At 32.1% G+C, this 72,089-nt stretch overlaps 3 long non-coding RNA genes across 3 annotated transcripts; 2 read left to right on the forward strand and 1 right to left on the reverse strand.

Moving 5' to 3' along the window:
- Window positions 1-22,224: 22,224 nt before the first annotated feature.
- On the reverse strand, window positions 22,225-23,623 carry LOC143059141 (uncharacterized). Its single transcript, XR_012973400.1, has 2 exons — window positions 23,518-23,623; window positions 22,225-22,536 (listed from the first exon to the last, which is right to left on the reverse strand). It is a non-coding gene; the product is annotated as an uncharacterized LOC143059141 (long non-coding RNA).
- A 2,729-nt stretch (window positions 23,624-26,352) lies between these two features.
- LOC143059187 (uncharacterized) lies at window positions 26,353-28,348 on the forward strand. The gene is made up of 4 exons (XR_012973421.1): window positions 26,353-26,467; window positions 26,996-27,078; window positions 27,563-27,656; window positions 28,092-28,348. It is a non-coding gene; the product is annotated as an uncharacterized LOC143059187 (long non-coding RNA).
- A 5,178-nt stretch (window positions 28,349-33,526) lies between these two features.
- Window positions 33,527-37,552, forward strand: LOC143059247 (uncharacterized). The gene is made up of 4 exons (XR_012973449.1): window positions 33,527-33,588; window positions 34,129-34,211; window positions 36,471-36,564; window positions 37,292-37,552. It is a non-coding gene; the product is annotated as an uncharacterized LOC143059247 (long non-coding RNA).
- The last annotated feature ends 34,537 nt before the right edge of the window (window positions 37,553-72,089 follow it).

Below are 72,089 nucleotides of genomic sequence, written 5' to 3' on the forward strand. Positions count from 1 at the left end.
TAGTTTTTCAAAAAATTTAAAAACTGTAAACAGTAAATTTATAAATACAAAAAAAAATGTATAACCATATCAATGACAATTTATGTCCGCAAAAAAAGTACTGACTAAAACACACATTGTTCATACATAAGCTAAAAGGTGGATACAACGTTATATTTTGACATGTCGTTGTGACCTTACTCATACTATAATTTATTTGAGCACATACATTCAACATTTTAAAAATTTCAGTGTCTTCCATTTGTTAAACTTAAATGCTTAATGTAGTGCTAAAATTCCAAAATGATCCTGTTTCTAATGCAGTCATACCAATCTTTATAATAATAAAAGTTTACAGTTTGTTTATCAATATAACGAGTTATATTTCATTTGAAGGACTTTTCTTTTTTCTAAGGTTAAAATGCCAATATCATCGTATTAATATGTACATTACAAAAAAGAAACGAAAAAGAAAAGTAAGGCACAATAATATATATTTTTTTAATTTCATGGCTAAACTCTATCTGATACGTGTCCCTAACAGGCTTTCGTAATTTGAAGATTTGTATATCTTATGTTTTATCTAAGTATCATTATAGCATACATTATTTTGTCAGCTTTAATACAATAAACAAAGTGTTGTCATTATTACTGCCTAACATTAGATTAAAAAAAAAAAAAAAACATTATTAGATTTATAAGTTTGACTGTCCCTCTGGTATCTTTCGTCCCTCTTTCGATGTTTGAATTTTCATAAATCTTATAGAAAGCAAATACTAGCTTCATTTATTAATAAAAAAAACACTACAAGTTTAACAGCATATTCAGTAATAATAAGATACAAAATCGACATTTTGTACACAAAACCAGTTTAATTAAATATCCTGCTGAAATGTAATTTGATGAATTGCAATTATGAATGATTTACTTTTAATAGCTGTTTACAGTATCATTTTATCTTTAACAACCAAATATCGATTTACTTTAACACTACAGAATTAATGTGATATTTTGATTTTCGTAGAAATAGTCAGTTTTGAAAATTATACCGTATTTTATTTGTTATATTTTGACATATTTGAAGGTCACGTAAAGTTCAAGTTTCAATCGATATTGTTTGTATTGCATTACACTGCAGATGTTGCAAACCTAAACTGTTTGTCGTCGTTCAGTTCGATAAACCTACTTCAAATTTATTTGTTTTATACGTCTTTACAGAGAGAGAGAGAGAGAGAGAGAGAGAGAGAGAGAGAGAGAGAGAGAGAGAGAGAGAGAGAGAGAGAGAGAGAGACGATTGCTCAAAGTAGAAATGACAAAAATGTAGGACGTTAGTTCACATAATTATAAAAAAAATATTAAAAACTTGTGGAGCAGGATCTGCTTACCCTTCCGGAGCACCTGATATCACCCCTAGTTTTTTGGTGGGGTTCGTGTTGTTTATTCTGTAGTTTTCTATATTGTGTCATGTGTGCTGTTGTTTGTTTGTCTTTTTCGTTTTTAGCTATGTCGTTGTCAGTTTGTTTTAGATTTATGAGTTTGATTGTCCCTTTGGTATCTTTTGTCCCTCTTTTACATAACAACCTCCTTATTGTCTTTTTAAATCTTTTGAAAATAAAAATAAAATCAAGTTCGAAAATTACTTGAGAGTCTTGGTGCTTCTATCCGATTTCATCCCTGTATCTGTCGACCATCTTGCTTACACAAGTTTTCATCATACTATGTGTTCACCTATTTATCGTACTTCTTAATATCCTTAATTTGACTTAAATATAAATCATTAATATATAAGCGGGTCCATATAACAGATGATATTGGTCGAAAGAAATACAGGGAAAAAAGAAAAACACAGATTGAAAATGAGAGGGTGTTTAGATATGAAGAAAATATTCTTATAAAGGACAACAAATTAATAAAAAAAAAGAATAATTTCCATACAGGCTCTATTACATAGACTGACACGATTGTTAAATGCTCCTGCTTACGGCTTTAGTGCATGTGTTCTTATTTCATCCAGTGGTTAATGTGATACCGTGTTAAATCTACATTTGTATCAAATAAAAAATTATCTTTTGTTTTTTTGTTTCCTTTTTTCCGCGTACAAATCCCCCAGAGAGAATACGTTTCTATCATTAAAACTGATAAGAGTATATGAAAATCCCCAGAGGTATCATTTTATTTTCAACACGGAGAAAAAAATAAATAAATTGTCGATGATTGACAACATAAACCACAGGCTTTAAGCCTTTAAAACAAATACAATGCGTTTAATAGTAAACAATTTCATGGAGAGAAAGTAACGGTGTATTAAGACAAAGTAGTTTTGTGTGTGTTACGTGCGCATACTGATTAGGTTTAGCTATTCTAATCTCAAATAAAAAAAGTAAAAATTAAGTAAAAGTAAATTTTATGATAAACAACAAGCTGGAGGATGCCATTAATTAATGTTAATGATAGCCGAGCTTTAAAACGATACCAGGAAACATAACTTATAACTAAAATTTAGCCATTTGTAGAACATTTCAATATGTTTAAAAGAGAAGATTCCGGTGGAAATATTAAAGTGAACATTTCTATACAAAACAGGTATCAGAGATAGTGTTCGTTTCTATGTTGACCACCTCGTCTGTGACTTTACCTATACGTTGGTAAAACGCCAGTCATTCTAGCATAAATTTGACCCTAACCCGAAAGTAATTGCAACAGAAGATTTTTAAGTTTTAATCTTTAGCATTATATCCCAAATATACATAGAAAAAGTCCCATAAAATCTAACTTGAGAAAGATTAAAAAAATCACCATTTAAAATTCCTATGGAGATGTGCATTGAAAAGGGAGATAACTCTTGAAAAAAGGCAGAAATATCAATAAAGATTGATACAAAATTATTACTTTACCGCTTCTATTTATCAGAACGTATTGATTCTTGATATTTTAGCGGTCTTTAGAGTATAACAAACAACTCTAAAGGTGTTTTCATATCTTTTATCAAGCTATAATCAAGATTTCGTAATTCATTAGTTGACCATTTATTGAATTTTTCAACATGTCAAGCTATAGAATCTCAAATTCCATCAAAATATTTAAGAATGTGTTCTATTTTTTGTGGTTTAAAGTTTCGTTAGATAAGTAAGTTGCTGAAAAAATATAATACAATGACATAAACAATACCAAATTTTCACATTATTTTTTCTAAATGGTCACAAAGCTTCAAATTTGTAATTTCTTAAATTAAAAATGCACTACTCATAACACTTCGGTTTTGTAAATTTCATGAGCAGAAGATTATATAATTTAGTCAAATACAAACTTATAACCCCATCAAAGTATCATACTTTACCTAAATTTCAAGAAAAACAACCAAAAACTGACAAAAAAAAGACTCATTTTTGCAAGTGTTATCTCCCCTTCCAATGTTAATTTCCATATTATTGTATTTAAAGGGCATAATGCTATAGATCAGAATTTACAAATTTTCTGTTGCAATTAGTTTGAGATTAAATCTTAGTTTGACTGGACTACAACTTGTTTGCGTTACCACGTACATAGTCTGTGTAAAATGAAATCTGACGTGGAGAAGAAACATATAGGAAGTTTCGTAAGCACACAAATACTATTTAAGCTGAACAACTTCGACATCTGTCACATATACCCCTCGTTTTTGGTGAAACTCGTGTTGCTCATTCTTTAATTTTCTATGTTGTGTCATGTATACTAGTGTTTTTATAAAAAAAGAAGATGTGGTATGATTGCCAATGAGACAACTATCCACAAAAGACCAAAATGACACAGACATTAACAACTATAGGTTACCGTAGGGCCTTCAACAATGTATACTAGTGTTTGTCTGTTTGTCTTTTTCGTTTTAAGCCATGGCGCTGTCAGTTTATTTTCGATTGATGAGTTTGACTGTCCCTCTGGAATTATTTACTCCTCTGTTATTAAAGCTCAACATCTTCAATATCTGTCACATTTACATTGTATATACCACATCTTTTTTTTAACATTTATACCACTGATGGTACTATTGTATTGCTAACAGCTTGATTAGCACAGCATATAGATATAAGAAGATGTGGTGTGAGTGCCAATGAGACAACTCTCCATCCAAATAACAAGTTATAAAAGTAAACCATATACATGCTACATCTAATTTGATGTTGAAAATTAAAATATGAGTTTAAATGTCCCTCTGGTATCTATCGCCTTTCTTTTACCATCTCGGACACATGATAACGCGGGAAGGTGTAAAAGGCAATACAGAGATACAAGATACGAGATACGAGATACAGCGATACGAGAAACGAGATACGAGATATGAGAAACAATTATAAGTAATATGAAAAAAATAAGTCAAGTGTGTTGAACTACACTAATTTCATTTAGACAAACTGTTAAAATTGTAAACTCTGGGAACTAATAGATAAATTTGTCAACATCAATTTAAAACACAAGCATTACAATAAATAAAAGCTTCTGAAGATTATACACTTTAATTTTATTTGAGGTTATTGGCCTGTGCCATAATTTGATACTACCATGGTCAAATATAAAAATTCTTTAGTGATTTATTTATTTAAAACAGATAAACATCTTGTTAATTATATAAATGTAGACTATTTCAACATAGATTTTTAAATTGATTTCTTAATCATTTGTTTATTGTCATCTTATTTAAAAATAATAAAGTCATATTAATATTCACTATAACAGTTATGTTTTTGTGTACCTTATAATTTGTAAAAGACTTTCTGTTTTCTACTGGAGTTAAAATGACACACACAAATACTTCTGTGGAATTTTATCTCATTCATCTTTGTGAAATTATGCTTTAATGAGTTATCTGTTAACTATTTTTTTTTTCACAATCATAAAAATTACCATGTAACAATTGGGTTAAAACTTATTTATAAGGGTCTGGAGTGTGGGGGTGGGGGTCTGTTATTCTGTAAACATTTAATTTTCACCCCTTTTTATACGACCGCAAAAAATTTGCGTTCGTATATTGCTATATATCACGTCGTCGTCGTCCGTAGACAGATTGGTTTCCGGACAATAACTTTAGTTTAAGTTAATGGATCTCTATGAAACTTAAACAAAAGGTTCAATACCACAAAAGGAAGGTTTGGATTGTTTTGGGGGTAATGGTCTCAACCGTTCAGGAATTAGGGGCCAAAAAGGGGCCAAAACAAGCATTTTTCTAATTTCTGGACAATGACTTGTGAATAAAATTTTTGATTGCTATGAAATTGTACCACAAGGTTCAATACCACAAGGTTCAATACCACAAGTAGAAGGTTGAGATCGATTTTGGGGGTAATTGCCAAAACCGTTCAGGAATGAGGGGCCAAAAAGGGGCCCAAAACAAGCATTTTTCTAGTTTTCAGACTATAACATGTGTTAAAGTGTATGGATATCTCTTAAATTGTACCACATTTTACAAATATAAAATTTCTTAACAAATTTGGGGGGGGGGGGGGGGTAAAAAAAAATGGAGGGCCAAACTTTTTTTTCTTCCAGATTTACGAAATTACCAGTTTTTTTGGAAAAAAAATTGGGGGTAAAATATTTTTAGGGGTGGGGGGGGGGGGCAATTTTTTTTTTTTTTTAAATTTAAGGATTATTCACAATTTATTTTGCTATTTCTTTGTCTATAGTCTAAAAACAGAGGATTGGACTTCTGCAGTCGTATCTAGCTGCGCTCGGCGAAAAAAAATAATCTATTTTTTGAAAGTGATTTTTTACGCATTATTCTCTTATTTTTTCCCATGTTTTTTTTAATCTTTAAAAAATAGTAAAAACATTCTTTAAAATGAATGAGAACAGCAAGGTTTTCTTTTGATTTTGTGTTGATGTGTATTCTGCATGATTTAAATGTTAAAGTTTCTTGAAGTAACATGTCCAAGTTTTCACCAGTTCTTTCCAGTGAATTTGACTACATGACGATAAATAACACATGCTATTAAACATATAATTTACAATGATAATTTTGATAACTTTCTTTAAATTTTAAGAAGGGGAAATTCTGTAAACATTTAACGTTTAGCGTTTTCTTTTATTAATTATTAATTATTCAATATTCATTATATTTTTATACCACACATTTCTCTAATCTTCATTTTGTTTGCCGTTATTCTCTAATCTTCATTTTTTGAAGAGCATTATTCTTTATTCATTTAACCCCATCCATATATTACAGCTATCTAGATGCACAATGATAAAACTTGGCTAACATGGGTATAAACATGTTAAACCCAGCCTTTTTTTAACCTGTCCTAAGTCCGGAACCTCTAGCCTTTGCAAGTCTTGCATGTTTTTTTTTAGTTTAGTTCATCTGTAATGTTTTTGTGTACATTTGGAGCTTGGTCAAACTCGCCTATGAGTACATGAGTTCCCGCTGTGTTGAATATTGTGGTCAGGTTGTTGTCTCTTTGACACATTCCCTGCTTCCATTCTTTTATTCTATTACAGAAAGCTCCAATTTTTTGGGGATAATTTCTCATAAAATATTATAAATTATGTTAAATCATCATTTTTTAATTTCTACTAATAATTTCATTGGTCCCAACCTGTGTGATGAAAACTTGTAGGAGTGTTTAGCCCTTTAATGATTGAACATTGCTGGTTGCGGGATCTGACAATTTTAGAAAAATCTGACAAACCAGGTCTTTTTGAACTATTGACCCTGAAATATAACATTTTAGTTCATTTCTCAGTTTTGCATATCACGAAAACTATAAGAGCTTGAATAAAAGTAAATCATAAGAACAAGATAACCAAAGTCCAATAACTCTTCCATAAGACAATAAATTATAAAAACGAACGATACTTTAACTACATTCCGTCTGCCAAGGAAATTGGTCTCATTTGCACTACCACATCTTCTTACCATTATAATGTACATTGAGATTCCATCAATGACAAGTTATCGTCATAGGAATTCGGGAAGAAGAATACGAAGGACAAGAGAAAAATTTGATGCCCCTGTAACCTTTGACTATATGACTAATAAAAGTTTGGAAAAAACATTTTGTTTAATGTATAAATCTGATACAAAGTGAAGGATATTTGAAATTTGTAAAAACAGAATGTACTTGACATGTTCAGTCACATCAGTACCATTATCTGGTCAATAAAATAACATGTTTGCATCATTATCATATACATTGGTCATAATCTCAGTACTGCTTTTGTTGTTTAGGAAGTGATGTAATATTGCCTTCTTTTTCTATGCACTGTGTAATTAACAATTTAGTTAATAAACATGTTTATAATGAAATTCCTAGCTCATGTTTGATTAGAGTTTTGTGGCTTTCTTGTAGTAAGCTCCTGATATCAGTTGAAATAACAATACTTTGAGGCTCAAAAGATGGATCTTTGTGTAGTACACACCTTTTCTTAGTATGGTAATGAACAAATTCTTTCTTGAATGACATTTTTAACAACCCTGCTTCATTTACATACTGTCTGAATTCCTTCCTAGCAATAACCATATCTTGCGGTTCTTCCGGTACCTCCATTATGTTTTGTCTGAATTTCTTACCGCAACCATAACACACCATTATGCGTGTGTTCCTAAGAAAGCGAAAAATGTAATTGCTTTCTGCACTTTGATCTAATACAATACCATCTACTGTTGTCACTGTTGCTGTTGCATTAGATGTTTTGTGTCTTTTCCATGTAGACTTGTCAGTGGGCTTTTTCCCAGCAGTAGACGGTAGTGTGCTGTTGACTGCTGCTGTCAATGTGAAGTTATTTTTGTTCCTGCTGCGCCAGGTTATAAACAAGTTTAACACTCCAATGTCTTCAGCCCCAGCAACTGCATGTTGGCATATTTTGTACAGTTTGTACATGTAACAATCGCATGAAACTCGACCTGATTTTCTTGTGTATTCAACATAGTGGCTTGTTTTACTATTAGACATACTGGTCACACGTCGTGAGTCTTGCTGTCCAGGAACCTTACAAACTGCATGCTCAATTAATAGTATGTCACCTGCCTTTGACCACATATCTGTTAAAACTGATGCTGGAACATCAGAAAATGTACAGGACTCAGCTGGCTGACTAATACAAATGTTCTGATTTTTTTCTGCTACAACATTTACAATTTCTTTCTGCTGTACTTTACATCTGTTAACCTTTGCAATATGTCTTTTCCTCTGCTCAGATGTCCAGGTTGCCCATGTCTGCATTGGAACTTCCAGATGCTGATATTCCCCTTTGAATCGGTAATTTCCTTCCTGTACAATTGCCATTTTTAGTTGATTTTCCTGTGATTCAACATAATCTTTAGCCTCTGTGATAAATTTAGGCAGTGTAAGGTTCTTCCCACAGACTTTTTGCATAGCATTGTTGATGCTTTCATTGTCATTGGTTGTATACCACTCCAAGGATGAAAGGTCAGCCTCAGATCTAATAGTTTGTATCATTGTTTGTTTAAAGGTTTCTTCCTGGTATGTCTTAAACCATTTCAAGAAACCTGGACTCATATTTTCCCATTTGTCCTTCAAAGAATTAACTTTGATATCAAACTCAGCATGTGTCAGACTATCTACCAACCCCAGAATTTTAATTGATGCACTTTCACTTTTCCCAAATATGTCTGCCAGTATCAGTGACCTGTTGTGCAGAGATACACCCATGTTGATTAATTTGTTCTGAATATTTTTCCTCATGTGGTTGAAACACCTTAACTGTGTATGTCCTTCAAACGCCATTAATGCGGCATTTGTCAGTGCTATTTCTCCATCACTACCAATCGCTTTGATGCATTTCAGTTCTTTCTCTGCAGAAATCAGGGTGGAGAAGAAATTAAAGTATGTAGTAGTTTCCTTCTTCTTATGAACACATATTGGTCCTACAAATACTGGACTTCTGTTAATCATATGTTTACCTGGGGTAATGTCTTGCAAAAGTGGATGTTTGTATGTTGTTATTGTTACATCAAAATTGCCGAAATGAAATGTAGGGTCAATACCTACTATACTACATGGATGTGTTGTGCAAAATCTTTTTAAATCATGTAATTGCTGGTTAGAAGCTAACACAACTATGAAGTCTGGCCTGACATCAAATTTTCGTATGAAAGGCTGTTCTTGATTGTCATACATGTGAAGAACTTCTGTAGCCTCATCCATCTCCTCTTTATTTGTCCTTCTTATGTTTTTGACCTGTTGTTCATTCCTAGGATAGGAACTAGGTCCACAAGATTCTATACCACCGTTTTCATTAATGACGCCTTTCATGATTGATTTGGCTGATGTTTTTGACTTACTAAGTTCAATCATTCTATTCAGTGTGCTTGGAGCCACTCTACGGTAAGGTGCTGCATGCTTTGACTTAGCATTCCCATGAGGTTTGAGTACAACTGGTTCTATATCTCCAGAAAAATAGAACTGCAGAATGGCATGTGGATATCCATGAATCTCTATTATAAGCCGGCGGAAATTTGGTGTTTCTTTATGAAAGGAATATGTTCTCCAAAGCTCATAAGAAGATCTGTTTGTTACCTCGGTTGTTTTCATTAGTTGTAATTTGCCTGTATGGTCTACTCTGTATCTGCGTTTTGCCTTGTTTCTTATACGCCAGACACCATTTCCATCCGCTCGAATGTCGCGTGGGTCTTTTAAGTTCTCTCTGTTGATGATGAAAGCAGCTGGTTTTTGTACATACTGGGGAACAGATACACTGTGTGGATATTTTTCAGCATTAATAATAACCTCAAATATTTCCTCAACGTTCAAACCTCTATTTACAGTTGTAAAAGACTCAAACAGATCATTAAACAATTCACCTGGATAGCTTGTGAAATCTTGAACCTTTTTGGTTTTGGTGGTTTCAACTAATTTACAAACATTGTCTTCTGTTAATATCTCTTCAAGACTGGGTAATGACTCGTCACTGCTTGACAACATTGGTAGTTGTCTTTTTACACGTTTTCTATATGGTGGTCTGTAAATAGAGTCACTGGAATCGCTCTCTATGGTTATGGCATCCTTAAATGGAGACTTTTCAGGAGATGACCATATAGTTATTATTTCATCAATTTCTGTGTCAGGTGTATTCTCAGGTGTATTGTCAGGTGGTGATGAAGGTTCATCTGAAAGAGAGAGGAATGGAATTAATATGATACAATCATAAAATATTTCTTCAGATTTGTGTTAAAATTGTTGCTAATTAACATGATCTGAAAATGTGCTTTGCCGTGCACAGCTTAATACGCCCGCAGGGGTTGAACCCTGAACAGTTTGGGCAAGAATGGACACAATATTCAAGCTTGATACAGGTCTGAATTTGAATTGTAAGGGACTGACCATTTAACTTGCGGGGGGGGGGGGGGCATGGTTTTTTCGTAAATAAATATTTTGATTCTGAATTTTGAGAAAATAAATAATTTGGCCAGCAAGGGGACAAAAAAATATTCTGACAGAGGATATTTAGCATAAAAAATAATGTCAAATTTGCAAAAAAATGATTTGTTGCGCTACTTCCCAAAAATAAATAATTTGTGTGCGAAGCGCGCAAAAAAAAATTCTGACCAGAAAAAAAGACCATGCCCCCCCTGCAAGTTAAATGGTCCGTCCCTAATTAAATATTTGACACATTTTAGGTTTCTGACATAGAGTAAAAGTAGTCAACAAACTTGAAATTGGTTAAAATATTTGAATTTATTTTTAATTGAAGATTTTTTCTGTTGCACAATACTTAGTAAATCTGTTTTCAGACTATATAATATACCAAGAATTAGCCAAAAAATGGAAAAAAGTTTAAAATTAAAAAAATAAAAATACACAATTGTAACAGGATGCTGTTACAAAGTCTCCCAAACAAAGCCCCTGTAATTATAAACCCTGTGGTACTACCCCTATATTTTTTCCCATTAAAACTGTCCGATCACACTTGCTTATAAAGGATTTGATGACAATGAAAATTTGAAATGATTATGTTTTCTAATGAAAGTTTTGTGGGGATCTTGACTTTAAAAAAGGGGGGGTGACCTCAGAGTCTCCTTATATTTCATTTGATTTGTTTTATTGTCCTATACAAGAATATATATATATGGTTTAGGGGTGGGGATCTCTACCATTTACAAGTTCTCAAACAGGAGGGGGTAAGGGTTACCCCCGGGGACTTCCCCTATATTTCATTTGATTTGTTTTATTGACCCATACGAGAATATTTATGATTTTGGGGTGGGGATCTCGACCATTTACAAGTTATCAAACTGGAGGGGGTGGGGTAATCCCTGGGGACTACCCTATATTTCTTTTCATTTGTTTTATTGTCTCATACAAGAATATATATGGTTTAGGGGTGGGGATCTCTACCATTTACAAGTTCTCAAACAGGAGGGGGTAAGGGTTACCCCCGGGGACTTCCCCTATATTTCATTTGATTTGTTTTATTGACCCATACGAGAATATTTATGATTTTGGGGTGGGGATCTCGACCATTTACAAGTTATCAAACTGGAGGGGGTGGGGTAATCCCTGGGGACTCCCCTATATTTCTTTTGATTTGTTTTATTGTCTCATACAAGAATATATATGGTTTAGGGGTGGGGATCTGGACCGTTTACAAGTTATCAAATACAATGGGGGTGGGGGTGACCCCGGGAACTCCCCCTATATTGCTTTTGATTTGTTTAATTGTCCCATACAAGAATATATATAGTTAAGGGGTGGGGATCTCAACTGTTTTCAAATTATCAAACAGGAGGGGGTCAAGATGACCCCCCAGGGCTCCACCTATATTACTTTTGATTTGTTTAATTGTCCCATACAAGAAAATATATAGTTAAGGGGTGGGGATCTCAACTGTTTTCAAATTATCAAACAGGAGGGGTCAAGATGACCCCCCAGGGCTCACATGTTTATTCACCTTTCAGGAACAAATTAACAACACTTAAAAAGGACATTGACAGGAACATATCTGCAAAGTTTGGTGAAATTATATTTAGTGGTTCTCAAAACAAATATCAAATCATGAAAACTTAAGGAATGACACAGACGACAGACTTCAAGTGATGACAATAGCTCACAGTGTAAAAGTCTAATAATAAGAAAAAAACTTACCTTTCATTTCTCGTTCTGGTAAACCCCTAAGGGCTTCTGCATAAGTTTTCTTTAAAAAAAAATTCTTCGACATGTTGCTTTGCTGAACCAGTATCTAGCAGTGGCTTATTTATTGTCCAACATTGGAACCATTCCCATAACCTCAGTTTATTATATTTTTAAGATGTAAAGTGACACTATTAACCTCTGTACTGTTTCAAAATTGTTTAATTGCTGACATTGTGATAAAAAGTTTACTGATAAAAATGCAATTTTATTACCTTTTCCACATACACTTTCAACAAATTGTCAGTATATTTTTTTTATTTTTGAAAGGGACCTATGGTTTGTTAATTTGATATGCTACATTTCATGAGTGTTACAAGGTTGTGTCTTAAATATTGAAAAACATAAAACATTTTTTTTTTAATTCTGATAACAACAATTAAATGTATACATATTATGTCATTAAGATAAATATGATTCTTCAATTCAAAATAACTGAAATAATTGATAGATATTCATCAATGCAAGTTTTTATCTTGCAAGATCTGTCACCAAATAAGCAATTTTATATAATTTTTTTCAAATGAACCATAGAGAATTTAAAATTATTTTTTTTTGCATAAGACTGTCCTCTTTATGCCATTGTATTAGAATAACTGAAATTTGTAAAAACATTAATATCAATGATTAATGCATTAACAAGTTTCATGTATTTCCATAATATACATTTTTTTAGCTTTAATTAATTATTATATAATTTTCAGTTATTTTGTATCTCGTATCTCGTATCTCGTATCTTGTATCGCTGTATCTCGTATCTCTGTATTGCCTTTTACACCTTCCCTGATAACATGACCAAACTCCGAAACAGTGGTGACATCTGACTACGCTTCTTTACACTGTGTAGAGAAAGGGAAGTATGACCCGAACGATAACGCTGTATGGAGTTTGTAACATGACAAATGAATATGAATCAATGTAGATATTATTTTCTTGATTAGAAGCCAATTGATGTTACCATTTCTAAACTACAAATGTATTACTGTATCAGTTTAATTTGACAATTTAAAATGATTGATAGCGTAAATTTTACCATAATCAAGTTCTCTTAAAACTGATTATTTTTATCTCATTAAACACAGTTAAAATGTTAATAACCCATAACCCCCATCGTTTATTTCTCATTAATTAATCTTAAATCATATTTGTCGGTAAATCTGAAGTTTATTTGAACAATTATTGAAGTAATTTCATTTCACGGCCAATTAGTTTTATATGAGTTTTTTTGCGATTACCGGTCATTTAACAAAAGCCTGTAAAAGCATTTAAGAGGTGCCCAGGAGGAAGAAATAGATTTATCTGATTAGAAAATACTTTTGCTTTCACCCTGTCAAAACATAATTACATTTAGTATAAGTTAATGTAATTAATTAATGAAATTTTCTGATAATGTTTCCTGAGAAACATCCATCTGAATATTAAATATCTGAAATATGAAAGTAGTTTCCGGATCCCCTTCAGAACGTTCTCCTGAAACCCCATTAGCCGTCAGACGAGATGTAATAACCGAAACGTATGTTTGTTTTTAATGGAAAAGGCTTGTATTGACAATTGTTAAGTGCTATTAACATGATTAAAATACCATTAAACCATCTTATTTACTACAACAGTGCTTATAGACATTAAGGTTTTCAAGGTAAAGCACAATTGATTGAACAATATATGATAAATTTAACGTGTTAAACAGGAGATAAAAATCGCATTCCGGAACAACAGACGACATTTAAACCAACAAACAAAACAAAAAAAAAAAAAAAAAAAGGAAATGACAATTTTAGTTCTCAAAGTCAAATGAATATAGTTGCTAAAATTGGAAGCTATGCGACTGGGTGCATAGTTTGGGAAGTTCCAGTAACAAAGTATTTTAATAAAAATACAAAATTAATGTAAATTAAGAATGTTCGCTACTCTTTGTTGATTTGAACTTGTCAGAAAATTTACACTGCTGTAAAATTTGGTAAATCGTCTTTTTTTTCAAAAATTCTTTTTTATCATTCTTACAACGATAATGTACTCATGTGTGTTATATAAATAAAAAATGAACATGTGGAGCAGGAACTGTTTTCGCTTCTAGAGCTGTTGTTATCACTACGAAGTTTTTTTTTTTGGTTTTTCTTGCGTATTCTATAGTTTTCGAAGTTGCGTTTTGCTTACTGGTATTTGTCATTTGGTCTGTTTTCTTCATTTTTTCTTGATATTGTCAATATAATAAAAAAGAGATGATTGCCAATGAGACAACTATCCACCAAAATTCAAATGCAGTGGAAGTAACCAATTAAAATTAACAGTATTATCTTCAATAATGACAAAAACCCATAACGTGTAGTCGACAAAATGCGAAAACATTTCAATAGCCGGTTTATAACAAAACAATTTACGAAAAACAAGTATATCCTACATGACCCAACGAAAACACCCGAATAGCAGATTTTTAACTTTTGATAGGCCCACACAGAATATGGCGGGGTCAAACATGTCTGCGTGCGCAGAATCCGAAGAACTTTAGACAGTGGTGTACCAGCACAGCATAAGAACATTCTATAATATCAGTTAACGGGTGCCACATGTGGAGCACAATCTGCTCACCCTTTCGGAGAACCTTAGATCCCCCCAGATAGGAAACAATATAACATTTTAAGAAAAAAGTGCGGGTTAAACCTGGTTTTATGGCTAGCCAAACCTCTCACTAACAGGTATATTACAATGTTTAAAAATATCGCTAAATGCCAACACTTCGTGATAGAAATACAACACAGACACACACAAGGACTTTTACAAAAGATATAATAGTCGATAAAACATTCAGACTGCAGAACAATAACGAACATCTGATAGCAAAAAAGATATAATTGAGTCGATGTCACTGCTGGTGGAGTTTTTATTCCGCGAAGGTATCACCAGCCCGTTAGTAAGCAACTCCGTGTTGACATGAATTATCATTGAATTTTGGTTCCTCAATGCTTTTCAACTTCGTTCTTTTTTGGTATATATGATGAGTTTATGTCCAGCATAAATTTATGCCCTTCATATTTCGAGTTTTTTCTTATGCAATTGAAATTTCCCTCAATGTCTCCGTGTTGACCTACATAAAAAAGCTACACGATTGATTGAATATTGGTAAAAAAGAATATGCATGCAATACCTGCTTATTGAAATTAAGTACACAAGGGAAAACCGTTAAAGATTACTGTCTTTACAAAAGTTTTTAATAAGTTTTTGCCCATTATTCTCTATTTTTTGCTCTTTATTCCCTATTCTTTATATGTTTTGCCCATTATTCCCTATTCTTTATAGTTTTTGTCCATTATTCCATATTCTTTATAGTATTTTCCCATTATTCTCTATTTTTTATATTTTTTGCCGATTATTCCGTATTCTTTATATTTTTGCCAATTATTCCGTATTTTTTATATTTTTTGCCGATTATTCCGTATTCTTTATAGTTTTTGCCGATTATTCCGTACTCTTTATAGTTTTTGCCCATTATTCCATATTGTTTATATAGTGTTTGCCCATTATTCTGTATTCTTTATATTATTTGCCTATTACTCTAGATCACTATCCTGTAACTCCCACAACCTCATAAATGCACAGGAATATAAATGTACCACTTAATACAATCAACCAAAACAAATAATACTTGTAACTTAAATTGTTATTAAGGATAGAGATGCAAGGTGTCTATCAAAGTGAATGTTCCTTCTTACACTAGAAAACCTTTTTCGATCTGAATCCGTTTTTTTTTAATCTGAATAGGTCTTAAAAGATTGAACAATACATTTTTACTTAATTTCAATCTTTAAGGCTGAGTTAATTCCATAACTGTTCAGCCATATTGCCTGCAGTAAATTAAGATCTGTTCATTGTATGTTAGACTTTTCAGTAGCTGTTATTTATGTGTACACATCGACAATATCCGTGATTGTCTCAAAAGGTAATGAGCAGTACCGCATTAACAGTTAGTCTGGCCAAAACTGAATTTATTGCTGTGGAAAAGTCTGAAAATTGACTGAAAGTCTGAACCTGACTTTATTACTCATTTTTCAGACTTTCGAGATGATGTTAAGATAAAAATGAACGAAAATGAAGATCAAAATGAACGAGGGTATCACCTGCCCAGTAGTCAGCACTTTGGGGTTGACATGAATATCAATTATATGGTCATTTTTATAAATTTCCTGTTAACAAAACTTTTGAATTTTTGAAATACTAAGGCTTTTCTACCTCAGGAATAGATAACCTTAGCTGTATTTGGTAAACTTTTAGGAATTTTGGTCTTCAATGCTCTTCAACTTCGTACCTCATTTGGCCTTTTAATTTGTTTTGGATTTGAAAGTCACGTATAAGTCTTTTGTAGACGAAACGCGCGTCTGGCGTCAATATAAAATGTAATCCTGGTATATATGATGAGTTTATCTAAACATGACTTTAAAGTTCATTGATCAAACTTTTGAGATGATGTTAAAATCAAAATGAGCGTTTTGGACTAAAACCTTTTTACCACTTTGACATCACACGATGATGTTCATTTCTTATACAGTAAAACCTGGCTACACCAAATCCTGCATAAATCGAAAACCTGTATAAATAAAACATTTTTTTAAGCACCGTCATATCAAATTAAGTGTGTTGTGAACCTGACAAAACCGACCATTTGCCAAAACAGAACAGTCTCAAGTTCCGAAAAGGATCGGTATAAACAGGTTTCACTGTACCATGTGTACATGTATAACTAAAAGAACAACAAAGAATTTGTGGTTTCCATACATGACCCAAAATCAGAACATGCACATACAAAAACATCTCAAGTTCAATATATAAATCAAAATAACAAGCATAGAATGATTTACTAAAGAAACGTTACTTGAGTGTTAGTTTATTTATTACAATGATAGTTAACACTATTTGCTTTGCATACACTACCTGTGTTCATTTTTCAGATTTCGTTCTTCATCAACATTGCTATATTTAAGCACGACAATGTTATTACTATTCATGAACACATGAAAGATTTTGAACAGAAAAGAATGCTAATCATTTGAAAACATGTCCATACATTTAAAAAAATATATAATACAGGTAATTCAGCACGGGGTTTGAGAAGATTACAAAAAAGAGGTAAATATTTATCTACTTTAGAAGACAAAGGGGCCGGGCCATCTCTTGGACAATTCAGTCTAAAAAAAAAATGCTTACATTCTTTAATAAATAAAGAATAAGCATTAAATGAAAATTATTACAGTGAAACCTGACTAAACCGAATCCTGTATAAACCGAAATCCTGTATACACCAAATATGTTTTGAATTTAATAAAACCGAACATCGGCCAACACCGAACAAAATCTAAAGTGCCGAAGAGGTTTGGTTTAAACAGGTTTTACTGTATACAGTGACGGAGTCGATTTTATTGTATAGCGTCCCCGTAGTAAACAAAAATACCAAACTCTAAGACAATTTCCATGTAGGCGAAGTCAATACAAAGTGACAAAATCAAACGTTAGACTTTATTAACCAATGAAACGTATGGAAAACAAGTGTCATATTGCTTACTTCATTTACTTGGTACAGCAGTTTTTCGAAGAAAACAACATCTACATTATTTGGTCTCTGTTAGATACATTTATGTACATTTTTGTAGTTGTTTCATTGGCAATCATCCTTATGTTACTATGATAACTAAACAATACACAGAAAACTAAACATTGAACAAACAATACCCTTCAAAACTCGGATGAAAACTAATAGCACCGTAATAATACTCTTTGAAAAAAATAACTAAAGTTATGATACAATCTAGGAGCAGAAGACGCGTACTAAATTATAATCCTGGTACCTTTGATAACTATTGTACATACTCATGGAAATATGTAAAAAGTAAAATAATAAAAACTCCAAGGAATATTGAAAACGGGAAATCCCTTAACAAAGAGCAAAAGCAAATGCTAACACATAAAACGAATGAAAAACAACTGTCATACTCCTGAATTAGTACTGGTATGTCCTTAAGAAAAAATTGTGGATTAAATCTGGTTGTGTTGTTAGCTTAACCTCTCAATTGTTTGACAGTAGCACAAAATTCCATTATATGTGTGAGCAAAACAAACAGACAAAATAAGTAAAAATGTCAAATATTTGAACACAATATTGTGTTTAAATATCAATCACTATAAGACATCTTTGTCAACAAAGAAAAACAAAACGGTATATAGAATTCCATTGACAAAGCACATAAGCAAAAAAGAAAGACAAGAATACAAAAACGACCATAGCACACTAACACATTGGCGGGGTGTATACATGTCAATACCGAACCACACCAAGAAATATTCCATAATGGTCAACCAAATACATAACAAAAGATTAGGTTAAACATATTAAGATATCGAACTGCCATTTAATCTATTACATACTCATAGGCGTACGATCAGATGTTGCTGTTGCTGCTGCTGATGATAATAATATTGATAATGTTTGGTACGACTTTGATGATTGGGAAACATGGGATAATTGGGATGATAATGATAAGGATGATGATGCTTTTGTTAATTTTCTTGATGTTAATGATGATGAGGATGTTGATGACGACGATTGGGTCGATTGGGATAATTGGGATGATGATGGTGATAATGATGATGATGATGATGATGATGATGATGATGATGATGATGATGATGATGATGATGATGATGATGATGATGATGATGATGATGATGATGATGATGATGATGATGATGATGATGATGATGATGATGATGATGATGATGATGATGATGATGATGATGATCATTAAAAATAGTATAACCCGCAAATGCTATTTTTCCCCCATCATGACCATAGTTCAGTATTATATTTACCAAAAAAAAAAAAAAAGACTTTGTATTATTTTTATAACATATCTTATTTAAGCCATTCAATATATCAGTTCTTATTGAAAATATTCAGGGAATAAAAAGTGTCGCCCTCATAAAATTATAATTGTTTACATGGTTTTAAATGTTTAAATGGTTTTAATATTGATGCAAGCACACAGAACTAGCTTTAATTTTCTAAAATGTGTATAGGTTACATATAATTTCGTTACAGTTACCTAATAAAGTTTATAGTGTGAAAAAGGATATCAATTATACTGCACGTGATAAACATTTCAACAATTAATGTCATTTCAGGGATGCTTGACGCCAAAAGATTTGAAAATGTATAATTTAAAAAAAAATCAGCATAAATAAAACTCATCATAAATACCAGAATTTAAATTTTTTCGTCCGACGCACATTTCTTTGTCTACAAAAGACTCATCAGTGACACTCGATTCTTTTTAAAGGACAAAGTTAATCTATTCTTTGGGTAAAATTTTTTTTTGAAAATATTATTTACAAACATGTCCATTTCAATGATAATTCATGTCAACACAGACGTGCTGACTAAAGGATGAAAAACATTCCAATAACGAATGAACTGTACAATAGACAAAACCAACCCCCTTAGGGGAAAAGCCCTGCATCAATCGAATGAGCCCAAAGTAAAGCGTCGACAGTAAAGGCTTATCCTGCTATTCATGCACCACCTGCCATGTGAAACAATTACAGTGAAACCTGTTCAAACCGAACCTCTTCGGGACTTAAGATCTTATTCGGTTTTAGCCGATGTTTGGTTTTATCAGGTTCACAACGCACCTAATTTGATACGACGGCGCTTACGAAATGTTTGGTTCATATAGGTTTTCGGTTTATAAAGGATTCGGTTTAGTCAGGTTGTCTGTAGTCTAAAAGAAGGAAGAAACATACCAGAGGTACAGTAAAACTCATAGATTGAAAATAAACTGACAACGCCATGGCTAAAAATAAAAAGACAAACAAACAAATAATTGTACAGAAGACACAACATAGAAAACTCAAGACTAAGCAACACAAACCCCACCAAAAACTGGGGGTGATCGCAGGTGCTCCAGAAGGGTAAGCAGACCCTGCTTCACTTGTGTCACCCATCGTAAATATCATAAGCAGGAATAGGACACAATTTATAGACTGACAGATCGCACAATTTTTGTGATATTCAAAAATTAAAAAAACATTGAGTGGAGACACGGATTTACTTTAAAAGTTAACTATATAACTATGTAACGTCGATTTCAGTTGCTTTTCTCATAACTGTGCTGGCGCAGTTTTTGTGCCAGGGGTCCGACCCAGCTATTAACAAATAAAAACAACAAGTAAAAAATCTCATGCGTGCGAGACCCCTGGATTAACCTTTATAAGGAACGTTCGAAGACTTCAGAATAAGTCTTTTTCTAGACGAAATGCGCGTATGGCGTAAATACAAAATTTAATCCTGGTATCTTTGATGAGTTTATTAATTTGGATACTTTATAAATTTAAATTTGGGACAGTTAAATTAATTTGGGATCCTCATGATGAATCCAAAAGAGTTAGAAAGGCCAAATAAAGTACGAAGTAAAACTCCTAAAACAGCTAAGGTAATCAATGCCTGAGGTAGAAAAGCCTTAGTTTTTCAAAAAATCTAAACTTTTGGAATTTTTAAATATGACCATATCAATGAGAATTCATGTCTGCACAGAAGAACACAAGTGCTGACTACTGGGCTGGTGATACCGTCGGGGAATTAAAACTCCACCAGACGGAGCTAAAGGATATATGTCTTCTTATACGTTCGGTGTCGACCATATCTGACGTAGTTTGTTTTCAAAATTTATAAAAAATAAGCAACACGACGGGTGCCACATGTGGAGCAGGATCTGCTTACCCTTCCGGAGCATCTGAGATCACCCCTAGTTTTTGGTGGGGTTCGTGTTGTTTATTCTTTAGTTTTCTATGTTGTGTCATGTGTACTATTGTTTGTCTGTTTGTCCTTTTCATTTTTAGCCCTGGCGTTGTCAGTTTATTTTCGATTTATGAGTTTGACTGTCCCTCTGGTATCTTTCGTCCCTCTCTTGTTACTGTTACACGCTTTGTGTTTAACCAGACGAATAATAGTAAACAAGAAACAATATAGAAAACTGAAGACTAAGCAACACGAACCCCACAAAAAACGGGGGATATGAGGTGCTCCGAAAGGGTGATTTAAATTATCCCATGGAGCTAAAGCATTTTTGTCTTCCCATGCGTTCGGTGTCAACCATATCTGAAGCAGTTTGTTATAATCTACATATACGTTGACAAAACCGACAGTAAAGCTTTTGTCACTTTTGAATGAATTTTGGTCTGAACTGTCATTTTGATCTCAATAGGCTCTGTAAAGTCTGAACTATAAATTATTCAGTTTATAATTTAACTTCAGCTTTCATTCAATTTTCAGACTTGTCCATTGCATTAATTTCAGTATTGTGCAAACATTTTGTTTGCTATCAATTCAGTACTATTCAGTATGATGTTGAGGGAACTAGCAGCTACTGCAAAGGTTAAAAACAAACTGAACAAAATGTTAGTTGCAATTGAAATATCTGATTTTACAGCAGTGAATGAGTCCGAAAATTATCTTGAAAAATTAAAGTGACGTAAAAAATTATTGTTCAGTCTTTAAACAGCTGTTCAGGTCAAAATGGCCGCTTAAGATCAACATTGGTTTACCAGTGTTGGAAAAACACATTTTCTATGCTGAGTTTATTTACAACCACTGGATCGATGCCACTGCTGGTGGAGATTTATTTCCCCGAGGGTATCACCAGCCCAGTAGTCAGCACTTCGGTGTTGACTTGAGTTATCATTAGTATGTTCATAATCATAAATTAACTCTTAACAAAATTTTGAATTTTTGAAATACAAAGGCTTTTCTACCTCAGGAATAGATTACCTTAGCTGTTTTTGGCAAAACTTTTAGGAATTGTTGGTCCTCAATGCTCTTCAACTTCATACTTATTTGGCCTTTTAACATTTTTTGATTCGAGCATCACTGGTGAGTCTTTTGTAGACGAAACGTGCGTCTGGCGTTAATATAAAATTTCAATCCTGGTATCTATGATGAGTTTATTTTCAGTAGTTGTGCCATTAAGGAAACTGAATCCAAGACAGTAATCATTCATTTAAATCATCGATAAGTCTGAAAATATGAAATCGATGCATACAAATACACAATATGGCTCTTTTTGTTCAAAACAAACAACAGACCACCAACCCTTAGGGATTTGCAATGAAACATTCAACGTTTGTTTATGCTTTATTTCTTACAGACAGACCATTTATTTCTGGCAAATATATCCACCTAGTAAACTTCCGTTTTCGCACCAGACCGCGTGAAACTTGTATTTTCTGGGAGCATAGAAGAACATACAATCCTCTGAACGGCTAACTGTTCCATCTGGTTCTGCGCTATCAAATGCAAAGTAGGTCATCTTCACCATATCTCCGTTCTTCCGAATCCATCTCCAATCCCCACCGGATTTGTATCTATCGATGTTTCGTCCTCCGATGAAATAGTGCACACCTTTTGAATTAAAAAAAAAAGTAAATGAACATTTCTTTCAAGTAAGAAGTTTAGATAGCCATACAACCAGGTTAAATCCACTAGTCTACTTTCTACATTAAGAAATGTCTGTACTCAGTCAGGGAAATGACATTGGTATTCCATACGTCAAATGTGTGTTTTTTACTTCTGATTTTGGCATTTTATAAAGGACTTCCCATGGAAATTTCGGTATTTTTGTAATTCTTCATTCAATGAGAATTTTTTTTAAAATCATATCACACATTCTATTTTTATATATAAATGATGTCAATTGGCCTTTTCAGAATCTAAAGGAATATGGGTAGTCTCATTGTTCGTACACCAAAATAAAAATAACTTTAAGTCATTGGTTGCATTTCTATTGTTCAGAACGTTTTAAACCTATCACAACGTTATGGTATACGCTTTTGAAAATATTACCCAGAATGCATTTGATTTTGAAACAGCAAAATCACAACATATACTGACCTCTAGACTGGTTACAATGAAATTAACACAACTATTAAACGTCTTGTGAAATTGAAAACAGAATGTTCTATGATAAAGTAAAGAACTCAGACATATTAAACGAATGGAAAACAACTTTCATATACCTAACTTGGTGATGGCATATCATCATGCAGAAAATTGCGGGTAGGATCTGGTTTTAAAGCTAAAGAAGCCCCGCAGTTGTATGACAGTCGCATACAATTCCATTATATTGACAATTTGTATAAATATCGAGCCACGCATAAACAACATCAGTACCTAGATAAAATACTTTAAAACCATCATATATGTGACACAGAATAATTATCAACCAGGTATTGTTATCTTCCGATTAACTTATTATTATATAAAGGACGATACGTTATGTTTGATAACCGTGGTTGTTCAATTATGTTATCAGACCCTCTTGTTATTTCGATAAATTCTGAGTAGATGATTATTCTAGTGATATTATGACCAGAATAAGTTTACCTGTATTCAATCGTACAAGTTCGTGCTTCATCAACATTGCTTCATTTAGGGTATCAAAGTTTGCTAAAGATGCCCCAAGTAGTAAACACTTTGCCTGAAATGATGAAATAATATAAATACACTTATTGTCATTTACAAATACTGAAAGCGTTTATATATGAAAATTGCACATATTGTTAGCTTTATGCTATTTTCTGGATGTTACCTTTAAATTCTATAAAATTTGAAAGATGTTTAGAAAAGCAAAGACGTCTTGTTTCAGGTATTTGTTTTAGACTTTTAGATACTAGTATGTAAAAATAAGAATACTTCATATGATAGAAATCAGTATTATATAGCATCGCGTTCACAAACAATTTGAACACAAGAAACACATAATCTCTTTGCAAAGCTTACATTTTTTATTCTTTTTGTTCTTTTTTCACCTGTCATATTTAGTAACTCAAAATTCTATAAAGCGAGGAAATAGTGGAAATCTGTCTGTGTCTCCTGTGTTAATAGAACTGGTCTAAAAAATGACTTTTTTTGTGCCGGTATACTGAGACCTGTACCCTCTAAACAGAGAAGTGATTAAGGTAATGTAGACAAAAAATATTGAAAACAAATAAGTTACTGTATTGATGATTTCACTGTAGGAATAAAAAGTAGTGACAAAATATTTAATAAAAAAAACTTGCAAAACTATATCAAATTAAATAAGATGTATAACTTTAACTCGGTCGATAAAACGCATTATGTTAAGCATAGGTAACAGTGCAGAATGAACCAATGATTCTAACTTCAGATTGCACACAATTATGAACACAAAAGTTTATTCCGATTTTTAAATTGAATTTTCATTAAATGCTTTTTATTAGACATTAGTGTACTATAAAGATGAAATAAATCGGATAAAGGATCGAATGATGGGTTACCAACCACAGAAATAATATCATATGGTCCTCAACGGAAAAAATAGCATTGTATGAATCCCGTTATTCTGTATTTACGAATGAATTTATCCCCAAGGCATTGATTTTCCTTCAAATAAACTAAATACAATTATGTTTAAGAAAATATACCGCATGACAATCGAAACTTTTATCAACGAATGAAACAAATTACAAATAGAAAGGAAACGAGTTCAAAACTTCAAACATTAAAATGAAGAAAAATATTGACTTATTTTAATAACTGTACTTCAGAAAATATTGTGTTCACCAATCTTTTTGATTTTGTAATTAAAAATTGACTTCAAATCGAAGGAATTACAAATAATGAATTTCTTTTTGAAGTCATATGAAACCTCAAATTAGAAAAATAATTATGCATATGTTTCTTATAACAAAATTGACAGTTGTCGTTATTAAACTTAGGTACATATACTTTTTTCGGAAGAAAATTCTTTAATTTGTCCATATTTAGCATGTTTAGAAGAAGTTTACTTTTTTTAATTGCTTGCTTCCAGGAAGCAATTCGCCAACATATTTTCCGTATTCAAAGTGACCTTAGCGTGACCCTTCTCGTAAAAATCAGGTGATCGTAAAACGCATGGATCTGTCATTTTAATAAACTATTATCTGATTGTACATGTTATACACGTGCTCAATATCCATGCTTCTTTTTTGCTCATTTACTATAAGGTGGAAATCGGTAAACTACGGCTTCTACACACGACAACTAATTAGAGGCCATATTTTCAATTCATAACAGACACAGAGAGAAAAATGACGATTATCCGATATATTTGCGTACAAAATGTTAAAATCGTGCACAGAAGACTAAGTTAATGATATATACATGCATTGGTTAAAGAATTGGATGAACAATATTTTTCACCAGTCACTCGTTTCATATAACTTTAAGTTGGTACCAAATGATTAAAGAAAAACATATCCATAAAACAATTTAATTTCAAAAACTTGTTGTAAAATTGGATTATAAATATAATTGATAGTTCATTATAAAATAAACAATTAATTGTATTGTACATCTAGCAGTTGTTTTCGTTTCGTTTCGTTGGTTTATATAATCGATCGTTTGATTCGATCATCGAATTGAAAATGGAAACGGGAAAATTGTAAATGAGACAACAACCCGACCAAAGTGTAGATAACAGCCGAACGTGCATGGAACTTATTTGCTGTCATACAAGTGAGAGGTTTAGCTAGCTATAAAAAACAGTTTTAAACCACAGTTCTCAACTTAAGAAAATGACTGTACCCAATCAGGAACATGACAGTTGTTATCCATTCATTTGATGTGTTTGGGCTTTTGATTTTGCCATTTGATTAAGGTCTTTCCGTTTTGAGTCTCTTCGGAGTTCAATATTGTTGTGATTAGACTTTTTTCTATTGTAAACAAAGCTCCTGCAGGTTACAGAGATTTATCAATACTGTATCCATTGTTTTTTTATAATGAGAATTCAAAGCTATCATTTTGTCATTTTTAAAAATTATTTCTTCCTTTTGTTTGTAAAGATTGGAATAACACGAAAACGTCAATAGATACACAACCATCGGTACTTGTAAGATCTCAAACTCAAGAAAATTGCTAAATGTGCAAGTTATCCATGACTAATGATAAAAGGAGGTAGTACAAAATTTATGATGTTAATAATCAACCTCAAATTATTTCACGTAAAATAACAATAGTTTGTTAATATCACGTAATGAATTTAACATGGAATTTGAGTTTTAGTTTGAGTAAACAGGACGGAAAAGCGCATATATGGCAGCAGATCAAAATGATAACATTTACTGTAATGAAATTATAAAAGTACGTAGAAGATAGATTTCAATTTAACAAAATATGTTTCCATAATTAAAATGAAATTAGATATATGTTGTTTTGTATATAAAAAAAAACCCGGATGATAGTATCGAGTTTTATTTTGGAATATCTGCGTTATTCGTTATGATAATTATCACTTGCTGTGTGTTTGTACTTCTTCTGGTTATATGTCATGCAGGTATGTCAAAATATTTCTAAGTTTATTTCTGAACAAAAAATGATTATATACACATAAACAAACACACATACATATATATAATTATAAATATTCTAAAATCACATACATTTTATTAAATAGTTGCCTTTTACATGTACATGTTTTAATGAATTCGTACCAACCCTATTAACGCAAAATCCTTTCTTCTAAGTACCAAAGGATATAACAAGTATTCCTCATTCTATACTTTATCAAATTTCAAAAATCTGTAGATAAAATATCTTTGCTTTATCAAATCTACTTTTATAAAGAAAAATATAATGTGTAACTGCAATATGAACAAAAAATGTAGGCAGTCGTAGATTTTTTTTGGTAAGAAATAAGAGAAACGGCCATATAGATATCTTGTAGGATTATATCCAGACTCTGTGGACACGCATGACTTGAGTTCTTACTCGATTTAAAACAAGGATATTATTGTCTCTCTTATTTCCCTCTTTACTTCTTAAGGGTACATGATTCACGCTTTAAGCAGTTTTATATTTATAGATGAATGCAGCTACCCATTCCGCCGAGTTGGTAAAGGATGTTATCTGATACAAAAAGATAACACTTCTGGTGATGAAGCTTTTGTAAGTACTTTAGTCACCTCCATAAAGGCAATCTAGGCGAGGTATAACATTGTAAAACTCTATAGAAATCTACATTTATACTGCACTTTGCAATGATCACGAACATTCTATTTTTTAGAATCTTATAAGTTTGGGAAACATTCCATAAAGTCTTTTTTTAGCATTTGACGTATTTATATGAAAATGTATAAAAATGTTTGTTAAAGCTTTGATATTATTACATAATTTAATTTTAAGCGACTGGCATGAGTTTTTGCTACAACACATAAACAATTCGCCGTTTAAGAATCTACTGCATCCTGGGTAATATTTTCAAAAGTGTACACCAAAACGTGGTGATTGGTTAAAAATGTCATTAACAATGAAAATTCAACCATTGACGTGACATCATTTTCATTTTGGGGTACGAGCAATGAAATTACCCATGATTTTTTAGATTCTGAAACGGCCAATTATTTACAGTTGTTGAGTGTTATGTTTTCAGGCTAAATGCTTACGACGAGGAGTATACCTGGCGAACTTTGAAACCCTGAATGAAGCATTGCTCATGAAGTATGAACTGCTAAAAATGAACACAGGTAATGTAGATAATGTAAAACTAGTCACTGTTATGATTTGTAATATGACTAGCAATAACATGAATATTCAAAACTGATACTTATTGGGCGCCTTGAATCTAGTTATACATGTAACAGTTCATCTATTTTACTCTGTATATTTCCCCGTCTCTCTCTCTCTCTCTCTCTCTCTCTCTCTCTCTCTCTCTCTCTCTCTCTCTCTCTCTCTCTCTCTCTCTCTCTCTCTCTCTCTCTCTTACATGACACATACGTTATGTACATGTAGAATAAATCCAAATCGATGAAGACATTAAAGTATATCCGACTTGTTACAGCTTGGAGGGAAAAGAAATGCATGTCAGTTTCACTAAAATCAAATGAGACTGTTTTGTGTTCAGATATTTTCGTTTAGTTAAACCAGCTTTTTCATACTTGTGACTTTTATTTTTTCAAAAGGTGTGCATTATTACATTGGCGGACGCAATATTAATAGATATAAGCCCGGTGGCGATTGGAGATGGATCAAGAAGAACGGAGAAATGGTCAAGATGACGTACTTTGCTTTTGATTCAGGGGAACCAAATGGATCACTCAGTGCGTCGCAAGATTGCATGATATTCCATGGTTCATTGAGATACCGGATCCATAGTGCAGATTGCGGTGGTTCATATGGAGGTTATATTTGCGAAAAATAAATTGAATTTCAAAAAAAATATTTAGATTCTTTTTATTTTGTTCGTTTTCTTGATTGTAATCTGTCAAATCGGCATGTCTGCGATTGGAAATATTTCGTTAAATTTACCCAATCTGGACCATGATATAAAATAGATAGGCTGTAAATGTGCAGTATGGCATCAAACTCTTCAAAATGTCATAATCACATTAAACGAAATTTTTATTTGCTGTAGTCACAATTGTTTTTTCTCTCAATTTTGCCATCAACTAGTATGATTTTTCAAGGTGTTTTATTTCCTATGAAAACACACAACAGGTACCAATAAGAAAGCCGGATCTAATTATAACTTCAAAATTCCTACAAAATCAACGCAACCATTGCTGTTTGTCAGCCTTAAGCCCCAGTCCCACTAGACCACGATCGCACCACGCTCACCGCGATCTAAAATAAATTTCGATCGTGGTGAGGTCGCGGTATGAGCGGCATGAAAATGTAAATTTTCGTTGCTTTCACGATGCTACTACGTCCTCTCTACGCTTCTACAAAGATCCCGCTACGATTATACCACGTTCTCACCGCGCTTATTCTGCGACCTCACTACGCTTATCAAGATCTTTCTACGCTCTTCACGTTCTCACTACGACCATACCACGAGTTATCCGATTGCAACACGATCTTACTGCGATTATTACACGTTCTTACCACGATTATACTACGTTCATAGCGCGATCTTACTACGTTCTCAGCAATAACGTCAACATCGTGTTCCATATCAATACAGTTCAATTCCTTCTATTTCTGATTAAATCGTAGATTTCTCGGAAACAATACAGTCATGCCACCAAAATCTACCAGAACACGTGGGCATGGTGGTAGGAGTAGATGTAGAGGCAGAGGGAGCAAAGTAACGAATCCTGACCAAACAGAGATGTCGGACCGACCAATCCAACCTAAATTACAACATATTGCTGGTCCATGAAGCTCAATGACGATATTTTAGTGAACGATAGCAGAGATGACATAGATGTATCAATATATATATATAGGAAGATGTGGTATGAGTGCCAATGAGACAACTCTCCATCCAAGTAACAATTTATAAAAGTAAACCGTTATAAGCCAAGGTACGGCCTTCAACACGGAGCCTTGGCTCACATCAATCAGCACGTTATAAAGGACCCAAAATATTACTAGTGTTAAACCATTTAAACGGGAAAACCAACGGTCTTATCTATATAAAAACGAGAAGCATGGTTGAGCCGTTAGAGCAAATGGATAATTACATTCAAACAAACAAAATCTAGGGAGCTTTTTTTTTATATATTTTATGTGAAAATGACAATGAGAATGATGGTCGTAGTGTGAACGTAGTCAGGTCGTAAGAAGAGCGTGATGAGGACGGCAAGGGCGTGCTAGACTCGTACTATGGTCGTGAACAGCGTGGTATAGTCGTAGTTGGGTCGCAGTGAGAACGTGATGGTCGTAGTGAGGTCGTGATAACGTCGCTGTGCGATCGTAGCGCAGTCTCTCCGAATAGAATCACGCTTTCGCTACGCTCTCGCTACGCTCTCGCTACGATTGTACAGCGACCTTGGCGATCTTACTACGATCTTAGTGCGCTCTCACTACGCTTCTGCTACGACCTGATTTCGCCACGACCGCACCACGATTGTTTTGAACATGTTCAAAGTTGGCCACGCTCTTCACGATCTTGAAGACCTCACCACGACCGTGATACGACCTTACTGCGATCTACACGATCGCACTACGATCATCAAAATTTGCATTTTTTTCACAGATCGTAGTGCGATCGTGGCCTAGTGGGACTAGGGTATTAGGTTTCGGTAAAGGGATTTGTAGATTTCTGTTTGACTTTTTATATAAAAAAAGATGATGTGGTACAATACTAAGGAGACAAAAATCCACAAGAGACCAAATGCCATTGCAATTGATGGTTATACGTCACCACACTGTCTTCAACAAAGAACAAGTCTAATACTGCATAGTCAGCTATTTGTCATGTTTCTTTTTGTCTATAGTTGTGTGTGTTTCACTTCGACTTTAGAGTTTTCTTTTAACTTTCCCCGTTGTGATCATCTATCCTTATGTGCATTATGTACATTGAATACCACTTGGAAAATCAATCTCTCTAAATATATACAAAGTCAACAATAGTAAAGGCCGGTGTTCAAAAATCATAAAAAAATTGAGAGAAAACAAATTAGGGTTATAAACTAAAACCGAGGAAACAAACCAACTATAGGAAAACAAAGGAACAACGAGAACACTAAAGTGTAACATAAACAAACACAATCATAGATAGAAACGAACTATTTGATAACAACTTCCATATTCATGACTTAATAAGGACATTTAAAGGAATAAATGTTTGGTTGAACCTCATGGTATGACTAGCCCAATGCAAATGCAAAATTATTTTTAAACATATTATAGATTATTTTTCATATTGGCTCTGGCATTATTCCGTGACTCCCATAATCTGCCCATGGCTTTAACTAAAGAGTCGATATGGGTCGAGGGATGATTATAGGGCCAATATGGAAAAGACCTGTCGTAATCTATTGATCACATATTTAATTTCTGCAGAAATGAGAAAAACATTCAATTATAACTGTAACTTTTTGATTAACCGGTACTGTATTGAACAGGGAAAATCATATAATAATATCACGTTTTCTATCATTTTTTTTTCATTTACTGCGTACAAATGTGTTGTAAAATTTCCCATTATTTTTTGATATGGTAGTACATGTGCACTAAAGCGAAAAATTGACAAAACTAGGGTTCAATTGACAAAAGATGGTTGGACATTGTTGTTTATTGCTGTTGTAGCATAATTCTCATTGTTTTCAATATCATCAACGTCATTGTCGTGAAGGACACAATGACTTCACGTTATTTGTAATCGTAGCACAAAAAACCAATACACCCCTTTAATATATCCCGGGCAGCAATATGAGTAGGACAATTTTGAGGTTATTACATATACAAAACCCAATGTTTTCGTACCAAATATGTGAGAAAAAATGTTATTGTATAGCTCACGCAGTTTGAGCAAAAACTTGTTATTAAACACAGAGGTCCCGAGTTCCAGTGCCGAAGGAGACAATGTGATTTTGCAATGATAATCAGGCTCTCTTGTTACACACTTAATAATACACTCAAAGGTGTTAGTCCGATTTCATTAAATGCTTTTTATTAATTAACTACACTGTTATTGGACTTAATATGATGAAAACTGCCTATGCAATATAATGTGTAAACTAGGCCAATACAGAATAACTCGGCCAATACAGATTTTTTTCTGTATTGGCCGAGTTATTCTATATTGGCCGAGTTGACACAAGTGCAGGAATTCGGAACGTCTCTAGATTTTACATCGAAAGTCACGATAAACAAAAACTGAAAGTAAACAGTTGTTTTGAAGACGCAGTTGCCAGTTGTCATTTTTTTAATAGTGATCTTAAACATGCTGAAAATGTCAGTATGGCATACATTTCAGGCGAAAGACGGTCACATTCATTTAAAAGGTATTTTGAAAGCAGACGATAGAACTATTTCAGGTTTGGGGAACGAGTAGATTATCACAAAGTTCATTTCTTGACGACCTCATAATTTCACGATTGTACACATCGATTTTAAATAACACGTGCAATGGCAGTACCTTTCCAATTACTATTTATGTGTTGCGTCTAAATTTAAGTTGTAACACTTTATAGTGACTGAAAAGGGTAGAAAAATTCATCAGATGAGAAAATGCTGAAGACACCTGGAAACAGCACCAGATCATTATGTATTGCATCTAATACAAAGAAACAAACTGAGATTTGGATAGTTCCACTTCAAGGTAAAAATATTTATCTCTTGAAATGATATTAAGAAAATATTGTAACACTGTAGTTAATTAATAAAGATATTATTACGTGTATTTCTGTATTGGCCTTGTTATTGGTCCTCGGCCAGCTGTATTGGCCTTCGGCTTCGCCTCAGGCCAATACAGCAAGCCTCGGACCAATAACAAGGCCAATACAGAAATACTTACGTAATAATATCATATTATTACACGGGAATGCACTAAAGGATGAAATACTATACATCGGGTAAAACATATATCACATAGTTTTCTACGGAATAAATGGCTTGGTGTTTGTCCTGTTATTCTGTATCTGTTGAACGATTATCCCCAATGCAATTCAATCATACATGGTATCAGAGAATTGAATAAATACTAAACATAAAGGGATAGAGTTCGAATGTTCGAACATTCAGATACTTTAATAATATAATATGGACTGTATTTTAATTAGATTTCTTTTAGATATTTCATGTTTTATACAGTCTTAATTGGAAACTAAAAAAAGAGACTGGTATAAATAAGAATCAATCTCTTTTTACTTTGGTTGTTGTGAATAGTACTTAGACAGATGTATCACCAGCTACAAACTGGTCGGTACAAGTAAATTATCTCACTCTCAAATTAGGCCGAATGTGACAATTGGAATGATAAACTTTGTTTTCCATGACCAAGGATAAACCGGATAGGTAACGACAAAGAGGAAGAAATCATTTAAACAAAGAAGCATCCTGTACAACATATAAAACAATATAAAACTAGTTGCAACCGTCATTAAGCAGAAATTCGTATCTGGCCTTTTGAAATTTTGGATCCTCAATGCTCTTCAACTATGTACTTGTTTGGCTTTATAAATATTTTGATATGAGCGTCACTGACGAGTCTTATGTAGACAAAACGCGCGTCTGGCGTACTAAATTATAATCCTGGTACCTTTGATAACTATTGACATAGATAACAATCTGATGAAAATTGCATCAGCAATTATTTCGCATACATTAAATGACTCCTAAATGTTCATTATCTTTGACATGTTTAAAGACAACAATATCTTAAATTGTACAAATTTTACATTTAATTGGTTGAACAGTAATAATGTTAGTGTACTAATGTCATTTTATGAATTGTACGTGCAGTAAGTAGTTAAATTTGCGTGAACAACAGTGAAGACTACACATGTGGCAGGCGAAATGGAGAACATTTATTGCAATGAAGTACGTAGTATAAATCGATAACAATTTAACAAATGTAAACCTGTTTCAATAATTAAAATGAAATTAAATATCAGCTATATAAAAGCAAAATTTTATAATCGAGTTTCATATTGGAAATTTATGTGGTATTCGTTATGATAATCTTTTATTTCATCTTGTTTGTTATTCTGTTGGTTCGATGTCACGCTGGTAGGTTAAAATATAAAATTACTCATTACTCAACAACAACAAAATATACACACACAAACACATCTATATAAATGAAACCTTTATTCTTAACACCATACAATGTAATAAGAATTGCAATAGGGAAAATCATTTGTTCTTAATTTAATAATGATTATGAAGTATAAAGAAATCAGAAGATAACATATCTTTGCATTCCTCTACTTTAATGACGAAATAATGTGTATACAATTGCAACGTGACTAAATATTTTTTTTATATAGGTAGGCATGCATCTGTATGATTTTTTTTAATTAAAAAGAATCGACTTATAACAAATGTATTTACCAAAAGGACAACGTTCATGGAAATGTCAAACAATAGAGAGGTTTATATACCTAAGATATCAGATTGTATCCACCTATTTTTAAAAAAGAAAATGCCTGGACCAATTTGATAACGGACATACCATTTCCGTATTTTTTTTTAACGTTTTTCTCTTGTATTTCCATCTTTATTGAGCAGGTTTTATGATTCAAACAATAACGTATTCTATATTTGTAGATGATTGCAGTTATCCATACCGTCGAGTTGGAAAAGGATGCTATCTTATTCAAAAGGATAATATTTCGGCCGATGATGCTTTTGTAAGTTTTTTAGTCATCCACATAACGTCAATTTATATTCTATTTTGTGTCGTTCTATGTTTTGATGTTGTTCTATTGTTTCAAGGAAGGGTGAAGGTTGGTTAAAACTGTCAAACTCGCTGCATTTGTTTGCCCCTGTCCTATGTCAGGAATCTGAAGTTCGGTAGTTGGCGTTTGTTGATGTGGTTCATAAGTGTTTCTTTTTTTAATTTTGTATATACATTAGACCATTGGTTATTCAGTTTGAATGGTATAGCACTAGTCATTTTGGGGCCCTTTATTGTTTGCTGTTCGATGAGAGCCATTTAGTACCCAGTTAATTATACAGGAAAAACTGTTGACGCGGGAAAATATGATTAAATTCTGTATATAAATCTACTTTGTAACGTTCGGAGGACGTGTTTTTCAACAGACTGTCGGCATCCCAATGGGAACAAACTGTGCCCCTCTACTTGCCGACTTCTTTCTTTATTATTATGAGGCTGACTTCATGCAGGAACTTCTTAGGAAGAAAGATAAGAAGCTAGCAATATCCTTTAACTCTACTTTCCGCTATATAGATGACGTTCTTTCACTAAACAATTCAAAATTTGGTGACTATGTGGAACGCGTCTATCCCATCGAATTGGAGATAAAGGATACGACAGATACAGTTAAGTCGGCTTCATATCTTGACTTACATCTAGAAATTGACAATGAGGGTCGGTTGAAAACAAAACTTTACGACAAAAGAGATGATTTCAGCTTTCCAATTGTGAACTTTCCATTTCTAAGTAGCAACATTCCAGCAGCACCTGCATACGGGGTATATATCTCCCAATTGATACGATATTCCCGTGCTTGCATTTCCTATCATGATTTTCTTGATAGAGGGTTACTGCTCACAAGGAAGCTATTAAACCAAGAGTTCCAAATGGTGAAGTTGAAATCATCCCTTCGTAAATTTTACGGACGCCATCACGAGTTGGTTGACCGTTATGGAATAACTGTTTCACAAATGATATCGGATATGTCCCTTACGTCGTAACTACAATCCCCTTCCCTTTCATGAATGTGACCTACCGAATTAGAATATTTACCGGATTTGTAATCACATAAGCAACACGACGGGTGCCACCTGTGGAGCAGGATCTGCTTACCCTTCCGGAGCACCTGAGATCACCCCTAGTTTTTGGTGGGGTTCGTGTTGTTTATTCTTTAGTTTTCTATGTTGTGTCATGTGTACTATTGTTTTTCTGTTTGTCTTTTTCATTTTTAGCCATGGCGTTGTCAGTTTGTTTTAGATTTATGAGTTTGACTGTCCCTTTGGTATCTTTCGTCCGTCTTATAATGTTGCAATTTTTCAAAAATCACAAACACATGTGCTCTCTTTTTATAATCTAATTATATTGCGTTAACTTGTAAGTATTTGTTGTTCAATGCCATTTTGTCTCTGGTGTAGAGGTGTCTCATTGGCTATTATACCACATCTTCTCATTTTTATAATTAGTTAGTAGTAGCTGCTGATACCCCTTGACTTTTATACAATTTCACTTTTGTTAAGATCTGTTTGAGTTGAGTATTTTGTCTTGATATCGTACAAAGCAAGAATATTTCATACATCGTCTCGCTTCAAATTCTATCATTTTTATACATGAAAGCTACAGGTTGACGTTATAACACAAAAAATCACAGTACTAAAAGATGAATTATATAGGTCAAGTGAAATACCTATCTAACAAATGTCTAATGAGTCACAAAAACAGAGAAGGTGTGTTCGAATAGCTATTTTTTTACTGAAAGTACTTGACGACAGTCTTTCAAGTTGGATGATGAAAATGCATATCTTCGAAAAATTCCAATTTTTTGTGTGTGATAACTAGAGTTTATAGTCTTCATACACTAAAACAATCTAGTCTGCCCTTCCACGAAATATTTATTTAGAATTTTTTTAAATGTTTATAAATTTTCGAAAATTCCACCTGACAACCGATCAAACAATAGTTTTAAGTTGAATCAATGCAGACAAGATTATTAACTGATGCTCATTAGCTAGTTGATACATTTGTCTTTAAAAATACAACTGACATATAAGGATCGTAATGGTGCAATATGAATAAATTTATCGGTTTCAAGAGCAAAAATGGTAGCGCGTCATCCCTACAATGGCTTCCGTTTCTACGATTGTGAAAATGAACTGGCGTAATGTTGAGATAATTTTGACGAAGTAGGATCCTGACTGAATACAAATGGAATATTATTATAATGGAATACTTTTAGGCTAAATGCTTACGACGAGGCACACACCTGGCGACCTTTGAAACCCTAAATGAAGCCATGTTAATGAAGTATGAACTATTGAAAATGAACACAGGTAATGTAAATAATTATTAAGGTGCTATATATTGTCATTACAGTATTATATAAATAAAAGTAAAAAAAGAGACAAATCAAATGTTAGTTACACTAAGTAAATAAATGAACAGAACGGATCATGAGGTCTCTCTCTCTCTCTCTCTCTCTCTCTCTCTCTCTCTCTCTCTCTCTCTCTCTCTCTCTCTCTCTCTCTCTCTCTCTCTTTCTCTCTCTCTCTCTCTCTCTGAAAATACTGAACTTAGAGGAAAATCCAATCGGAAAGTCCATAATCACAGGGAAAAATCAAATAACAAAACACATAAAAAACGAATGGATAAGAACTGTCATATTCCTGACTTGGTACAGGCATTTTCTAATTTAGAAAATGGTGGATTAAACCTGGTTTTATAGCGCTAACTCTCTCATCACTTTGATGATAGTCTCATAAAATTCCTTTATATTTACAATGATGCGTGAACTAAACAGACATGATAAATAAAATAGTCAAAATATGGATACAGCAGTCATCATCGTGTAACAATTTTAAAAGGAACAGTTTAAAAGAACACAAAACCATCTATCTACGAACACATTCATTGATTCGCGTGTCTGACGTCAGAAAATGTTATGCGTCACATATATTTGTCGTTCAATGTATATACAGACAATTTTAAAATTTCGCATAGGCAATGTTAATTTAGTTATCGTTTTCAAATATTCACTTTTGACTTTTGTTTATTTCACAGGTATACATTATTATGTCGGCGGACGTAACATCAATAGATATAAGCCCGGTGGTGATTGGAGATGGATCAAAAAGAACGGAGACATGGTCAAGATGACTTACTTTGCTTTTGATACAGGCGAACCTAATGGATCACTCAGTTCATCAGAGGACTGCATGTTTTTCTATGCTATTAGGGGATACAGGTTCCACAATGTTCGTTGCGCAAACGCTGGTTCATATGGAGGCTATATTTGCGAAAAATAAATTTAATTATAAAACATTGAAATTTTTGTATATTTTGATGTCCATTCCTTATCCATTTTGAAATTGCTCAAATATCTAGTCCTCAACTCTTCAACTAAACCAATAATGTCGTTTATCAACCCAAATGATATATGAGCAATAACCTCCGCGCCTTGAATTCAAATACAGTTTATTCATATGTCAAACATGAGTATATATCAAATATTCCTGTAAACACAAAATGGTTCACACAAAAGAACAATTTGCATTGCTCTAAGTAAATCTCGCTTTCATCATCATGATTATGACATCCGAAATCGAATAAATTTTAGCTGTTCTAACAATAAATCACAATGAGTGCTACTGTTTTAGCAGGACCTGCCATGATCACATGTGATATCCCATTTGTGAATGTTGTTGATCAGTCGTTAATTTTCGGTATAGTACTTTGTAGACTTTTGTTTGTTTGTATGTTTATCTTTTATGTTTTTGTTCAACTGGTGTCTGTTTTTATGTCCGTCGTTAATGTTTTTGTGCAAGGTGTTGTCTGTTTGTCTATCTGTCGTTTATGTTTTTGATCAAGTTTTCTGTTTGTATGTCCGTAGTTTATGTTTCTGATATAGGTGTTGTCTGTTTGTATGTCCGTAGTTTATGTTTCTGATATAGGTGTTGTGTGTTTGTATGTCCGTAGTTTATGTTTCTGATATAGGTGTTGTCTGTTTGTATGTCCGTAGTTTATGTTTCTGATATAGGTGTTGTCTGTTTGTATGTCCGTAGTTTATGTTTCTGATATAGGTATTGTGTGTTTGTATGTCCGTAGTTTATGTTTCTGATATAGGTGCTGTCTGTTTGTATGTCCGTAGTTTATGTTTTTGATATAGGTGTTGTGTGTTTGTATGTCCATAGTTTATGTTTCTGATATAGGTGTTGTCTGTTTGTATGTCCGTAGTTAATGTTTTTGATATAGGTGTTGTGTGTTTGTATGTCAATAGTTTATGTTTCTGATATAGGTGTTGTGTGTTTTTATGTCCGTAGTTTATGTTTCTGATATAGGTGTTGTCTGTTTGTATGTCCATAGTTTATGTTTCTGATATAGGTGTTGTCTGTTCGTATGTCCGTAGTTTATGTTTTTGATATAGGTATTGTGTGTTTGTATGTCCGTAGTTTATGTTTCTGATATAGGTGTTGTCTGTTTGTATGTCCGTAGTTTATGTTTTTGATATAGGTGTTGTGTGTTTGCATGTCCATAGTTTATGTTTCTGATATAGGTGTTGTCTGTTTGTATGTCCGTAGTTTATGTTTTTGATATAGGTGTTGTGTGTTTGTATGTCCATAGTTTATGTTTCTGATATAGGTGTTGTGTGTTTGTATGTCCGTAGTTTATGTTTCTGATATAGGTGTTGTCTGTTTGTATGTCCATAGTTTATGTTTCTGATTTAGGTGTTGTCTGTTTGTATGTCCGTAGTTTATGTTTCTGATATAGGTATTGTGTAATTGTATGTCCGTAGTTTATGTTTCTGATATAGGTGTTGTGTGTTTGTATGTCCGTAGTTTATGTTTCTGATAGAGGTGTTGTCTGTTTGTATGTCCATATTTTATGTTTCTGATATAAGTGTTGTGTGTTTGTATGCCCGTAGTTGATGTTTCTGATATAGGTGTTGTCAATTTGTATGTCCGTAGTTGATGTTTCTGATATAGGTGTTGTCTGTTTGTGTGTCCGTGGTTTATAATTCTGATATATATGTCTATTTGTATGTCTGTAGTTTATGTTTCTGATCAATGTGTTGATTGTGTGTATGTCCGTAGTTTATGTTTCTGATATAGGTGTTGTCTTTTTGTATGTCCATAGTTTATGTTTCTGATATAGGTGTTGTCTTTTTGTATGTCCATAGTTTATGTTTCTGATATAGGTGTTGTCTGTTTGTATGTCCGTAGTTTATGTTTCTGATATAGGTGTTGTCTGTTTGTATGTCCATAGTTTATGTTTCTGATATAGGTGTTGTCTGTTTGTATGTCCGTAGTTTATGTTTCTGATACAGGTGTTGTCTTTTTGTATGTCCATAGTTTATGTTTCTGATATAGGTGTTGTCTGTTTGTATGTCTGTAGTCCATAGTTTATGTTTCTGATATAGGTGTTGTCTGTTTGTATGTCTGTAGTTTATGTTTCTGATATAGGTGTTGTCTGTTTGTATGTCCGTAGTTTATGATTCTGATATAGGTGTTGTCTGTTTGTATGTCCGTAGTTTATGTTTTTGATATAGGTGTTGTGTGTTTGTATGTCCATAGTTTATGTTTCGGATATAGGTGTTGTGTGTTTGTATGTCCGTAGGTTATGTTTCAGATATAGGTGTTGTGTGTTTGTATGTCCGTAGTTTATGTTTCTGATATAGGTGTTGTCTGTTTGTATGTCCATAGTTTATGTTTCTGATATAGGTGTTGTGTATTTGTTTGTCTGTAGTTTATGTTTCTGATATAGGTGTTGTGTGTTTGTATGTCCGTATTTTATGTTTATGATATAGGTGTTGTCAATTTGTATGTCCATAGTTTATGTTTCTGATATAGGTGTTGTGTGTTTGTATGCCCGTAGTTGATGTTTCTGATATAGGTGTTGTCAATTTGTATGTCCGTAGTTGATGTTTCTGATATATGTGTTGTCTGTTTGTTTGTCCGTGGTTTATAATTCTGATATAGATGTCTATTTGTATGTCTGTAGTTTATGTTTCTGATCAATGTGTTGATTGTTTGTATGTCCGTAGTTTATGTTTCTGATATAGGTGTTGTCTGTTTGTATTTCCGTAGTTTATGTTTCTGATATAGGTGTTGTCTTTTTGTATGTCCATAATTTATGTTTCTGATATAGGTGTTGTCTGTTTGTTTGTCCATAGTTTATGTTTCTGATATAGATTTTGTCTGTTTGTGTATCCGTAGTTGATGTTTCTGATATAGGTGTTGTCTGTTTGTATGTCCGTAGTTTATGTTTCTGATACAGGTGTTGTCTGTTTGTATGTCCATAGTTTATGTTTCTGATATAGGTGTTGTCTGTTTGTTTGTCCGTAGTTGATGTTTCTGATATAGGTGTTGTCTGTTTGTTTGTCCGTAGTTTATGTTTCTGATCAATGTGTTGATTGCTTGTATGTCCGTAGTTTATGTTTCAGATATAGGTGTTGTCTGTTTGTATGTCCGTAGTTTATGTTTCTGATCAATGTGTTGATTGTTTGTATGTTCGTAGTTTATGTTTCTGAAATAGTGTTGTATATTGGTATGTCCGTAGTTTATGTTTCTGATATAGGTGTTGTCTGTTTTTATGTCCGTAGTTGATGTTTCTGATATAGGTGTTGTCTGTTTGTTTGTCCATAGTTTATGTTTCTGATATACATGTTGTCTGTGTGTATGTTCGTAGTTTATGTTTCTGATAAAGGTGTTGTCTGTTTGTTTGTCCGTAGTTTTTGTTTCTGATATAGATTTGGTCTGTTTGTATGTCCGTATGTGAAGTAGGATTTTAAAGTCCAAAATGAGACAATGCGATTGTAAATGAGTCATGCTCTCCTGTAACACATAAATAACTTTTCACCGTTCAAAAGTTTTGTTTCATTTTCATTTTTATTTTCAGAATATTGCTTTTTTAATTTCGTTTAACAAAAATGTAATAACAATATAAAATAGATCGGTTAAAAATTCAAACGATCGGATAACAACTGCTATATTGATATCATATTAAACTCTACGGCATAAATGACTTTTGCTGTTTTTTTCGCAATTAAATATTAGAAACATTTAAGTTATGTTTTATCTCCGAGGCATTAGTTCTCGTTGACACCAATTCAATAAAATCTTTTCTTTCAAAGACTATTGTATGAAACTCGTTTTTTTTTTTTTTTTTTATCTAAGATCAAAACGCATAAAAACAAACGATAATTGGGTTCAAACGTTCATAAACAGCAATATATATTATTATATTTTATGAACTTTACTTTGAAAAATATCAAATCAATTGTTGTAATTTTTTATAGATTCAAAAAGAAGAAATAAAATAAAAAAAGGGAATTAATCTCTTTTTTTTTATTTTGATAAAATGAACAAATTGAAATAACAATTGAACCAAAAAACAAACTTACACATCAAGATAAACAATACCAATCAAATTTCTTAACTGATTCAAAATCAATGCGAGTTGATAACACACTTTGATTCTTTTTTGCAAAATTATAAAACAAAATGTGTGTCATATAGAATTAAGAATGGAAATGGGGAATGTGTCAAAGAGATAACAACCCGACCAAAGAGCAAATAAAAACAAACCCCGACATCTGAAGGCCAGTAAATGGTCTGCAATACAGCTAGATAAATCCAAACCAGTAGGCGTGCTTCAGCTGGCATCTAAACAAAAATGTTGACTAGTTAAGTGTGTATGGACGTCATCCTAAACTCCGAAACATATAAATAAACCAAAATTAAAATGCATAGCTTATTTACTTGTTACTTGACCTCAAGGGAAGATCTACGCTAATGCTTCACAATATCTTATATACCTGAAGTTAATTTTTTCTCTCTAACCAGGAAAATATATGGTAGATTAAATAGACTCATCATAGCTACTAGGATTAATTTTTTTTTTTTGCGCTAGACTTGCGTGTCGTGAACAAAAGACTCATCAGTGACGCTCGAATATTAAAAAAAAAGGCCAAATAAAGTACGAAGTTGAAGACCGTAGGATAACAAATTTTGCAAATACAGCTAAGGTTATCTATGCAACTTAGAATTTCAAAACTTCAAAGTTTTGTAAACAGGTAATTTTTAATTTTGACCATATCAGTGATAAATCATGTCAACACAGAAGTGCTGACTACTGGGCTGATGATACCCCCGTGAAATAAGCTTGAGATAAGCTAATGTAGTTAGATGAATGAAACATCAAAGCTGTATATCTTTGATTTGTTAGAATCTTTCGTAATTGATGTCTGCAATTCGATCCTAAAATTACAATAAGATTATCTAAAAGCGTATTGCACCAAAGAGCCGTTTAAGTTTGGTCATGTGTATTTACGTTAACATATATAATTAACCGATATATATTTACCTACATTTGTATTTGTTAAGTTGTAACCTATTGATAAGTCAACGACAAAGATTGACACACAAATAAAAAAATGAGAGTTCAATTACTTCTCTTAAACTTGACAAGAATCTGGAAAACATTATAGTTCACCAGTTCAGATACTAAAGGACAGTGTATAATTTCATAGCTCGTACCTTCATATAGAAATAACGCAATTTCATTAGTTGATGACGTTTGTTTTTTTTCTATGCAAACGTACATGTATGTTGGTACGCTTGTGACAATTTTACACAAAATGCATAATACAATCTGCGAGAATATGCATTTCTTTAAAACACACACACACACACTTCTGAGATATTAAAACAATTGTTAATGATACTCTGATATTGATGGATTCCTATTTTAGTATTGATCCACGTGTTGACGTTTTTATGAACATGCATACTTTATGCACGTGCTGTACATTCGATCGGAAATTACAACATCAAATTTTTATGTTAAAGTGTATGGTATAAAGATGAGATTTTCTATGGTTTTCAATGCACTATTATTTGAAAAATTTCAAATAAAGTCCATTTAAGTAATTAAAGGTAACCTTACAGGAATCAACAATTACATGTTACACAACTTTGAGAATGATATTTCCGTAACTATTATTTGAAGCTCACAACTTGTTATACGTTTATCATGTTTATACAACAACCACATAATTGATCTAGTTCGAATTTGATTTGCATTCATATCTAGTAATTGCTTTGCATTCAATTATTCTTTCATAATGCTAATTTAACATAACATGTCTATGTAAATATCAAATTCGTTTCATTTCATAGAAAAAACATGCCTCATTCTAATATAATTATAATCTAAAATAAAATACGGAAAATCATAAATTCCGGAATAATTCACTTACATCTTTAGATCAGTAGAAACGCATCGACAGTAATAGGAAACAATGCGATACAAAGATAAAATTTGATTTGATATGTGTTATCTCTACTGAACAGGAGTATACTCTTATTCCCAAGATAATACCCATAATTCAATAGTCAGGATAAAAAGCATCATTTCCGTTCTGTTAATGTAATTTGCTGTGTCATTTATGTGTTTCTTTACTAAGCTTTAAATCTCAACGGTGAATTTTTTTGTTTGAAAACATGAGTATTGGATCTGATAAGTACCAGGAGCGAACCATATATTTGAATATATACATAAGGTCATTCATTAGGGATGTCCATGTAAATACATCATCACAAAAGTTTGTTTAATATAATGTTTAAACAAGATAATCAAATAATCAAAAACACAGTCCTAAATGATCAAATAAGAAAATAAGCATGCATGATTTAGTCTGGTTATCAAATAATCAACTTAAAATAGCCAAGTTTTATCAAAATCAAAAACCCTATAAGAAGCCTCATTTATATTACAAAAGATAAGGCAGATTCCCTAGGATAGAAATTGAATTTAAACATTGCTGAGTTATATCAAATTAACGTTCTTTTGAATTCTTCAATATAAGGGAAACAAAGTATACTATGTAATTTTGCAATGTATTATGACACCGATGGAATTATATCGTCATGCACTAAAGAATTATACAAATTGACTTTTTTAAGTTTATCTAAGCAAGGCATTCCGGAACACTAGCGACATTTCTACGTTTCGACTGAGATAGATCAGGCGTCCGTCCCATTAAAATGACGACCGTAACTGAATATTAATGTTTTTGATTTCAATTAAACACATTTATTTCAGTGATATTCCGGTATATAAAAAGGCTAATGTTTTGGCCTCGTTTTTTATGTTTTTAGAAAATTTATAAATTATAATATGATAAGATCACTAATTAGTTACTAATTTGTTTTTCGAACTTTCATTTCATTTGTTTATATTGAGTGAAGACATGCACTTTGCGTTATTTTTACAACTAGATAACTAGTATTTGATTTGTTTTGTAGGGAATTATTTTGATGAGTTTTCTTCAGTATATATTAAGAAAGTAGAAATCAGGTAACCATTATTAAAAAGTAAGCTCACAAAAAACTGAACTCCGAGGAAAATTCAAAACGGAAAGTCCCTAATCAAATGGCAAAATCAATTGATAAAACACATCAAATGTATGGACAACAACTGTTATATTCCTGACTTGACACAGGCATTTTCAAATGTAGAAAATGGTGGATTAAACCTGGTTTTAAAGCGCTAAACCTCTCACTTTTATGACAGTCGCATCAAATGTCGTATTGATTTTTACAAAACAAACATAATCAGTAAAATAGTCAAAATATGGTTACATCAGTCATCACTGTGGTACAATCTCAAGACAAACAAACATATACAACAAAACACAAGTTTACTTTAGTATATATTAATAAAGTAGAAAAAAAGTACCTATTATTATGACACTGACTCGTCTGTGTTTGCCTTTGGTGTCATTCGTAATGTGTACTAAAGTAACATCAGATTCTATAACAAAATGTCACTGAAAATTATTGGTTATCCAAAATTCCCTTAATATAAGATTACGCTCATGCAAACCACCCCATTATAAGTGAAATCTAGCAATTTAAATTGATATACATATAAAGGACAATAAAACTCGCAAAATCTAGCTAACAACTTAATATACCACATAGCATCAGTTCGAATACTAGCAAAGAAAGATCCAAATAAATGCTTCCACAAATTTGCAGATTTAACATTGTTGTGTTAATATTTATAGTAATTATAGAAAAAAAAACATATGAAGAGAACGTACGTTTAACAAACTGCCGATGCAAACTGTCCTGTTTTGCCATGAGTGAAATGAGAAACCAACGTTTAGGTCAATAGATATAATGAAGTCGGAAGAAAAAAAATTATTACGGGAAATACAGAATAATATTGCTGTATATTGGCAATAAATCCAATAGTTAATCAAAAACTTGGTCATATATAAAATTACTTCTGTGTTCTAAAGAGAATATTGAATCGTCTTTGCTACTGGCTTTTTGTCCTTGTGCAAAATGGTTTAAATGATAAATCGTTTTTATCACTCAGTGACATTTATTGCCATAAACACCAAACTCGAAGTTTTTAGCTTTGCAACTTTTTATAGTCCTAGATATTGAGCCACTATAAGAAGGTCAGGATTGGTTTTCCATGTCTGTTTTTCTTGTATACATGTTTGTAACTTTCCTAAACAACTTTTTACATTTTTAGGTCTATTTCTCATATCTTATTTTATTTGTCCTTATTTTTCTGAATTCTTAACTTTTTCAAAGCATCAAATACCTCTTGAAATTTCACTTTTACCATTTCTGACATCTTCATTTCAATAGACTCCGATATGCATGCTTTGATACGGTCATTAGCGTGGAACATATCAATCGATGCGACAAAAGAATGACGTAAAATCACAGAAGGACAGTCAAACTCTTAGATTGTAAACAAAAAGGTAACGCCATGGCTACAATAGTACACATGACACAACATAGAAAACTTAAGACTAAGCAACACGAACCTAATCAAAACAAGGGATTGATCTCAGGTGCTCCAATCATCTTTAAGACATTTAAACATTTCAGTTCCTATTCTATTAAAAAATATGTTACTTTCTTACAAAATGCCAGGCCCTTTTTGATTCATGCTCTATTTTATAAGTTAATTACCTTCAGATAGTATGTCCGGCACTTTCTGCTTCAAGCCGTCAACATATTTCTTAATCTCCTTTTCTAAAGTGAGATTTGCTTTCACATTTTCAATGTACAGTTTAAGGTCCTGGTCTATTTTCAAAGCACCAAACACGTCTTGTAATTTCATTTTTACCAGTTCTGACATTTTCATTTCAATAGACTCCGATATGTATGCTTTGATACGGTCATTGGCATTGGACATATCAATCGATGCCACGAGAGTCCCTTGTTGGGTATCGAGTAGAGGAGCATTAACCAATTTGTTCTTTTCATTTATGGCAGACGTCCCGGTCAGAAAAAATAAAATTATAATTCCAATACAATGTCTTTTGAAAAATAGTGATTTCTTCATGTTCACTTATATAATATTTGCATGTATACTACCTTGATCATAGACTACACTGTTTGTTTAATTTGTCTTATCAAAAACATTCCGACAATTAAGGAATGTCTTGCAAAATTATGCAATAACTTTGAATCAGATCTTGACAAAGGAATAAACACCAGGTTATTTTAACAAACTTTGAAATATAAGAGATAATGACTATAAAATGTGTTTTTCTTGACAAGATTCAGTCATATGGCATTTTCTGTAAACATCATGGTCATTTTAGAACTGAGAGAAAATAATGTTATTCAAAACAAACATGCCAACATTCAAAAAGAGGCAATAACAAACACAAAACTTGATGAAATCTCTTTACTTGAAAACTCCTGTTAGAAGAATCTGTTTTCTTGAAATCTATATGGGGTTTTCGTTTGGTTTACATGATAAACAAAATGGATTAAAACTTAGGAATACTTTATTAAAAAATACCGATCAATGTATGATATATTTATATCTTAATAATTTTGAATCACTAATGGGTGACAAAATAAGACAGCCCAACACATTTGAAAATACAAAACAATTAAGATCCGTCGCTCACCAGTTTAAATATTTCCAGTAGTCAGCACTTCTTGTGCTGATATGAATTGTCATTGATATGGTTATAATTATAAATTTACTGTTTACAAATTTTAGAATTTTTTTGAAATACTAAGGCTTTTCTACCACAGGCATAGATTACCTTAGCTGTATTTGGCAAAACTTTTAGGAATTTTGGTCCTCAATGCTCGTCAACTTCGTTCTTTATTTGGCCGTTTTAACTTGTTTTGGATTCGAGTGTCACTGATGAGTCTTTTGTAGACGAAACGCGCGTCTGGCGTATTTACTAAATTTAGTCCTGGTATCTATGATGGGTTTATCTATACTTGCACAAAGTTACAAAACAAAAAGACCGGACATCGAGGAAAATTCTAAACGGAAAGTCAACGAGCAAATGGTAAAATCAAAAGGGCAAACATATTAAATGAATCGATAACAACCGTCATATTCCTGACTGGGTATATACATTTTCTTATGTACAGTGAAACCTGACTGAATTGAATCCTGTATAAACCGAAAACCTATATAAACCAAACATGTTCCTAAGCACCGTCATATCAAATTATGTGCGATATGAACCTGATAAAACCGAACTTCGGCCAAAACCGAACAAAACCTTATGTACCGAAGAGGTTCGGTTTAAACAGGTTTCACTGTATAATGTATATGTTTTTAACATTTCTTATCATTTCAACGTACATTATTAGAAACAATTCTAAACATATTAGTTGATTATATCTACGTACAAACATAAATAGATCATGCGGATGTCCCTACGATGTTGAAGACCCATTGGTGGCCTTTGGCTGTTTACTGCCATTTGGTTGGCTGTTTTCTCTTGGACACATTCAAATATCATTTTTAATATGATGCTTTTTTGCTAAACATAATAAACCTAATAAATAAGGTAAATACCAACGATTTTTAACTAATATAAACGTAATACAAGAACTTCCTTGTTCTTTAGCAGCTAAAGTCGTAAAATTATTTCTCGACAGGTCATAAATATCATGTAAATTTGCAAAAGAAATCTTCATTACTAGGTTAATGTTAGAATTTTGTTTTCGTTTCCGTTTTAGGCAACAAAATATCGGAACAGCGAAGCCATTTTGATTTCTTTTATTGTTTGATAATTCTGGTTCATTAAGAGCTTATATGAATGTTGCAAAGAGATCTATATTGAACGGTTTATGTGAAAAACTAATGTTTTCGAACGAAGCTTATAAACTTGGACATAAGGACGTGTTTGTACTTGGCTTACTTAAACGAAATAATTATGAGAATTGTTTAAAACTTCAAACCTTTATAATTATTATATTGTTCGTGTTGCTTAGTCTTTAGTTTTCTATGTTGTGTCGTGTATACTATTATTTGTCTGTTCAACCGCTACTAATTCGTATCATGTTCCAGAACACGAGAGTATGGGTACCAAATTATATACGACTTTTATAATTTTACACAACTGTCATACAAGTGAGAGGTTAAGCTATCTATACAACCAGGTTTAATCCACCATTTTCTTCACAAGTTAATGCCTGTACCAAGTCAGGAATATGATGATTGTTGTCTACTCGTTTGATTTGTTTGACCTTTTGATTTTGCCATTTGATTAGTGACTTTCCATTTTGAATTTCCCTCGGTAGTTGAGTGTTTTTGTTATTTTATTTTTTGTACAGCTGGTATATGTGACTTCTGTATATCAAAAGAAATAGATTTCAACATAATTAACCGAATTATACGACGAATAGACATTTCCAATATAATGTTTTCTTGCAAAACGTCAATTAAAGAAATTGTATACCCAATATCAGATTATAAAGAATGTGATTTAAGAAATAATTGCATCTCGTTTGTTATGAAAGGAGAATCACAACTACTTACTAACTAATGCGTACGTTATAAGAGAATTTCCTGGTTCACAATCAGCTTAAATTGTAAAGTCGTATTTCAAATCTATGAAAGTAGGTTAATGTAAAAAACAATTCTTACATTGCTTTGAAGCATTGAAATAAATGATCAACTTAAGTCGTGATCTATTTCAGTGATATGTCCCATTTTCTTGATATTCCTTAATCAGGAACGCACAAAAACCGAATATTTAAAAACAAACAAACATAAATAAAAACCAAAACAGTTGAAGAGATATATAACGATAAAGGACACAAAACAATAGCCAAGTCCATCTAAGATCAACTTTAGAAATTTGAGACGAGCGGTTTCTTTTTGTAATTTGCAATAAGGGAATGATAAATGTACAATACTTCAAGCTCCGTTATTCATATTTATTGCTTCTATTAAAACATAGAGGCAATTTTGTATTGGAAATGAATGCTTGTGATCGACAAGAAAACAGCCAGGACACCTTGATTAAGACAAGTTTAAAGAACCTTGTAGGGTTCGAACTCACCAGTAAAGAAGTGACAGGCTAGTGGTCCCTGCAGAAGTCTGCCTTGAACATTGAATCCATGAGTGTTAACGTTGTTAGCAGGATTATATCAAGATGCAATGGCATGGTTACGATTTTGTGGCAATATTAGTAATTTTTACTTTTTTGTTAATTGATAAAAACAATATTTTTTATTGTAAAGTACTTTATGTAAACTACAATTTACACCTTGAAAAATTGTGTTGCATTTAGAAAAGTGTTTTGTAACATTTAAATAAATGAATGTATATTTAATGGAACGCTGTCATAACACCAAAGGTTATCATGACTTCAAAAGAATGCTAAGTGACACGTGTAGCAGCATCTGTCAAGCAAACTCTAGAATACCCAAAGAAACACTTGTTTCAGATATTGGTAAAATGAAATCGCTAGCTAAGGCAAACCGGAAGTGACTCATTCAGTAAATATGTTAGACAATCATATTCATCGTACGTATGGTAGGTCGCAGGAACAACATAAGACAACATGCAATACGTATTCAATTTTTAAATGAATGAATTGATTCATAAAGGAATTAAACAAATTTCCCATTTATTATTGTGAGATAATGAGAACTTAACCTCAGTTAATGTCTGTTCATAGAAAATCAATAAAATAAAGATACCTCTAAGTCATTGCATGGTTTCTTTGAGACTCTTTCAATACTTAAGCTAAGGTTTAATTAGGATTTCCTTATAAGTAATATAATCATTATTGATACAAATTTGATAGTAATAACACATAATTTCGTAAACAAAATTATCATGTGGACGGAATTGTAATTTAAAGTTTTGCTCCGCTTTTTACGTTACGCTCAGTTAAGATACTATTTTTAAAATGTTATCCTGGATATGTAAAATAATTTCTTAAGTGTTTCTAGATATTGTCATTATGTTGACAAGAACCAGAATCGACGTACTGTATGGAATGACTTATCTGATTGTTTTTTTTAATCTATATTTAACTTCCGGGTACGATATAAAAGTACAACTCTTTTGTTATGCTCGACATCAATATATATAAACACATATTAAGTCAACGCATGAACTATTTTATTACGGAGTACGGAATAAATTCTTAGAAAAGATATCTATTTTCATAGAATTTATTAATAATAGTGACAATTTTATTATTTTTACGGGTAATAAATCATAGAGCTAATCAGAATTCAAGTCAAAGATAAAATTGCTGTCAATTGTTATTGGTTATTCATTCAACAAAGAAAATTAAATTCGTTCTCCGGATGTAACCATCAAGTTCAGCCGCGGTATCAATTTATCACAATCAGAGAAAGGTTTCTAGGTTAATTTACAAGTACTTGTTTCGTCCTTGTTTCATCCTTGTTCAATTTACTCCGTTTAGCTGTCTGATATAATCCTGAATGCGATCGGCATATTTATGACTTTGACTGTCCCTCTGGTATCTTTCGTCCCTCTTCTTTAATAAAGATATACAAATAAGAAGATGTGATTTGATTGCCAAAAAAATTAAAAATAGAGACAAAAACTCGGCGAAAAGAAAAAGAAGAGCAGAAAACAGCCGAAGACCACCGATGGTTCTTCAATACAACGAGAATGTTCCGAACCCGGAGGCATGCTTCAACTGGTACCTGAAATAATATCCATCAAAAGTTTTCTGTAGTATCTTATACTTCATAATCTGCGCACCGTGTAATTGAACTTATTTAAACAAAAAGAATAAATATCAAACACAATTAAAAAAGTTATGAGTTGAAGGAAACATTTCAAGATAAAACCAAAATCGACGATGGGTGATTACACGCGAATTCACAGTTCGTTGACTGTCAATAGAATAATGAGACCATCCATAGAGGTCATTATAATCTATTTTCTATGTTGTGATGTTAGACGTTTGTTTCAGATAAGGGTGAAGGTTGGTACTTATTAAAACGTTTACCCTGCTGAATTTGTTTACACCTGTTATATGTCTGGAATCAATGCGAGGTAGGTACTTCGGCTGCATAGACCCAGCTAGCACCACCTAAATTCAGTAGTTGTCGTTTGTTGATGTGGTTCATAAGTGTTTCTCGCTATTTTAAATTTTTTAAACCGTTGTTTTCCCCATTTGAGAGGTTTACTTTTACAAATAATAACTTGGGTGGAGAGTCGTTTCATTGGCCCTCATACCACATCTTCTTATGAATATGTAAAATATGCACAAAATACGAAGAACACTGGAAAACAACGTTAGAAATTAAAAATCAAGACCCACTCATGTTGCTCTATATAAAAAGTTTAAAAATTGTTTTTCATTGCACTATATTTTATTCTCCATATTCATGATATTTCGATATTTGTTTTTTACGACCAAATTAAAGAAAGCAAGTATAAACCCTATTCCTTGCAACACATGTAATAAATGAAAATGAACGTACCATACAATTAAGGGACATTATTTCAGATTAAAACTTGGTGATTTACTGAATGCAATATTTGTCTGTCTTTTAAAAAAAATATTAATGTATTGCTCAGTACGAATCCATTGCGATTAGATACATAGAAATGACAAATCATTCCGACAATAGCATATAATACAACATGATTTGTGAAAGTGATACATTGACCTCAGCATATTCAAATTTGTTAAAAGGTGTCAAATTTCCGTTGACGACAATAACCTTTTATTAAAAAAAAAAACATAAAATCTTTACATTTCACCGCTGACAATAATGAGATATGAAAACTACACATTCCTCAGGGTTTTCTAACACAACAAAATATCCCCCAATGACGGTTGTAGAATTTATATTCCGTGCTATTGGCATTATTGGAGAATTGAAGTTATGGTAATTGATGCATTATAGTGTCAAAAAGCTGTAGGATAATGACAAATCTCTTGTGGAAACATGTGTGATTGACAGAGATTCATTTATGAAGTTTTATAGATGTCAGTTAAATGGTTAAGGGTTAAAACCCGAGAGCCAGATAGACGTTAAAATTTCAGTGCAAGAGAGGACATCGAGTACATGTACGTCATGTACGTGAGTGTGATATTGATCGATCTTTTCAGAGAATTAAAGATGAAATCAAGAATAGGAAATAGTAGTATTCATAGACTTCGAGGAAGTTTAATCATTTCCTGAAACTTTATATACATATTTTCTGTCTTACTTCTTTTACATCAAATGTTGAAATTTTCATGTTTTATACTACATGTACTAGTAACTATCTTTATAAGTCTGAGTGAGCACTTCTGCGTTGACATGAATTATCATTGATATTGTCACACATATGAATTACCTGTTTACAAAATTTCGTATTTTTTAAATACTTAGGCATTTCTACTCAGGAATAGATACCTTAGATATGTTAGATGCATTTGGCAAAACTTTTAAGATTTGATGGTCTTATGCTGTTCAACTTCCTATTTATTTGGTCTTTTTAATATTTTGTATTCGAACGTCAATGATGAGTCTTTTATAGACGAAACGCGCGTCTGACGCAAATATATATTTTTTTTATCCTGGTGTCTATGATGAGTTTATGTATTCCTAAATACATTCCTTAAAACACAATCATAAAAACAAAACACACCATTTCAATGGTTAAATATTAAAATCCGCGTTTCAGTTAGAGTACGAAAATTGCAAACTGTACACACAAACGTGATTCAGAAAATGAGAGAGTAGCACTTAACATGCAATAATGGATAGAGAATAATAGTTGTCAACGTCTTTGCAGTTGTTTAAACCTGTCCTGATCTTTAACTTTTAGATTCTCTATGTTTCCCTTTTTTTACATTCATTAGTTGTGTTTATTTATGGTGTATATTAAAAAGGAAATCTGTTAATCCTTCCAAGCAGTCAATATGTAACATTGAACCCCATATAAAATGCGTCACTGTTTAACCCGTTTCTGTTGAAATCAAATATCAGTGACACGTTTATCGTCTGTTAAATTACTTTTAATTAAAGAAAGTTATGTTTTTTCTATCCCACAGGTTATTTGAGTAGTATAGATTGTGTTTATGGAATGATTTGAAGTTACTTATAATAAGCATAAAGAAATTTCTTGCCAGGATCAGAATTCCTAATTAATAATTTAATTTTTTATTTTCATTGGTAAACGCATGAACTGTCGTAAGGTAGTTTGTACATGTGCAGATGTTCATTTAAGGGGGTAGACCTTGGTTCAGGGAGATAACTCTTTAAATCAGTTAAGCGTTTGTAAAAGTCAAGTTCATCAATGTATTTTAAGCATTTACATGAAACAGATTGAAAATAATCTATGTAACCTAGATGCATTAAAATATATTTTTGAAAATGGTTGACACAAACGTACTGATGATTTTAAGAGTTATTTCCCTTAACTTAGTTCTACCTCCTTAAGTAACGATTTTGGAAGTTTTATAATTTTCAATTATATACGTTTTATTTTAGATTAAATGTAAATAAGAGTCGCAATGTTTTATGATTTGATGAATGTCTCTACCAAAAGCGTTATTTTGAAATTCAATATCATATGACACAAATGGCATTTGATGCCAGACAAACATTAACCGTATTTTCATTACCTATTAGATGAAGATATTAAAAAAAATAACTGTGACGGTTCGACAAATGCAAGTGATAGCAATATGAAAAGGAGTTCACAATTAATTCTTCTCAGTAAATGTATAGTCAGCCATTTAATTCTGCCGATGAATTATTTCGATGCCCATTTATCCTATTGTGATATATAATGTGATACAACTGCAAACAATAAATAACTCAATTAAAAACACTGTTTCAATATGAATTTTACACTTAATTAACTAGATTGAACTGTTGACATTTTGTTAGATCAATGATAATTTAATTAGAAAAAAAACATTTTTTTTATTGCGATTAACGGTCACGAAGTCCGACCTTTATCATGCACACGAACAACTTTTCCAAAGCCTAATATAATTGTGTAAAAAGTAAAATCACAAAAACACTGAACTCCGAAGAAAATTCAATCGGAAAGTCCCTAATCAAACGGCAAAATCATATGACAAAACACATCAAACGAATGGACAACAAATGCCATATTCCTGACTTGGTACAGGCATTTTCAAATATAGAAAATGGTGGATTGAACCTGGTTTGGTTGGTCAACATTAAAACAAACAATATATTGAGAAACAAATTGTCATTCAATCTGGAATCTTCCAACTATTAAAACGTCAGTCATAAAAAACTTAACTAACTTGGATATACCAAATAGAAATCAGAGTCAATATACGTATATAAATGTTTGAATCTGATAGACCCATCGAACAAACCCTGGTAACGAATTCGGAAATCATTATTAAAATAACCGAATCCCACATGTAAACGTTTTCTACTATGCATACATCTTCAGTGACAAATAATGTTTGATTAGTGTTTGCTTTAAACCACATCAGCTCAAAATGCTGAATCGCGGCTAAAGCTGTTTTAAATATCATAACGGGAAGCCAAACCAAAAAAATCAACACTAAATGTATAAAATGTCACTATATACTACTGTTGCCTTTACTATCGTGAATAGAATGAATTTATTGTTATTTCCCTGGAGTCTCTTAGAATCTTGAGAATCTTAGAAACAAACTCCTTGTTCTATTTGCCAAATATATACTACTCAAAAAGTAAAATCACTCAGAAGAATCGTGTAACAGTCTTCTCTATTCATGTTGAAGTTTACATAAAACGAACAAAACAGAAAAAAATATATGGACTTTTAATGAACGAATTTAACACAAACTATCGATATGAAAGTAAATCCAACCTTATAAGACAATAACAACAGCTAAAATGCTCATATAATCATACGAAACAAACTGTAAATCCGTCATTCATTCAATAGAAATATTTGGAAATAATTACACTAAAGAGTTCGATGAACTTCTTTTATTAGAATTTAAAAAGGATTTTCATATCAATTCTAACCAGTAGATTTATAGACAGCCATTTAATTTTGCCGATGAACTATTACATTGTCCATTAATCGTATTTTGATAGAGAGGTTAATATCTTAATGCACACATTTTTTTGGGTTTTGTTTACAAAGACGTGGAAGTATATTCTTATAGATGAGTTTAAAAACATTAGGAAACAGCTAAAGTTATTGATTTGAAACAATGTGAATCAAGAATGTGTTAACAGTACGCGGATGCACCATCCATACTATCATTTTTTATTTTTAATTGACCGTGAAAATGGTGGAAAATCTCTAATTTGGCATTACAATTCGAAAGATTATATCATGGGGAACATGTGTACTAAGTTTCAAGAAGATTGGGCTTCAGCGTCACCAAACACCACCTCGACCAAAACATTTAACATAAAGTGGCACAACTGGACGCACAGACTAGAAAACATAATGCCCATAAATGGGACATAAAAATAAAAATTATCTTCATAGCTTGCTGTTTAGTGTGAGCCAAGGCGCCGTGTAGAAGACTGTGCTATGACTTAAAATGGCTTACTTTTACAAATTGTGACTTGGAAGGAGAGTTGTCTCATTGGTACTCATACCACAGCTTCTTATATATATAGAGATAAATAAAGGAATATTACACATTGATGGTTTCAGGAACTCCATGAATTGCAATATGAGCGGGATATTCAAATCAATTCTTCCAAGTTAATGTACAGTAAGCCTTTAAAAATGTCAATGAATTATTGCAATATCAATAAATAATATTTTGATTTGTTTTTCTGGTTCTATTTTAGACATGGCGTAGTCAGTTCGATTGCATCTGATCAGTTTTAATGCCCCGTCTGTGTCTTAAGCCTCTTTTCTAGTAATACATAAACTTGAGGTCAAGACTTATCTTATCCATTGCGAGACGGTGGATAGGCACGTTTTGTGTGTATTTGAATTTCAGAGAGACATCCACTGGTGGTTTTAAATTTTAAAATAAGACAACGGTGATCTGGTCTGTTAATTTCAATTTTATTTTTTACGCTACCGTGACATTTTATCCGAGTCTGCGTGTAATGATCTGTAATTTATGAAAAACTGGCGAAAATGTTTTATCAAAGTACCTGTTCAAATTTCATGCAATTGTTCAGATTTCTGAACATTTAAAATGGGATTTCAAGATTCAATCTTCAATAAACTACTGGTGTCTTATGCACAACCACTGATGAGATGCCATTGCTAGTGAATTTCCTACTCGATGGTTTTTCAAGCCCAGTAGAGTAAACAGCACTTCTGCATTGAAATGAATAATCACTGATATAGTCATAATTATAAATTGACTGTTTAAAACAAAGGTGAATTTTTTAAAAGGATAAAGTTTTCTACTCTAGGATAGCTTTAGTTTGTTTATGACTAAACAATTTTGAAAATTTAGTTTTCTAAAGTTGTTCATGTTTGCTTTTTATTTTGCTTTTTAACTTATTTGATACAAGTATCAATGATTTGGCTTTTAAAGACAAAACTCGCATCTGGCGTAAATTAACTCTAGTCTATTATCTATTATGAGTTGATCTACATTTAAATGGTGTTATGCTGAAATCAATATCAGTCTGTGGAAGGCGTCATTCAGCTTCTTAGATATATAAATTATAAACAAGAGTCTGTTCATAAATTTCGTAAATGATATCCTCTACTTTAAAAACTTCTTTGACTTTGTGACTAATAGATAATGATATTTTTTTATTGATCTTTGCATTGGATGGAAAGAACTAATTTTTTAAAACCAAATTATGCCGACAACATGCTACCGTCTCACCATCAAGTCGCCATCAAATATTGGGTGTGATAAAATAAAGTATGATTCATCTTCTTTACAAGGTCAGAGTACTGTTGATATGCTTGCTACTGAGATGAGCTATATTGACTTTAACTTAGTAGTGTTTTCTCAGAACAAAACTATAACTTTTAGATATACCATGTAGGATTTGTTTGTTGTTTTCGGTATTACGGTAAATCAAAGGTACTGCAAATATTTAATGATTGTATGTGTGTAAACGTAAAAACAAAATATTTCTTCCAATAAAAACAGTTTTGTTGAAAATAGTTGTATAATCACGTTTAAACCATTGAAAAGTATACGCTTTTTGAGGCGGAAGGTATATTAGGTCTTGACATATTTGAAAATGTTGAGATTTTGTAATTTAACCGTTGACTGGAAAATGGCGCAAAACAATACAATTGCTTTAAAATTATCTCCATATTTCAAATTGGCTCTAAATGAACTGGGCCCGTATGCATTAAGCTACTTAAGTTAAGATTTTCCTTAGAAAACACGTAAGTTAAGGAAACTCCGCCCTTTTTATCTAAGTGATATGCATAAAAATCTTAAACTAAGTATTTCCTAAGTAAAATCTTAGTTGTTTTAAGTCACGCCCACAAAACTTAAGTGGTATGCATAAAACTCCTTATACTAAGGAAACGCCTAAGATAACACTTAAGTCTAAGATACATATAGAGCTACTTTAAATTTTCAAAAATAGTTAAAAATTAGTCGAAAGTTTGCGTTTTTGGTAGGACATTATTATGTTACCTACAATTTGATTGATTACTATATATATCAGTAATAAACTAATTAATCGTTTATTTATTGCTAGATAATAAGTAAATATTAAAGATCATCGTTATTTTCTTCGAATCACGTATAATCAACAAATCAAGAGATAACAGTGGGTAGTTGTATATACTATTTCCTAATCTCGATGTTATGTATACCGAAAAGTACTGAGTGTTACACACATGTAATTCATGGTACTTTTTTTCTACCCTCCCCCTTTTTTTGTTGTAAAAGGGAAGTGATAAAAATGTTAATTTCACATCAAAATAGATTTTTTTAAACTATAAGCAAATGTAGGCAAGGGTTCTGGACAGGGAGATGGCAGCGCATAATAAGCTCAACGATAAGTGAACATTTTATTGAAAAAAAGTGTTTTGTAAAATTATTTGTTAGCCCATGCATGCTTACAATGCTGTACTCAGTCTTGTGCTACGCCACTGATTTAACCTTGATCATGTTTTGTTAAAGTTTGAAACATATTGTTATCTCCAGAAAATATTACACCCATGAAAGATAATTAAAGATTACGTAGAGGAAAGTTTTGGATTACCAATGCTCATCCGTCAAAGCATCAACCATGAAAAGCGTTGTCTTATATGCGCCAATTGTTCATCATTAAACTATGCTATGTTCTATTGAATTGTTTTACATGCCTATATCAATTTAACCCCAGCTCTTTAAAATAAAAGCATGCATTGATCAATAAATTAAAATAATCATAACAAACTTTTACACGGATGAGTACATGTGATGAGCTAATATTTATCATACGGTTACTAGAGAAAGGTTCCGATTTAAGTATTCCTTAGTTAAGTGAATACTTAAGTAAGTTTATGCATACCATTTAAGAATTTGACTTAACTAAGAAAATTCTTAGTGAAATCTAAGTTTAAGGAATACTTAAGTTAAGATGTTTTATGCATACGGCCCCTGACGTTCTAAGTGGTAGTTAACATCTATAAAATGTATGAAAAACTCAAAAATTCATTCACCATAGACTATATAGCATATTTAGGCCACAGTCTAATATATATCTCTAATAGTCACTTTTAAAGATCTTATTGGTTACATAACTGGTTATTGATGATTTTTTGTGACCTTTATATTTATATTATGAAACAGATAGAGACATATTGATGGACCTACTTAATGCGTTGAAGCAGTACATGTATGCTTATATCTAGATTTCTCTAGTTCTTCGTCAATTCAATCCTTTCTGCACCCATTGTATAAATAAAATTTAATCAACGTGTGGTTCGTTTGATCTCAGTACTTCATTTGTTAAAATCCGATTATGACGTAGAATTTTCTTGCTTTCCTCTGATTTTACTATTGTGACGGCATGAAAAAAGGCGACCATGCCTGAAGACGTCACATAGAAAGAACACATTTTGTTTGCAGATTATTCGAAAAGATGGAATAAGTTTGCCTGTATAATGTTAGAAAATCATTAGAGAAACAGATTCTACAACTGAATCGAGTGTAATACGGTATTTATCCACTCTCGACGGTTAAAGTTTAAATATTTAAAACGCTCGGGCAAGCCTCGCGTTTTAAATTTGAAAATTTAACTGTATCGAGTGGATAAATATCGTATTACACTCGATTCAGTTGTAGAATCTATATTTCTCCAAGTCGGGATTTTGCTACGGATTATATATAAGATGGAACACTCTTGTGTCCACGGTGTTCTTCACTGAGTTTTCATTGATGTGTAACTCGAATATATCTAGATGTGAACTATTTCTGTAGGGTAAATATCATAAAACATTTTTTCCGCATATAAAAGCGAAAGTTATACCTTATTACCACTATTGAAATGTCTAAAAATCAAAGACAAAACTGAACGCGGCTGTTGGTTTACCTGTTAAAATTGTGTGGTTCTTTATACACTTGAATTATGCTATTCTGTGTATGTCAAGGTTCCGTTTGAAGGCCGTATGCTGACCTATAATTTTTTTACTTTTTACACCTTTTTTCTTTGGTCGAGAGTTGTCTCATTTGGGCAAAATTTTCTTAATTCTATGATATCATGGATATATATGATCCTTTTTTATAATATAATTACAAAAAAAATGTTACCTAGGTACCTATTAACTACTCAATAATAATAATAAATAAGATACACTGTAATAAGTTACTCATTTGTTCTATTCAAAAGAAGAGTTCTATCTATCTTTTTGCTATTTGAAATTATTAAGATCAAATACCTATAAATTGTATCAGAAATAAATCAGGTCATTGTCCTTCTAATTTCAGGTTACTGTCCTATGGTATGAGAAAATTATAGTTTTGTACTCTTGTCTGCTTATAGCATATTCATTTATTCTTGCGTGTTAATATTTCAGATTTACAGCATAACTATCAATCACTGGTTCCAATAATGGTATGTAAGCTCTAACATTGTCGTAAAGTGATTTTCACGAGATTATATACTGGACATAAGATATATCAATTTGGAAAACAATAGCGTGCATAACACATGTATTACTAAATGTCAGCCGAACAGCAAATCCATTGTTTGTCTATCAAAACCCTTCATTATGTATTAAAAATAACTAGTCTCTGAGGCCAAAATATTAGGATTATAATGTTGCTCTTATAATCTACCGGTTCAACCCTTTACTTTATATAAATATTCTTGTTTTGACCATGATTTCTTATATTAGTTTAAAAAAGCCGTAGTTATAAAACTGACAATTTCCACACTTTCTACATGAGGATATTTCAATGAAAAAGATGATCTTACAACACAAAACAAAAATAGAACAGACAGACACGTGGAACGTACATTCTGTAATATTTCCTCAACGCTGTTGATATTCTGATCCTGAGACCACCCCTTCCCCCCTCCCGTTTTTTGAAGGGTTTAAGTTGCTTAGTCTTTAGTTTTCTATATTGTGTTTTATGTACTGTTTTTTTTTTTTTTTTTTTTTTTTTTTTTTTATCTTTTTGACATCACGGTTTTTTTTTAGACCAATGATTTTGGATGTTCCTTTGTAGTCTATCGCCTTCACTAAATTCAATATTTACAATTTTCATGATATAGTTTCCCTTTTCAATAAATGACTATCACTGTTAAATATTTAGCTATTATGGCTGGAGAACACTGTTTATGATTAGAAGTCCCTTTAAGAGTTATCTTTCCAATTAATTTTCCTAATTAGCCATTTTTTGACCTGTTGAAGTAAAAAAATATATACTTACTTGTCGGGTTTTGCCAGCACTTGGCATTTTCTGTACATAGTATTTTAAATTTTTATTAAGTTCGATTTACTTGTGACACATTCTTCTGCATATTTGAGAAAACAAAACATGTTATAACTAATTAAAACATGTCATCGACATTAAGGACTATACTAAATCATTATATGTGTCATTTCATTTTACATCCATTTACTTTCGACTGTCAACGACACAATACGTCGTTTATCTTTGTCAATCGCTGGAAAATCAGCAATTTCTTTATCATTGGAATAAGGTAGTGACATGTTGTTTAAACATGCTGACATCTGCCGTATGAAATGATTTTGCATTGAAAACACACATGCTACCTAAAACATCTTTTTGTGACACCACTACCGTTTCTAACAATGTAATTTTCTTAAATGAAAATCGCGTGATATAATAATAAACTTATATCATTATGATATTTGATGTCCACTGATTTGATATAACCTACTTGTTAAACTATATCATACATTATCAAGCGAGGCTGTATTAGCTATAACGTAGGGCCGTGGCGATAGCAAATTAAGCATTATTTACGTAAAATGAAGATGTTTCTTTAAAAACTCCTAGACATTTTTTAATACAAACCAAGAGAGGGATGTAGCAAATCTGTTCGACTACATAAATATAGGCATTTGATAGCATTTTTTTGTGTAAATTCATGGTATTGTTCGCAATTTCTGTTTCTAATTTGTTTTATCATATCAATGTTATTATCCTTCTTATTATGAATTTGTATCAAAATTGCAAATAAGTGTACATTAAAAACTGATTTCTTTGTGCATTTAATTCAACCGAACATATTCATAACATAAAGAATATTAAGCAAATTTTCTTCTTCAAAAAGTGGAAGAAACAAGCAAAAGTAAGAAAAAAAATCAAAAATTAAAGCGTATGATACCACCGGGATGTTAACAATCATTAGTTAAAAAAAGCTCTAACAAAAAACGACAAAAGCACTGAAAAGTCCATAACACTTAACAGAGCTCACTAAAGATGAGCAACAATAAGGTTAAAAAAAAAGGGTACTAGTATTCAGTTCAGGCTTTGAACCTGGGTACTAAATCAAGCACACATTTGGTTATATTCGTATTCTGCGATGTCTCAAGCAAACAGGACAACAAAAAGAAATCAATGCCAAACAGGAAGTACGCTAACCAATAATGATTGAATCTTGTTTATCTGTCAAATTGATATAATGCCAATATATAACTATCACCATTCAGCTTACTTTATAGTCTGAAATAAAGCTGTACGGCAATTTATATAGTATACAATTGCTATATTTAAGTAATAATGGACTTGATTGCCTTCTGTTTCTGGAACATAGATATATCTCTTTAGAGCATATTATATCTTATATCACTAACATCATACCATTAATCAATATTTATGGCCAATTACCGTTCATAAATACCATAAATGTTTTCCGGTTGTATTGACCACATTGCACCTACTTTCATGTTGTAACTTGACGGAACAAACTAATTAAACTCTACAGATATAATGCTTTCAAATATTATGCATTGATGCATTGTATCCAAAGTGTTTTATGATATTGTCACTGTTTTGCAGAACATACCAAATAGGAAAAAAATATACACTTTTAATGTTTTAGATTGCATTATCATCTTTTTATACTTCAGAGCTGTGGTTTGCAAATCCTTTCAGAAATGTTGGGTCCTCAATGCTCTTGAACTTTGTTTTTAGTTTAGGCTTTTCTAATTCCTGTAACATTTTAAGACTTTGATCGAAGAGACGCATCTTGTGGTCGAACTGATATGCCTGGTAAATTCTTATGGTTTTCGTGTGATGCATATTATGCATTCGGATCTACAGCATACCAGCTTTATATATTTTTCATGATAAAGATTAAGATTTGTTTTGCCCATATTTGTTTTGAGGTAAAATCATTTAACTAATATTAGAAATACAGCTGTCCAACCGTATATTCAAACTAAAGAAGACACACTGATAATGTCATGGCAAAAAAATGAGAAAAAAAAAATTACAGAAATTTTAAGTTAAGCGGAAGGATACGCAAATCTAGTTGTACATGCTGCATATTTCGTGTTGCACATGGAAGTACAAATTCGGAGATCAGTATAATGGTGAATTGACATGTTTCACTTACGTTTGAAGCGTTTCTATAAATCACTTTTGAATTATGGGCGCAAGGTCAATTTCGATCACGATGAATAGAGCTCCTTTTTACAAATGTCACTACCACAGCACGTCTTGAATATATGCCAACCGGTAGGAAACTCTGCACTTTCAGTATTATTAGAATATGATAGCAAAAGTTTGTACATGCTGAGACAGTAACACATCATTACGCATGATAACTAAACTAACCTTTCACAGTTCAAAGCGCGGTAACGTTGATTGTAATGAGTTGAAAATAGCAATTGATTTGAATTAACTTAGAAATGTCTCAATGTATTAAGCAAACCAAGGTTAACATCCTGCAGGAAAAGTTAGTCTGATATGAATTTGGCTATTTCATTATGTTTTTTTTTTTTTTTGTAATATAGCTTTTTCATTGGTTCGGCTTTTATAGATCCTTGGCTTTCAAATATTTTGCTTTGAGCATTTCTGGTGACTGTAAATCTGGAAAAGCGCTTTGGAAGCATTACATTTATGTTACATGTTGTTTTCATTTTTTATCACCAACTATATTCTTTGAATATAATCACTTATGAGGCAGCCAATGTTCTGAGAAGAAAGCATAAAAAATCGATGGAAATGATAAAGTTGATAATATTTTTTTTAATAGTTAATTTAAACATTACTTATCATCTTTTTTATTATAGTACCCCTGTAATTATGTCGCCATTGTTGTATGAATGTTGCTGATGGGAGTTGTCCTGAATATTAGGAAGCCCTTCGTGCAGCGTTGCTGATTGTAAAGTTGGTTTTTGTAATCATGACATAATTGCCTTTTACAAACTGCCTCAAATATTATTCATGGATAATAAACACAATCCTGTCTGGTATCGTGATTTTGTTTTGTTTTCATCAAGCATGTAAATAAAGGCAAAAGTAGTATACCGCTCTTCAAAACTCATAAATCCATGGACAAAAAACAAAATCGGGGTAACAAACTAAAACCGAGGGAAACGCATTAAATATAAGAGGAGAACAACGACATAACACTAAAATGTAACACACATAGATAAAATCCCACGAGAATAACAAATATAACATATATATATATAACATCAAAACCAAATACATGAATTTGGGATAGACAAGTACCGTGACATCACTATCATTTATACTTTACATGAGCAACACACTGTATACAGTTAGTTAGTTGTACGGACATCCTTACCACAATCATCCTGTCATTAGTTCCTAAAATATTCACATTTAACTTGTTGTATTTCATGAATTAAAATCAGTATTTCAAAAGTCTAAGTACATTCATTATCAGTTCACTTATTTCTTAACCAATAAAGACGTTTAAACAACCTATATATCTTTATGTTGACAAAATAGTGTGAAAAAAATTGAAAACAACTTTAAAAATTAAAAATTAAAAAACTTTTTCTAAATTTACATCTAGCACGAACACTCAAAGCCAAATATTTGATAGCAAAAAATGTCGGTATACCATTGTAAAAATAAAATGAAGAGGAGAAATACGACTAAAAGTACACTAAAATAATAGATAAAAACTTGTATTAAGGAGCTGAAACCTTTTAAATTTCCAACTAACTTATAGTTTAAACGCGCAATTTATCAGGGTACTTAGAGATATAATCAGATAGAGTAATGTATGATTGCCAACGAGATAACTCTATGTATGGCTTACATTTTATTTCAATACCGAAGTACTGACTACAGAGCTGATGGTACCCTCGGGAGCCATTATACTCCTGTTAACTATCAAAAACTGATGATTAGTTTCTTTCTTCATCAGTTCCTAAATTAAAATATCTAAACATAAAAGTCAAAATTCATATTTATCTTTACTCTTTGAAATAAATTTTATTAGCACAACTCAGTGCTTAACTACGCCTTTAGAGTAAAATTAATTATAATTTGTCACGTATTTACTAGGATCAAAAGAATATTACAAGAGGATTTTCTTAAAACTAATGAACTAATTATTGGAATGTTTTGATCATATAAACATTTATTAACTAAAGCTGACCTAATGAGCTACTAACTTTTAAGACCTTTGAAGATTTTATTCTATTGAACCAGACAGGTATATTAATCATTTTTAATGTCTAATCTCGCACATAAATATTACTTTATATCATTTTAATTCCAGCTTTTCATGTGGGTTTTTACAATTAGAAATTTCACTTTTATAAAAGAGGGACTAAAGATACCAAAGGGACTGTCAAACTCATAAATCTAAAACAAACAGACAACGCCATGGCTAAAAATGAAAAAGACAAACAGAAAAACAATAGTACACATGACACAACATAGAAAACTAAAGAATAAACAACACGAACCCCACCAAAAACTAGGGGTGATCTCAGGTGCTCCGGAAGGGTAAGCAGATCCTGCTCCACATGTGGCACCCGTCGTGTTGCTTATGTGATTACAAATCCGGTAAATAGTCTAGTTCGGTAGGTCACATTCATGAAAGGGAAGGGGATTGTAGTTACGACGTAAGGAACATATCCGATATCATTTGTGAAATGTTATTCCATAACGGTCAACCAACTCGTGATGGCGTCCGTAAAATTTACGAAGGGATGATTTCAACTTCACCATTTGGAACTCTTGGTTTAATAGCTTCCTTGTGAGCAGTAACCCTCTATCAGGAAAATCATGATAGGAAATGCAAGCACGGGAATATCGTATCAATTGGGAGATATATACCCCGTATGCAGGTGCTGCTGGAATGTTGCTACTCAGAAATGGAAAGTTCACAATTGGAAAGCTGAAATCATCTCTTTCAATGTCTTTTGTCGTAAAGTTGTGTTTTCAACCGACCCTCATTGTCAATTTCTAGATGTAAGTCAAGATATGAAGCCAACTTAACTGTATCTGTAGTATCCTTTATCTCCAATTCGATGGGATAGAAAACCTTCCGTTTGTTATACAACGAGTGATTTATGTGATATAGATGCAATGCGTGAATATTCTCGGGAACTCTAATAACATTTCGAGCACAGAATGCTCTTTGAAACGTACAATTGTAACAAATATTTATAATTAGTTATCAAAGGTACCGGGATTAATTCAATAAGCCAGACGCGCGTTTCGTCTTCATAAGACTCATCAGTGACACTCAGATCAAAAAAGTTATAAAGCCAAACAAGTACAAAGTTGAAGAGCATGTAGAACCCAACATTTAAAAAATGTTGCCAAATACAGCTAAGGTAATCTACTCCTGGGATAAGAAAATTCTTAGTTTTTCGAAAAATGTAAAGTTTTGTAACAGGAAATTTATAAAATGACCATATAATTGATATTCATGTCAACACCGAAGTGCTGACTACTAGGCTGGTGATACCCTCGGGGACGAAACGTCCACCAGCAGTGGCATCGACCTGGTGGAGTAAATAGTATAAAGCAAACTACCTTCACTTGTTTAAATGATTGATTGATTTATTGAGTGATGTTTATTGCAACTTTTAGCATTATTGATTATTGAGAATAGCGAACATGGATGAAACGAACAACCATCTCAGTGATAACCTTACTAAACAAATTGAAAAAAAAACACAAAAAACAAGAAATGCATACAAAACAAAACAAGATATTTATATAAACAAACGACAAAAAAACCACCTAAAAAACTCCTATTACTGATATTTGAACATTACCTAAACTCCTAGGTAGAAATACCAAAAAATCATGAAAATATATTAACGGTTAAGTATACATATTTACATTGGGCTGTGTTTTATTATTTGACTAGAAATTGGTGTTTTAAACCCTCCGGAAATTGCAGAAGCATATTTCAATATTGTTTGTGCTGTAAAATCCTTGACGTATTTATATTGTTTAGCTTTTACCAATGCTCTACCGGCGTATAGTATCAATTTCAAATTTTTGATTTTTTAATATCGTGGTACAGTATTTTTTTTCATATTATTTAATATTTCTTTTTTTGTTAAGAGTATTTTTTGTGATATTCATTTTGACGTGGCTCGGTACCTGTACATTCTGTTATTGTGTTAATGTGCGAAGATACACTTTTGTATTTGTGTCTTTCTTTTTTGCTTATGTGCTTTGTGTTTTTGTTACATATATTTTTGTTTTTATAGTGATTAAGATTATAACACAATGTTGATTGTTGCACACCTATTTTGACACTTTAACCTATTATGTCTGTTTGGTTTGTTCACACTTCGATATCAACACAATGATCAATATAATGCAATTTTATGCGAGTGTGAGGTTTAGCTGTTTAATCCACAATTTTCTACAAAATAAATGCCTAAAACAAGACAGGAATATGACAGTTGTATATATTCGTTGGTGTGTTTTTGCTTTTGATTTTACCATTTGATAAGGGATTTTCCGCTTTGAATTTTTCTCTGAGTTATGTATTTTCAAAATTCTACTTTTTATTTATAATCAACTAATATTGATGAATAAAACTGAAAGTGTATCTATCAATAACAATAGCACTGACTATAGAGACCTAATATCAGGCTTTCAAAACATACATGACTTAGTGAGATATTATGTTCCTCTTATGTTAAGGGTAAAATGAAGGTAAGGTTTAAAATCCGTTAATTATTCTTCACCGAGATGTTACTTTCTGATGACAAAAAAGTGATTGATGCAACTTAAGAATGTATCAGAAAATTCTATCTAGGTCTTTGAACTGTACCATTACTCTTGAACAATAGAAGAATACTAAGTCTTATTATCAAGGACACAAACAATAAGCAGCCGGACGTGTTGTCTTGATGTAGGTAGTAAAATCTTGTTCTCACAAACTCGTATGAGGTAATTGAATACTTTCGTTTCAGCGTTGTAAAAAGGTAATCAATTGCAGATTAGTTTTCAATCTTTTATTCCATTCACGCTGTGATCGTGGATGCTTGTCTTTGGTTTACCAAATTAGCTTTTATGCTTTCCTTTTAAGTAACAAATCCTTCTTCTTCCACGTGATAATAAAAAAGATGTTGTTAGATGGGTTTAAAAGATACTTTTGTGTTATACCATTCGTTTATTTAGTTGACGTGTCTTTCTAATTACTCATTTTGAAAAGAATTAAGGGTTACTGACCTTTAATAATATTTCAATATAAATCGGCTTATCAAGGATCAGTGTCAGCAGTAATAGGAGTAAATAGATATAAGAAGATATGTTATGAGTGCCAATAAAAGAACTCTCCATCCAAGTCACTATTTGATAAAATAAACCATTTTAAGTCAAAGAATGGAACCTTGGAAAAAAGTCATAAGCACAACCATTAAAATCGAAGTAACATCAATAGTCATATTCCAGACTTGATTCAGGAATTTTCCCGATCGTGCCATCAAAATATGGATTCTTCTGGTCGGTGATGGTTGCATTTTAGGAGAGGCTTACTCTGACAACTTAGCCGGTTTCGCTACTTCTGATGTTCCTGCAATACTCTTAGTGTTTGGTTGTGACCTTGTTTGTCCTCACTACCGAATTATCCATGTACAGAGAAGAAGTAATGGATTGTTGTTCTTTTCCACAATGTATGTGATCATTGACCTATTGGAAATCGGTTAGGGATGCTATGCCATATATTTCTAATTTAAAATACTGTCTCCGTTATCTTGTAGTAACCAAAAACAAAAATCATGCATAATTTGTAATAAACGTTTTCGTAAAGAAGAATAATAAGTAAGTCAACAACAGGAAATATAATGACAGTCAGTAAAGGACACGATATTTACACAATTAATTCTTGTAACAATCAACTTACAGTATATACAAGAAAACAATCACAAATAATGGATGGAGAGTTGTCTCATTGGCACTCACACCACATCTTCCTATATTTATACATAAGCCAAAAAACGTACAGAAAATAAACTTTTGGGAATAGAAAGGAATCATGAAGAGCAAATAAGAGATGTTCCGTTGAACTTTGTATCGTAATTAAGTGGTGTTTTTTTGTTCTGTATTTACTGATTTTTAGTCATTGAAAGATACCTCATATTTTTTCCTTTTTGTCAATTATGTTAAATATACAGAAATTAAGCAGAACAATGCAATGAAATATAAAATACTACAACTTAAAATTATAACATATTCAACATAGCATTACCGTGTTTACAAGATACATATATGATACACGTCAATTTCATAGTAAAGCCATTACTTTTTAGAGGGATAAAAAAGATAGCTCAATGTTAGAATTATTAACGTTTAATCGTAAAATGGTAAGAAACGTGTATTAATTTCTTGTTCACAAACACAAGGAAAATGTGTTCAGCTGTGAAACTTTCTAAAATAGATTAAGAAGTATAAGAAAGTAAAATTAGCGATATTGTCAAGATTATTAAGTTTTTGTTTTTGATCATTTGATGGCAGTACAATGCCATTAATTGTAAGACATAGTTATTACTTTTTTTTACAAACACATGGAACTATTATTAAGAAAAATGTTTTCTTGTTTGAAAATTATTAAAAATAAACTCATCATAGATACCAGGACTTAATTTTGTATATACGCCAGACGCGCGTTTCGTCTACAAAAGACTCATCAGTGACGCTCGAATCCAAAAAAGTTCAAAAGGCCAAAAGAGATTATTAAGTGTAAGAAAGTCAAATTAGAGCAACTGTCAAGATAATTTGTTGAGATCCTGTATATAGTCATGTCATGATAACATGGATAATACAATATCAGTTAACCCAGCAAAATTAGCTGAAATAAAATTGAGAATGGAAATGGGGAATGTGTCAAAGAGACAACAACCCGACCATAGAAAAAACAACAGCAGAAGGTCACTAAAAGGTCTTCAATGTAGCGAGAAATTCCCGCCTCCAAAGACGTCCTTCAGCTGGCCCCTAAACAAATATATACTAGTTCAGTGATAATGAAAGTCCATTTATCATGTTTATGGTGATGGTCTATTAGAACTTTTATTATACAACACTGATTTCAACATACTTTGATTCTTTTCAAAATGGTAGTTGGTTGGAAAATATACAACAAAATTGATAACAAGGTTAATAATACTTTTATACTTATTAATACAAATTACTCAAAATAAACATATGTTGATGAATAAAAGTGGAAGCTTATCTGTTAATAACAATGATATCGACACAAGAGACGAAATATCATGCTTTCAGCAACATACGTGACTTGACGAGAAATCATGTGGTTTTCTTTTTTATGTGAACAAAAAGGAAGTTAAGTTCAAATACGAAATCAGTTTATCCGTGATGTTTTTGATTCAGTCAATAACGAATGATATCGACAAAAAGTGAAATCATAAAAATACTCAACTCAGAGGAATCTTCAAATAGTTTCTTATCAAATTTCAGCAAAAATCGAGACTGGGGGAGATATTTTTTTTATGTGAACAAAACTGAATGCGTATTATTTAATCATTTTATATCGTCTTTGACTTATAGGAAGTCGGTTAGGGAGTCGAAGCTCTACAGTTTCATTTGTAAATGTTAGCTTCTTACATCCACAACCTACAAATCTTTCATACTTTGAAAGAAAATTGTTTTGTTCGTGATCAGTATATCATCAGTAGGAAATACGGTGACAGTAAGAAATATCTAAGACATTCACACAAAACTTGTACAATGTTGTATGAATCAAATAGTTTGTTTTGACTTATGAGTTTGAATATGCTGATGAAATCATAAGTCTGTGTTTTTAATTTATCAAAACTGTATTTAAAAAACCAGAGGTGCATTCAATCTCATATGTCAAAATTCGATAAAAAAAGATCCATGGCTTAAAAGGAAATACAAACAGACAAACGTAGTACACAAAACATAACATATAAAATTAAAGACTGCGCAACATGCGACTCACAAAAAACTGGAGATGATCCATGTGCTCAGGAATGATTATCAAATCTTTTTCTACATGTTGCACACATCATGTTGCTCAGTATAATATCAACTCGGTATTAAGTCTAACTCGGCAAGTCACATTAAGGAAAATGGTATCTTACTTATAAGAAAGACAATAGACAATTAAAAACCAATTGTTCAGAGAACAATTGAAGGTCTTTCCATCAAAACAATGTATTTTGATATGAAAAGTTGTGAAACTAAGTTTAAAATGTCATTTCAATCGTCAAATGATAGCTCCAAGTAAGCTGATTCCAAAAATATATTGTTTCCATACATTTTTTTTAAATAAGGGAGATAATTTGTTACTTCCGGTTTGAAAAATGTTACTTCCGAATATATTTGAATATTTACTTGACACTGATTCCAAAAATATCTGGTTCTATATACTTTTATATTAATAAAGTACAAAAAAATAGCTATTTCCGGTTTACAAAAGGTCACTTCCGGTTGTTTTTTACAAGGTTAAATGGTTTGATACCTTTTTCTAAAAGTTGTGTATCTTTATCATGTATACATATAGAATAAAAGCAAAGGTCAAAATCTAGAACGTCAAATTAAGCTATGACCTTGAGATCAATTTCAAGGTCATAAACCAAGGACCTCAAATCAAAAGACCATAGGTCTTTATTATATTTAGTTAATGAGTTATATCACCAAACGCGTATTTTTAAATACAAGAGGGGAGAAAACTCCCTTTTACATTCAACGTACGCTTGCAATCAAAATTTACATCTTACGACATGTCGC

The sequence above is a fragment of the Mytilus galloprovincialis genome, chromosome 14 (genome assembly GCF_965363235.1).
Source record: "Mytilus galloprovincialis chromosome 14, xbMytGall1.hap1.1, whole genome shotgun sequence".
NCBI classification, from domain to species: Eukaryota; Metazoa; Mollusca; class Bivalvia; order Mytilida; family Mytilidae; genus Mytilus; species Mytilus galloprovincialis.